General features: G+C 34.5%; 1 pseudogene, besides 3 other annotated features; it reads left to right on the top strand.

Moving 5' to 3' along the window:
- Window positions 35,533–36,033: an enhancer, noted in NCBI's record as "H3K4me1 hESC enhancer chr5:105766695-105767195 (GRCh37/hg19 assembly coordinates)". NCBI's record gives its function as "activates a minimal SCP1, AML or CMV promoter by ChIP-STARR-seq in naive H9 embryonic stem cells {active_cell/tissue: H9 hESC(naive)}" and the evidence as "EXISTENCE:reporter gene assay evidence [ECO:0000049][PMID:30033119]".
- Window positions 36,034–36,534: an enhancer, noted in NCBI's record as "H3K4me1 hESC enhancer chr5:105766194-105766694 (GRCh37/hg19 assembly coordinates)". NCBI's record gives its function as "activates a minimal SCP1, AML or CMV promoter by ChIP-STARR-seq in naive H9 embryonic stem cells {active_cell/tissue: H9 hESC(naive)}" and the evidence as "EXISTENCE:reporter gene assay evidence [ECO:0000049][PMID:30033119]".
- Window positions 43,434–43,934: an enhancer, noted in NCBI's record as "H3K27ac hESC enhancer chr5:105758794-105759294 (GRCh37/hg19 assembly coordinates)". NCBI's record gives its function as "activates a minimal SCP1, AML or CMV promoter by ChIP-STARR-seq in naive H9 embryonic stem cells {active_cell/tissue: H9 hESC(naive)}" and the evidence as "EXISTENCE:reporter gene assay evidence [ECO:0000049][PMID:30033119]".
- LOC345571 (RUN and FYVE domain containing 3 pseudogene) lies at window positions 49,574–50,928 on the top strand (annotated as a pseudogene).

Here is a 72,089-nt window from a genome sequence, read left to right as displayed (position 1 = left end):
ATTATATTTTTTATATTTTGTCAGTAATTTTATTTGTCACTATTATAGAATCTCCCCCTTACTACATATGACTAAATAAAAGCTCATTTCATTTACTTTGGTAATTTACAGTGTTGTGTGGAGGGGCAAGCAATAAAATGAGAACTATAAAATCACTCCATAAATGCGTTGTCCTCTGTACATGTGTTTTAATCTTTTGGATAAAGAAATGTAGAGAGAGAAAGTGTGGTCCAGTTTTATGCTTATTTCAGTTCCTGAACCACTTGGTGAAGTCAGCTAATAAATTTACATTATTTTATAACTTCAAATGAGAGTTGAAGAATTTGGTCACCAAGTTCCTTGTGATAAGTCCTTGCCCTCCCTACCTTCTTTCATTTGGACTTAAGGAAGACCTAGCTGTGGGCTAACTCCTACATGGTCTCTGAGCTGAGGTGTGAAGTATTTAAGAACACTCCTCTGCTTTCAAAGGAAGGTGTAAAATTAGTCTTATTGTCATAAGTCCAATATACATTGTGTCTAGGAATAGCCAAGGGCATCAATGTGAACAATCTTGGGTAAACTCACCGGACTTGGTAGGGTAGTGGTAGTTGTTTATGATCATGTTTCAGGTCAGCACTGAGAAAGGAGAGTACTTTTTCAGTCTGTGTGGCTGATCTCTGAGCACATATATTACTCTTAAGTGCCCATTCTCTCCAGAGGCCAGACTTCTGATTATCAACATTTAGTGTGCATGAATATCGCCTATGAGAGCTTGTTGAAAATGCAAATTCACATATCTTAGAAGAATTTGCTGAGGTGATTGTAAAACCACAGTTGAGAAATGTTAGGCTAGATATTGTCCCCAATTTACATATGCTTGCTGTTTAAAACTCAATAGACAACGTAAAACTTTGCACCTTTATACACTTGATTTTAAGCATCTTCAATGCTAACGCAACTCCATTCTGCCATTACCTTTCCTTCAAATCAGATATAATTGTATAAAGATTCACAAACAGATCCCTTCCCTCTCAGAATAAAATGGACTACTCTCTCCCTCATGATATGGAAGCAACTCAAAAATGTGAGATAAACAAATATACTATTTATTCTTCCTTCAAGAACCTTAAAGTTTACTAAAGGAGGTAAGACAAGTTGTAAGTAACTAATAAAATGAAGAAAGTTATGCATTATAAGAAAGAAACAAATAATGCTGCGGGGGGTTCAAAGATGAGAGAAAGCACATGCGTCTTGGGGTGTCCTAGAAAACCAACGTTCTGTGCCAATGCTTCTCTTTTGGCAGCCTTTTATTTGTTTTCAGTAGTTATGCTCAAGGAGGCAGGCAGTCAGCATGAGATACCAGTGCGGTATAAATTTCCTAACCAAACAGAAACTTTATGGAATTTAATATTTACACATTCTTGAGATCAGAATCTAATGCAGGCTTACCATTCACTTCATTAAAGTTTTATTACTACTTGCAATGGATAAATTTATGTGCTAACTTGATTGGGCTAAGGGATGCCAAGATAGCTGGTGAAACATTATTTCTGAGTATTTTTGTGAGGGTGTTTCTAGAAGAGATTAACATCTGAATTGGTAGATTGCATAAAAATGATAGCCCTCACTGATGAGGGTGAGCATCATTCAGTCCATTGAAGGACTAAATAGAACAAAATGGTGGTAAATTGGCTCTCTCTGTGCTTGGGCTAGGACATTCATCTTGTTCTGCCCTTAGACATCAGCACTCCTGGTACTCTGGCATTCATACTAATATGTGGATTAACACCATTGGCTACCCTGGTCATGGCTTTGGGGTTTGCATTAGAACTAAAACACTGGTTGTCCTGGGCCTCCAGCTTACAGATGGCAGATCATGGGGCTTCTCAGCCTCCATTATCATGTGAGACAATTCATCATAATAAATCTCTTCCACTCTCTCTCTCCTATTGGTTCCATTTCTCTGGTGAACCCTATTATTATTATTTGTGAGTTATCCTTCAAAATTAACACAACCAAGTGACAAATGTTGCAGAAATCTATGCATTATCCAAGGAATTTATGAATGGCAGAATGAGTGGCAGAAGGAGGAAATAAATGAATTTTTCTTTTTTTTTTGAGATGGAGTCTCACACTGTCACCCAGGCTGGAGTGCAGTGGCACGATCTCTGCTCACTGCAAGCTCTGCCTCCTGGGTTTACGCCAAGGAAATGAAACATTTTTATAAAGTAAAGTGTGGTGGACAAATAAATAGAATAAATATGCCACATAACCATGTAGCTGTAAGCCATTAGAAAATGACTTTAGCAAGAAAGGTGCCATTTAAGAGCAAGGTGTGATATGGCATTCTCAAAACCTAATAGCATCAAACTAAAAGCAAACGGTCATGTTCAGAACATTCAGAACATATTTCTGAGTGGGGAGGGATAGAGAAGAGAGAGAAGGAGCAAGAAATAGAGATAGAAAGAGATTGGCATAAGTATTCTTACCTGTACCAATATCAGTGGAAAATTCTTGCCTGTGGTGTCATCCTTAAAATCAAAAGACTCATTTTAAATTTTGATCCACTTTTCACTGGTTAGCTTCTTAAATAGTGTGTCTACTGATTAATGTATTCATTTATTAGATATTTTTAATGTAATTTACTACTGTCTACCCTATATAGAGGAGATTTTTAAAATGGGTACAAAGCTTGTAAAGAGTGCTAATTGTTGACATGTGGGGAAGAAATTAAAATAGAATGCAATAAAACTGGAGGTGAATACATAAAGTGAAGTGATTGCACAATATAAGAAGAGAAAAACTGCAGAAAGTTAGAATAGAGTGAGGCTGCAAGTAAAGATATTTTAGACAGATGTCTTAAATCATGTTTAAGATTTACCAAATAGATATGGAAAGGAGAGGTAGAAGAAAACAATGTATGCAAAGTAATAGTGTCATGAGAGAATATGTGGACTCAGGATAACGTAAGCAGAAAACCTGCTCTTCAATAGAAGCGTTCTTGCCATTTCAAACTATTTGGTAATAATTTGTTAGTATAGTTTCAATTGTTTTGGTGGTTTTAGAGGGTTTCTTATATCAATAAATAGCAAATTTGACATATATCAGTTTATAAATATTATATTGTGGGTTTTTTCCTGATCAATTAATTACACTTTCAGAGGATAAAATTTATTCATAATGAGATTGCACAAACATTATATTATAGTTATTAACCTATATCCACAGTATAAACAATGTGATACAGCCTGTCAGTAAGAGAAAAATATGGCTGGAATAATCAAAGGGAAAACAAATTAGCTCAGTCATAGTAGGTTTGTCCCTTCTAGAGAAATAATTTGATCCCATGATTCAATTTCCTTTAAAAACTCGGAGATAGATTTATATCAATACACAAATATTTATATTTTATTTTGACATTAGCTTTATAAATTTCTCAACAATAACCCTACATTACTGAAATATTTTAGCTAAATATCTGCTTAGAAACCAGAATTAAGAAGTGAAAAAACTAAATGACTGACACAACTCATGACAATAGAATTAAGTATTTTTCTTTGCTTCAAATTTTAACTTTGGGAGGAATGTGGTATCTTTTATTGGTCACATATGCTAAATGCAAATCTTTGTGAAACAAATCACATGAGCAGATGATCTTTTTTTGCAATGGCCTGTGTAGCAGGCTTAATGTAGTCAAATTTTGTAAATGATAGGATTTGTGAAAAGCCACTTTCCCTAGGTTATAATGTGGATGTTATTAGGGTGTGCTCATGGTACGTGAGAATTTTAACAATCCAGGTAATGTTACTTCCTCTAAGTTGAGAGTACAAAATCTATCTTCTCGAAGGCTTTTAGATTGGATTGTATACCAGCTCTTGTTCAAATCCACAGATGTGACCCAGTGGTTATTTTGCCATGTTCTATACTAAACTTTAACCTCTTAAATGTTCCTCTTCGTGATTCTTTGTGCAATTTTTCAATGGTTATGTTTGTTGATTCTCCCTACTTAAAGATAGGCAGTGCATATAGTTTGTTTATTCCATTTTAATCTCTACTGATAACTAGACGATAAGATGTATTTAGCTTACATCAACCAAATGATTATGAAAGAATATATTGGGTATCTAATTGTTTATTTTGGTGTCTTATCAATATAGCTCCATGTATACATTAGAGAAGATACTTATAAAGCTAAGAATCTTCTCTAAATATTTCCATGATATGAACTTATCTCTCTATATTCCTTCAGATTTTTTACAATGATTTTGCTTTCTCATTATGATTTTTTCTTTCTAGCATATTCTCTATTGTCTCTCTCATATATTGTATCTCTGTATACGTTTATTAATTGCATAGACATTCTATATTGTACAAAGTGACTCCTATCCCTATTTTTTAAGTATATGTATCATTTTTTCTGTCTTTCAATATCCATGTCGATTATTTTTCAAATTTAAAAGGAAATATTTATATTCTAGAACCACATATATTAAGGAACTTCAATTTTGATACAAACAGATGATTAAACATTTCTGTCACCATCTCAAAAGCTTAGGATATATTTTAATCAATAAATTACATCATATGTTTTATATGCATTTTCCAGAATTGCTTTTGTAGTATTTTTGTATATTTGTACCAAACCTTAGGATGCATAAAAACAGGACATACTGGGTCAGGATTATACATCGTATGGATTTTTAAAAGGCAGCTTTCCTAACATCATCTACAGTTCTCTTAAAGTTATCCTTGTCATGACCTCAAATCACTTAAATTCAATATTAAAGGGCACGTGCCTTTAGTCCCAGCTACTCCGGAGGCTGAGGCAGGAGAATGGCATGAACCCGGGAGGCGGAGCTTGCAGTGAGCTGAGATCCCGCCACTGCACTCCAGCCTGGGCGACGGAGCGAGACTCAGTCTCAAAAATAAAAAAATAAAAAAATAAAAAAACTCTAAATGTGATAACAGGTTAACTCTCAAATTCCAAATAATTACAAAGAACTGACTTAAATGTCAATGTCTAGATTAATGTTAGTATTTAATAACCTTAAAAATGACGTCAGTTAAATTCTGTATTATGTAAATGATACTAAAATATGATTATAAAAATGGGAAAATCATTTATCAGTATCATTTTAAAAAGAATAACTATTTTTCCACTAAATAATAAAAATTCAGAGGCGTATAAAAATTTTAAATGAATAAAAACAGGAAAATTAAAAGACAATTGAAAAACAGAAAAGATAGAAACAATGAATAATACCTAGGATTTGATAGCATAAAAGGGTGACTATAGTCAAAATAATTTAATTGTATATTTAAAAACAACTAAAAGAGTATAATTCAATTGTAACTCAAAAGATAAATTCTTGAGAGGATGGATACCCCATTTTTCATGATGTGATTATTATGCATTATATGCTTGTCTCAAAATATCTTATGTACCTCAAAAATATATGTATTAGTTTGGCGCCAAAGTAATTGTGGGTTTTGCCATTAAAAGTAATTAGTTTTCTACCAACCTTATACCTACTATGTACCCAGAAAAATCAAAACTAAATTTATTGTAAAAAATTGCAAAACAAATCTAAAATTCTGCTACTCAACTATTAACAAAATTTCCCAGAATAGATTATTGTACTTATTTCCTATAATTAAAAATAAAACAAAACTTACTTTTTTTATGAAAAGGCAGCTAATTCGGCTTGATAGTTAAGAAATATTCAATTTGGAAAGAATATTATCTCTTATATTTCAAATCTTCTGTATCTAAATGTTCTATTTGACTTTCTTTCTTTCTCTGTCTTTCTTTTTCTTTCTTTCTCTCTCTCTCTTTCTCTCTCTCTTTCCCTCCCTCCCTCCCTGCCTGCCTTCCTTCCTTCCTTCCTTCCTTCCTTCCTTCCTTCCTTCCTTCCTTCCTTCCTCCTCTCTCTGTCTCTCTCTCTCTTTATTTCTTTCTCTCTCTCTCTCTCTCATTTTTTCTTCTTTGACAGAGTCTCACTCTGTTGCCCAGTCTGGAGTGCAGTGGCATGATGTCGGCTTAGTGCAACCTCCACCTCCGGGATGTAACTGATTCTCCTGCCTCAGCCTCCTGAGTAGCTGGGACTACGGGCGTGTTCCACCACACCAGGCTAATTTTTGTATTTTTAGTAGAGGTGGGGTTTCTTCACATTGGCCAGGCTGGTCTCTGAATATTTTCATTTTATAATGCATTTCTGATTGTGGTATTGTCTTGCAGTCACTTATATAAAAAGGGCATCACTTCCACAACAAGTGATATTTCGGTAAGATAGTCGGCACATTTTGGAATTTATGCAAGATATTCAAATATTATATTTTCAACACTGTCCTTAGCCATTTCTCAGAACAGATCCAAAAGGAGATTTTCTAGTATCTTTTGAAATGTTTATTAAAATATCAAAAGTTTTTATTTGAAGCATCAATTTAATTGAAGACAATTTTTTATCTTCTGTTTCCAAAGATAATATGGAAGGGAGCAAAAGTTATGAACTTATGTAGAGTACTGATAAAAAATCCATTTTTGTTCCCTAAACTTCTTGTTACACTGTGACACAGTTTCCTTGTCTCCTGAAAGAAGCTATGATCCTGCCTGAATAGAAAATCAAAAACAAACAAAAGAAAAAAAATTATCTAAAACATATGTTATATCAAATAAATAAGTTTTATACAAAGGATAATTTGGGAGCACATCTCTTAGATAACTTAATTTTTAATTGTTTTTGACCAAACATAACTATTACACAGTGCTTGGACGTGCCAATAGCATTTTCATTGCTCTAACATTGTAGAATTTTATGGTATTTTCATATTCAAACTATCATTAATCTTTATTTTGTTCTTTAAAAAATAACCTTGTATCTCGAATATGCTTCATTTGACATAAGATGAGCTGATCTGAATCTTTAAGATACTGATGATAAATAAAATGGAAGTTTATTTTAATTTCATTTCTCCTATTTGTATATACCTAGATAGTCTGTAACTTAATTAAGAAACAAAATTTGGTCAAGAAAGAGGAAATATGTCTAATACAATTTGAATGTATTTGCAGATGAGGATGAGGATTGCTGTGGAGAAGGAGGTGCCAGAAATACTGGTGTTTTAATGTGACTAAAACCTACTCATTTTAAGTATTAGCACATTTTTTGAATAATTTCAAAAGAAAATATTGACGGAGAACTTCTCCATTTTCCTCTGCATGTTTTTCTTGGATCTTGACCTGAGAGTATCTCAACTCAAAGTCGATATATGATGCCAATATAAATAGGATCCTCTTTTCTCTTTTTACTGACGCATTACATCCTTGTGACATGTGATGCATGGTGTTGAGATGGACTGACGTAGCTAATGAAATGTGACAGAAGGCAGTTAGATACCAAGTTTTATAAATGCTAGATGTGAAATGAAAATCTATACAAGTTACTTTCAAAGGAAGCAGCTTTCATTTCACATTTTGTTTATCAACTAGAAGAGATATAGTCACATATGTCAATGAATTTCCTTATTAGCTGTAACTTAAAAATACATAAAATATAGTATTTCAAAAATTATTTTTATCTAAAATTTTGTGCAAGTCACCTAATTAATCACTATGTCAGTATAAGATTTCTCTAACATGGCTGGGCGCCGTGGCTCACGCCTGTAATCCCAGCACTTTGGGAGGCTGAGGCGGGTGGATCACAAGGTCAGGAGATAGAGACCATCCTGGCTAACACAGTGAAACCCCATCTCTACTGAAAATACAAAAAGAAATTAGCCGGGCATGGTGGCGGGCGCCTGTAGTCCCAGCTACTCGTGAGGCTTAGGCAGGAGAATGGCATGAACCCGGGAGGTGGAGGTTGCAGTGAGCCAAGATTGCGCCACTGCAATCCAGCCTGGGCGACAGAGCAAGACTCTGGCTCAATAAATAAATAAATAAATAAATAAATAAATAAATAAATAAAGATTTCTCTAACACTCAGAATTTAGCATTTGCATAGGTTATACTTAATGGCTTATGCATCAGTGTACCTGTGGAATCATTTTGGGAAAATTTTAGATTACTGGAAATTATTTGGCCTAATGTAAATCTCATCAGACCACTGAATCCACCTATTTTTATATTATTGACTCATTAAACAATCATTACCTTACTTGGGAGTATACCAAATTTATTAATTTATCTCTTGAACTGGGACATAGCTAAATAAGGTGGCATGAGACATGCACACCTGGCTGACAGAATAAGTATAGATACTAGAACATTGAAAAAAAAAAAAAAAGGAAAATGCTGCCATGTTTAGGATAAACCGATATGATGTTTTTGTCTTACTCTCAAAAAATTCAGAGAGTAAATAAATCAAAATTACATATACATGAGAGGTAAGATGTTAATGATTGGTGAAAGGTATGTAAGTATTCATTGTACTATTCTTGAAACTTCTCTTTGGGTTTAAAATTTAAAAAAATAAAGAATATATTAAATAAGTATCCTATAAAAAAGATAGTAACTGGTTCTGTAAAATAACCAGTAGTTAAAGCATTAAATTGGTATTTCCAAAATGAATAGTGACTCAGACATTAAATCAACATTTGGCATCAGAAAAGGAATTGATGTAAGATGAAGTTTTCAGAAAAAAACAGAAGGTATTTTAAAGAATAAAGTGTCAGGAAACAACCAATGCTGGAAAGGATGTGGAGAAATAGGAACGCTTTTACACTGTTGGTGGGAGTGTAAATTAGTTCAACCATTGTGGAAGACAGTGTGGTGATTCCTCAAGGATCTAGAACTAGAAATACCATTTGACCCAGCAATCCCATTACTGGGTATATACCTAAAGGATTATACATCATTCTACTATAAAGATACATGCAGATGTATGTTTATTGCAGGACTGTTCACACTAGAAAATACTTGGAACCAACCCAAATGCCCATCGATGATAGACTGGATAAAGAAAATGTGGCACATATACACTGTGGAATACGATGCATCCATAAAAAGACGAGTTCATGTCCTTTGCAGGGGCATGGATGAAACTGGAAACCATCATTCTCAGCAAACTAACGCAAGAACAGAAAACCAAACTCCGCATGTTCTCACTCATAAGTGGGAGTTGAACAATGAGAATACATGGATACAGGGAGAGGAACATCACACATGGGGGCCTGCCGGAGGGTGCAGGGCTAGAGGAGGGGTAGCATTAGGAGAAATACCCAATGGAGATGACAGTTTGATGGGTGCAGCAAACCACCATGACACGTGTATACCTATGTAACAAACCTGCATGCTCTGTATCCCAGAACTTAAAGTATAATTTAAAAAAAAAACTCCCCAATAGAGGTCCCGTATTTTCAAAATAAAATAAAATAAAATAAAATAAAAAGTCCTTCAGCTCTAAATTCTGTAAATAAATATTTCATACATCAAAAAAAAAAAAGAAAGAAAGAACAAAGCGTAATTCCTTATGCTTTTTGACTCTTTGCAGACTTGTAATAAAGAGTAACTAGAACCTTAGATGTACTTAGCTCTGGAGATTCATTTGATCTAACCGATGGTTCTATATTAACATTTATATAGCTTCCAACAAAGGGCATGGTCCAGTGTAGATTTTCAGTACAAACTGGTTTCTTTACCTTTTAAGTTTAGAAGACAAAGTAGAACAGAGCTATGTCAACTGCTATTGGGAATCATAAATTTCTTTTGTATAAAATGATATAAAAATATTTTGTAAGATTGTTTTATTATAATAGTATTATTTTACAATAAGATTATGGGGACAGCAATAACTTGGTATGTTCTCCCATATTACTTTCTTAGCCTATTTGATACACTTTATAAAATGAGACTTTGTGAATTAGACAATTTTGCTTTGATTTGGGAGAAAGTTTCTCTTGATTGGGATTCCATTACATTTATAGATGAATTTGGGGAAGAATAGATTATGTCATCTCATCCATGATTATGGTATATCGCTTTATTTTGTTCACTTCATTGAAATTAACTTATTGTTCTAATTCTAAAGATAAACTTCACTACTTGAGTTCAAGTTTTGGTTCATTTCTACAAATTTTGGTGTATTTGCATGGCTCAGTTTACTTCTTCATGACAGACATATGTTAGTATGCCTAATTAGAATTATATTATAATAAATTCTATATCATATAACATGATCAATTATTATATATAATAAACAGTTATAACTATATTATTCATTTCTAAATATGTGAATTATTTAGATGCAAAACATGTGAACACAAAAGGATTCTTAGAGACAAATAAATTAAAATCTGTTAATCTTACTTTTCCAATTTTAATTTTATTATGACTTATAGTAGTAAAATACAAATGCTTGGAGGCTACCTAATTACTCAACAGAAAAGAATGATTAAATATATTGCAATAGAGCTATACAGCAAAACATTATGTAGTTGATTAAATGAATGATATATATGTGAATGTACTGAGAGATCATATTGTAGGGAAAATGAAAGTTTCAAAATGCTATGGATTCTATGATTTCATAAAAGCTACAGGTATATGTCTGTACCTAGCCAACAAGTTATTAATTTTTTTGAGACATAAATCTCATTCTGTTGCCCAGGTGGGAATGCAGTGGCATGATTTCATCTCACTGCAACCTCCACCTCCCAGGTTTAAGCAATTTTCTGCCTCAGCCTCCGAAGTAGCTGGGACTACAGGCACGTGCCACCACACCCCACTTTTTTTTTTATTTTTAGTAGAGAAAGGGCTTCACCATGTTTGCCAGGCTAGTCGTGAACTCCTGGCCTCAAGTGATCCGCATGCCTCCGCCTCCCAAAGTGCTGGGATTACAGGCATAAACCACTGCATTTGGCACAAATTAATAATCCTAATCACCTCTGAAGCTATAGGATCAAAAAGATATTTTACTGTTTGATTGATATACTATAATCTATTTTTATTTCTTTTTTTCTGTTGATATTTTCAATTTATTTTTCAATGAAAAATCAGAGAAATTAATGGGCAGTTAATTGCTTGTTGATGACACTACACAGTTGAATAAATTGTATCACCTGGGAATAAAAGACTCTTAAATGAGAGTAAATAAGTACATAGCTAGAACATGTGATTTTAATTATAATGTAATACAAAGGCAAACAATGTTTAGTGAAGTTAGTGAAGTTAATTGATTTTTTAAATTAGATATAAAAATTCTTCCCTAAATATGCTTTCATAATTGTTGTGGCAAATTACTTGGAAATATGTTAAGAACATCGAAAGGCTTAAGATTTTACCTCATTTTCAATGTAACAAGTTAGTATGCCCTAGTTAGTGAGCTGAGTCTGAGATGAATGCCTCTCAAAGTTCAGATGATGTCACTGATCTCTTAATCTAAAATTAAGGACATATTTTATAGCAACTTTTCTACTTGTATGGCTCTCATTGTAGAGACAATAACCTGCAAGATATGCAGAGATAACAAGTCATTCCTCTACCCCTACCCAGAGAAACTTCCCTAAGTAACCAACAGTGGCCTAATTTAGGAGACCTCCTCCATTGTCTAAGAGCTACATAATTCAGAGGTAGTGTTTTCTTAAGCAATTGCAGATCTGCTATGACCCAGACCTAGCGATGTAACCAATGACCCCTGAATAAAAGTGTTATTTGTCCTTGTTAGAGTCCTCCAAATGAGACCTATGTTAGGTGGAGGTCACAGATTAACAAAGCCTCCAATACTGTGTTCCTCTCTGCAGATATGTCTTAGAGTTCCTGGTTTAGTGTGAGTAATTGAGTCTGTCTTCATTCCTGATGACTATCCTTTGTTCATTCCAATAGCCAGGTAGTATTTGTGATAGGATGAGTTGACATCCAATGTGATGACTAAGCCATGGTGAATTAGTTTTATATTGCAGCATAACAAATCACCACAAACTTAGCCTCTTAAAACAACACACATTTATTATCTCATAGTTTCTGTTTGTCAGAAGTCTGGGCACAGCTTTATCTGGGTTCAGGGTCTTGATCAGTTGTAATTTAGTTGCTATCCAGGTCTGGGGTCACATTAGAGGCTTGACCAGGGAAATATCCACATTCAAGCTCATTTTTTGTTGGCAGAATACATTTCCTTGAGGCTGTACAACAGAGGTCCTTGTTTTCTTGATGGCTGTTTGCTGTCCCTGATTTCCTTGCCACAGCGCCCTCTTTCTGAGCTTTCACACCATAGCAGCTTAGTTCTTAGCAGAGGGATTTTCAAAGGGATTATCCATTCTAGCAAAACAGTGCATTAACCTTTCCCTATGTAGTAACATAATCACAGGAGTGATAGACCACCAACACTGCCAAGTGATGTAACCTAATCAAGGGAGAAGCAGCCCATCGCTTTGCCACGTCCTATTGTTTAGAAGCTAGTCACAGATCTCATCCCATTCAAGGAGAGAGGAAGTCTACAATAACATCAATTGTTGAGAGTTGATGGTGGCCAATTTAAAATTCTGCCTGTTAAAGGAGGCTGCTGGAATGAGGGTAAGAAAAAAACTCAGAAGTGATGGCAGGTTTTTTGTGGTGAAGGTTTAAGAGCTGATAACCATCTCCTGCTACATTAGATAGCCTTCTCAGTAAGGTTAAGGGAAATGGTGAACAAATTGTAGTTAGAGCTATCTGGTAGGGTATAGCAAATCCAGCAGCAAGTTAAATTTAAGGTATTTGCATTAGTTTGGGGAACTGCACCAGTGTATTTTCTTTGGGGAGGAGGGCTCTAGCAGTGACTCTGAAAACCGAAAGTTTATTTATGCTGTTCTGTCCTATAGCTTCAAGGGCCAAACTTATCCCCTGTAAGGGTGGTGGGGTGGTTGATTTTCCTTGGTTGCCATACAGTTGTAGTTTGCTACTTCTGAAACTGTAACCACAACATTTTTTTTTCTCTAGCCATAGTCTCCTTGTACACAGACCTTTCATCCAGAAGGGCCAGAAGCAAGAGAGACAAAGAAACTTCCATAAAACTAACAAAGACCTATTATGTGCCATAGATGGATCATCGTGGGATACCCAGCAAGCAATATACTTAACCCACTACCACTTTAATTGATGTCTGATCATCACCAGGAAAGAGAAGAGATGAACCCTTTCCAGGTACAGTGACATCCACTGACAAAATCATATTACTAAGGTGTTTAGACCAATAAGAGATAATGGATGTAGAGTCAGAAATATTTTTTGAGTGATATTAAGGAGACCATTCCAATATTCAACAATGCCAGATGCCAGTGTATTTTAGCGATCATGGAAGGCCTGTCAAAGGACTCAGGGTTGAATGGCTTTTTCAATAAATTGTGCACTATTGTCAGAAAATAATCTGGAAAGTAAAAAAATATATATGGAGATTAATTTTAAAGTTTATAGTGATGTGGATAGCATCAGATGATTGGATTAGAACTGTAAAACTGTAACCTGGAAAACTGTAGACAGAGTTCCAATCTAAGTTGTGGGACATATTGCTACCTTTGTAATGATGGTGATCCAAGCAGCAATGGCTAGTCCAATCTTGTTAGTGCAGGCTCAATCAGCAGTTTGATTTCTGTCAGTCTCATCAGAGAACAGATCCTTACTGTGGATGACAAATAGCAACTGTTTAGTTTTTGGGGGTTTCCATAACAAATTACCACAAATTGATGGCTTAAACCAACAGAAATGTGTTCTATCACAGATCTAGAAGCCAGAAGTCTGATGTTAAAACGTCAACAGGATTGGTTCCTTCTGGAGACTCTGAGGGAAAATCTGTTCCATACCTCAATCCCAGGTTCTCTTGGCTGCAGGCAGTCCTTGGTATCTCTTGGCAAGAGATACATCACTTCAATTTCTGCCTGGGTCTTCACATGACCTTTGGGTCTCTGCTGTGTAGTTAAGTTTCAAATCGTACTCTCCTTTTTCTTATAGGGACATAAGTTGTTATAAGTTGTTAAATTTAGGGCCTACCCTAAATCCAGAATGATCTCATCTCATCTTTAACTTAATTACATCTGCAAAGCACCTATTTCCAAATAAAATCACATCCACAGATATCAGGGGTTAATACTTGGGCCCTATCTTTCACTATTCAACACACTACAGTGACACAGATATTTCAATGAGAAGCCATAATTTATCTGTAAAATTTGTGGCCCCAAATAGATGTGCTTTAATCTGCCAGTTTAATCTTCAACACGAGTCAGAGTAGTGGGGGTAGAAATAAACAGAGGGTACAGAAGGAAGGAGTGATTCTGAGTTATGAAGCAACTTCATCCTTAATTTTCATTTGCTTTCATTTTCAATCCACCATTTTCATAGCTCAATGAAAAAAATTCTCATATTTTCTGTCCTCCCAAAACTGTAAATCTAATTTGTAAGGTTCTCACTGCAGACAATATTTGTTTCTGCTTTGGGATATCTTGGTTTAGCTGCCATGGCCCCATGGCTTTTTAGCTAGGGCCATGGAGCTTTCTGTCCCATCGCCATAATAATTCCCCTGCCTCGACACTCTTTTACTCCTTAGAGAAAGGTGAACAACAATCAAGGTACCATTTGGCCAGCTTGCTTTAAAGCTATATTTCTCTGTTCAGCCTCTAAGCATAAACTCTTTTTTCTGTTCATTAACAGGCAGGACAGGGAACATATTCTCTTCTGTTTTCCCTTTACTAAGGCAAAAGCATTCAATATCAGATCCTAGGGAGTCATCTTGTATTCCCTATCCTAGCCCAAGAGGCCCTCATCCTTCCTCTTTTAGAAGGACATCTCTGTCAACATCACAGTCTCATTGCCAAACCGTCCAGGACTGTGAAAGCGCTGAGATCACACCCCACCTGCAAGCTAAGAAGTTAGCCTGCCACAGTTGCAGGGATGCTGACAGAGGCTGCTAGGCAGAGACAAAGAACTTTATTACTCACATCACAGCAAGCACAATGAGCATTAGTGCATTTTCCCCGTGGGGTCATGGGAATGTGTTCACACTGATGCCGGCGTGATCAGTGGTTTGCATTGCAAGAAAGAAACCATAGCTTAGGGATTCTCAATCTTTCATAATGAGGAGTAAGCATGTCTGCCCTTTGCTCCAGAGAGAGACACTATCTCTGTCTTCCAAGGCTGTTTACTGTACAAATATCCTCGTAAAGATAGTACAGATCGAGGGGCAGTCATTGCTTCTGTTTACAAAAGACGTACAGCAGCAGGATAAACCCATGTAGAATGGTCTTTCAACAAGGTCTAGTGTATTGAATTCAAGGCCATCTCTTATGCAGTGTAATTTGTGGAAATGTCATTTTTATTGTTGCATGACATTTTGAAATCAAATATGTTTTTAACAAAATAAAATGTTCAATATCATGATAGTTCCATATTGGACTATCATGATAGTTCCATATCAAATGTTCATCTTAAGCAGGATGAAATAAATGTGACTTTATTAAGATTACTTACACAGTATTGATTTGCAGGGGAAAATAATTTTGAAATTTTTTTAAATTATGTTTATCAGCCAGGTGCGGTGGCTCATGCCTGTAATCCAAGCACTTTCAGAGGCCGAGGCAGGTGGATCACCTGAGGTCAGGAGTTTGAAACCAGCCTGGCCAACATGGTGAAACCCCGTGTCTACTAAAAACACAAAAAATCAGCCGGATGTGGTGGTGGGCACCTGTAATGCTAGCTACTTGGGAGGCTGAGGCAGGAGAATCGCTTGAACCCAGGAGGTGGATTTCACAGTGAGCCGAGAGTGTGCCATTGCACTCCAGCCTGAGCAACAAGAGAGAAACTCTGTCTCAAGAAAAAAAAAATTATGTTGATTATATATGACACAAATATTAACACAAAAAATAAAGCTTTTTAGCTTATGGTGGCTGTAAATTTGGGTGCATAAAGTTAAAAGTTTATAAATGACAAAAGTAATTTAATAGTATGAAAAACAGGGCTGGACATGCTGGCTCACACTTGTAATCACAGTATTTGGGAGGCTGAGGTGGCTGGATTGCTTGAGCCCAGGAGTTCAAAACCAGCCTGGGCAACATGGCAAAACCCCATGTCCACAAATAAATAAATAAATAATAAATAAATAAATAATAAAAATAAAAATAAAAAATTAGCTGGTTGTGGTGGCATGTGCCTGTAGTCTCAGCCACTTGGGAGGCTAAGGTGGAGGACTGTTGAGACTGGGGAGGCTACAGTGAGCCATGATCATGCCACTCACTTCAGCTCAGCTGGCAAAACAACAAGACCCTGTCAAAAAAACAAACAAAAAGGTGAAAATCCAAAGACAATAAAATGTGTATATTTGGTAATGTACTTACATATTAACTCAATGCCTCTTTCCCAAATGATGGTATTTTTAGCCTCAATAAAACATAAAATTGAAGCTAAAACTCAAGTATAATGTTATATCTTTGGCAGATATCTATTTTGGTAGTAGAGCCTGTGTTTTTAAAATAAATTTTTCAATGAAAAAGTTTAAGAAAACTAGCATTCCTTGTTCAGTGACTGGATATATGCAAGGGGAAGCTGTGGAACACTTGACTGTTGAGAGAGAATGCATAGATCAGGGAAAGATTAGTATACGCCCTAGTAGTGTATGTCTGTGCATAGATCAAACTCCTTTTTGATTTTATGAATCTAGCAGGAACATTCAGTATCTATTTTATTGGTAAGGTGCTACCTAAAAATCCAATGATATTCATTTTTGAAAATAGCCCCATATAGTTGTTAACTTAGAATATATGGGACAACAATAATATGGGGCTATTCCCCCTATAGACCTTTAACTGAAATATCATTAATCATAGAATTTTAAGAAATTAAATGTAAAATGATAACATTTTAATAGATAATTAGAGAAAACATGTGTTGCATATGCTAATACTTAACTTTTTGTTACCTCAACAGATTACTTAACATAAAACTCAGGGACTTTTTTAAAAAATCAGGCTAAAATATTTTCACAGATAATATCTCTTTATGTTCTCTCCAAAATTTCTCTTCAGTTTTACATTTATCTTTCATATTCCCAATGATGGATGTGTGTTAATATCAGATATATTGATACTTGTTTTATTAATATTAGACTATTTTATTATTTTAAGGATGTATATATTTTTAGTAATGATGTAAAGATTGACACTTGGGAGGGCATTTGTTGTGTGTGGGCCTGCTGCGTGCACACACTCCCATGTTGCTTTTGGCAGTGTTGTGAACACATGGATGTATTAGAAATGATTTTGAACAATTGCAGTAAATTCTACTGTACCAGCACTACCTAATCTTCAATTTTCAGAAAACTTATTTCTACCAAATGCCATTCACTCTTTTAGTAATAGGATATTTTTGTTTCTCTTTTCACCAAATATACGTCCTTTTTCTATACAATAGTATTTTCCAAGGCAATAAATGCAACCTATATGGATTTTTTCGTTTTATGAGATAATATACTTTAAAAAATGTCAAACAAGCAAGTTTCATGAACTTTAAGCACACACACACAAACCACTTAAAAGTATAGGCCTTCCCTAGAAGTGTTTATGTTTATGCCCATTTTTATTTTAAAAACTTTTCTCCCCATTACTATGTGAATATCATGGTCACATGCAAGGCTATTTTCATGTTTCTCACTTCAATGGTATAAGTAGGCAGTGAGTTAAAATGCAGGCCGCAATGTCTGTGCTATGAATATTTATATATTTTGACATTTAGGAAGACTATTCCTTTCCATATTGTAACCCCTAGCAGTGTTTTAGTTGATATATTTCCAAAAATGGGGCAATTCATTTATACTGTGTCACTTTGGGCTTAAGGGACACATAACCTACCTTTTCACAGGCATAAAATTCAGTCGTCTTTTTTTCCTACTGCATGAATTATGCTTAGGAGCCTGTGGAGTAGCAAAGTGCTGTAATGCTTTCTGTTTCTACATTTATTTATCCCTAGGCAGCCACATTCACAGAACTGTAAGGGATATCAAGAAATTGCAGAATTTATATGGAGAATGACACCTTAAATATATGAAATAGTCTTTTCTTTCTTCTATTTCCAGAAAAAGAGAATCTCCAAGTTATTTTGGAAAATTGCTTAAGTTTCACAAATACAAGAAAATATTTTGGTCTTATGTAAATCTTCTCACTTTAGGTTAAATTTTTTCTTATACATTTTGAGGAAAATGGGATTCTTATAATCTTTCCCATAATTCGTTCAGGAAAAAGTAACAATATTACCCATAAGTCATTTCTTCATTTCTGATGATTGAAGCTGTTATAATTCCTTTTATTTATTCTTTCACTCATAGGATTGGAAACTTTTACTTTTTCAGTCATAGGATTGGAAAGTCAGTGTCTTTTTAGTATGCTTTGTGCTCCTGTAACAGAATATTATAGACTGGATAATTTATGAGAAACAGAAATATGTTTTCTTGTAATGATGGAGGCTCAGAAATCCAAGAAGAAGACGCTGGTAGGCTAGGTTGTCTGGTAAGAGCTGCGTCCTCAGAAGGGGAGAGAAATGGTATGTCCTCACATGGTGGAAGGCAGAAGGGCAAGAATGAAAGGCTAGTTGAAGCCCTGTTTATGTAGGCCTTAATTCCATTCATTAGGGGAGAATCCTTCATGATCTAATCACCTTTAAAAAGCTGCTCTTTTTAATACCATCACATTGGTTATTAAGTTTCAAAACATGAATTTTGGAGGGGACACATTCAAAACACAACAGTCAGAAATACTCAAAGAAAATAAATAAGTTCCATAACTTTTAAAGGTTTGCAAACATTACTGTAAGGTTTGTAGACCTTGGATTTAACTAGTCTCTGCTTATGTTCTTTCAGTATTTAATGTTTAAAGTTGTATTTCCAGGGTTTCATTTTTTTGTTGAGGCGAAAAGCATTAAATGTTTAATCTTAATACATATACAATGAATTTTGACAAATCAGTATACCTGTGCAACTAACACTTCAATCAAGTCGTAGAACTTTCATTAATACAAAAAGCTCCCTCATACCAACTTCCTGTCAACACCTACCCCAACAGGAAGCCACTGTTTTGACCCTGAACACCACAAATTAGTTTTCTGTGGTTTTGATGTTTATGTAAATGGAATTATATATTACTTCATTTTGGGGTTTGCCTTTTTCCTTATTTTTTTCTTTTTTTGTGTGTACAAACTTTTTAGAGACTCATCCATGCTGTTGTGTAAATCACTGGTTTACTCTTTTTGTTGCTGAATAATATTCCATTGTGTGAATGAGTTAATCCATTCCCTGTTGAAAGTCCTTTTGGTTCTTTCAAGTGATTGGCTATTATAAATAAAACTTCTATTCTTATACACATTTGTTTTGTATACATATGTTTTCATTTCTCCTGGGTAAATAACAAAGAGTAGAATTGCTGGGTCATCGAGTAGGTACATGTTTAACTATATAAAAAAAAAATGCCAAACACTTTTCCAAAGGTGGTTGAGTATTTTATATTATCATCAGCAATTGATGAAAATTCCAACTATTCCACCTCCTCATCTCTACTCTCTGTTATCAATCTTCGTGGTATTAGATATTCTAATGGGAATGATGAGGTATTCATATACCTCATGTTTATACCTCATTGAAATACCTTGTAAGTTCAATTTTCATTAAGCTGATGAATGATTTTGAACATATTTTCATGTCAAGTGCCTGTTCACGTGTTTTCTCCATTATTTTACTATTGAATACCATTTGTGGTATTTTATTTCCAGTTTTCCATGTGAAATTTTGAAAATTATTTCTACATTTTAGATACAAATTCTTTACCAGACACATTACTGATAATACTTTATTCCAGTATGGCTTATCTACTTATTCATTTAATGCTATTTCTGAGGAGCAAAAGTTTTTCTTGAAATGTAATTTATCAGTTGCTTTATGGTTACTATTGTTTGTGTTCTATATGAGATAAAGATTTACCTATCCCCAAATCACAACTTTCTCCCCATTTTCAAAATTTCTTAGTTTATTCACATAGGACATTTCCATATAAATTTTAGAATCAACTTGAAAATTTCTATCAAAAGAAAAATACCTGCTAGAGGCCAGGCACGGTGGCTCACACCTGTAATCCCAGCACTTTGGGAGGCCAAGGTGGGTGGATCACCTGAGGTCGGGAGTTCAAGACCAGCCTGACCAACATGGAGAAACCCAGTCTCTAGTAAAAATACAAAATTAGCCAGGTGTAGTGGCACAGGCACCTGTAATCCCAGCTACTCAGGAGACTGAGGCAGGAGAATCGCTTGAACCCTAGAGGTGGAGGTTGCAGTAAGCCGAGATCAGGCTTGGGCAACAAGAGCGAAATTCCATCTAAAAAAAAATAGCTGCTAGAATTTTTATTAAGATTGAGATAAATCTAGACACCTACTTGTGGACTATTGATAAACTACAGTATTGAGTCTCTTTGGGTATGAAATTTCATGCCTCTGATTAAACTCCTTTAGTCTCTCTGAACAAGACTTTTTGTTTTCAGTGTAGAAATTCTGCTTTCATTTTATTTAATTTTTTAAGGCTAGTTTAACAGAATTTTGAAATGTATTTTTTCTAGATTTTTACTCAAATCAATTGATTTTTAAAAAAATTTTCCTGACCTTACCTTTTGTCCTGAATCTTGCTAAATTCACTTTTGGTTCTTTTTTTTTTTTAATTTTCCATATTTCATAGGATTTTTCAGGTACATAGTAACATCTGACTATAATGGCAGCTATACTCTTTCCTTTCTGATAATTTACTTGTTTATTTATTTTGCTTTATTGTATCAAATAGAATTCTCAAAAATATTGAGTAAAAATAGTAAGAGTGAGAATGCCTTCCATTTTGTGATTTTAGAGGCAAAGTGTTCAATATTTTACCACTAAGTAGATCAGCTGTAGGTTTTCCATAATGAACTTTGATAAATTGAGAAAATTCTATGCTATTTTGAGATATTTGAGGGGTTTTATTTAGTCATGAATGAGCATTGATTCTGATAAATTGCTATTTAAACATCTGTTGAATTTAACACGTTGCCTCTTTTTCCTTTATCCTGCCAATAGAATGATTTACATAAGTTGATGAATAACTGTTAATCTGACTGCATTATTTGAATAAGCTCCACTTGGTCATATGTTTATAATGGTTTTTTATACATTGCTGGACACAATTTGATCATATTTTCTTAAGAATTTTTGGGTCTGTGTTCACGAGGAATAACGATCAGTAATTTTTTCTCTTGTAATGCATTTGTCAAGTTCTGGTTTAAAGATTTAGACTGTCTCATAAAACAGATTTGGGGAGTTCTCTCCTCTTCAACTTTCTGAAGGAATTTGTATAACAGCAGTATTATTCCTTCTATAAATGGTTAATAGAATTCACACAATGAAACAATTGTGCCTAAATTTACTTTTGGAGAAAATTTTGAATTCTAACCCGATGCTTTAGATTTCTGTTTCTGTGCAAATTATCTATTTCTGTTCATTTAAGTTTTTGTAATTTGTTTTCTTCAATAATTTGCCTATTTATTCTAAGTTGTATTAATTGGCATAAAGTTATTTTAATATTGCATTAATATATTTTTGTTGTTAGTAGAATTGGTAATAATGTGTTCTTTTTTGGTATCAGTAATTTTTTTATTTTTTCTCTTTGTGTTTCCTCATTTAGCCTTTCTAAGAGTTTATCAATTTCATTAATCTCATCAAAGAATCAACTTTGGCTTTGTTAATTTTCTATATTATTTGTCTGTTTTCTATGTCATTCATTTTGGTACTTATCTTTATTTCCTTCTTTCTATTTTCATTAAGTTTATTTTTATGCAGCTTCTTAAGGAAGTCTATTTGCTTATTAATTTTTAAATCTTTCTTCTATTCTAATATAAGCATTTAAGATCCACAATTGCTTCAAACCTAGCTTCTTATGCATTCCACAAACTGTTAGTTTTTTGTTGTTAATTCAATTTGAAATTTTTTTTGTAATTATCTTCTGAGTATTTTTCTTCAACTCATTGAATTTTTAAAGAAATATATTACTTAATTTCCAAGTATTAGGCATTTTAAAATATTTTCTGATTACTAATACCTAACTTATGTATAGTGTAGTCAGAAATATGCTCTGCAATATTTAATTATATTGAAATTTATTGAGATTTATGGTGTAGCATAAGGCCTATCATTGTAAAAATCCCATCTGCTCTCATCTGCGTGTTCTGCAGGTGTGGGGTACAATATTCTGTTAATGTCAATTTTGTAAAAGTGGTTCATGGTGCTCAAATCTCCATTCTCCCTATTTTCCTACCATTGTCATGTATTTTATATTAAGCAAATCCTAAATATCATTTACTTTAAATAGTTTTATTTTAAGGAAATTAAGAGAAAAATAATCTTCGTATTTCTTACATATTTGCTTTTACTGATTCTATATTTCTTCTTGTATATTCAAGTTTCCATGCTTGACCATTTTTTATAGTGCAGGTAGGTATACTAGTGATAAATTCTTTCTCCTTTTCCTATATAAAAATATTTCATTTTAGCTTCACAGAAACAAATTTGTTAACACTTAAGTAGTTTCTTTGACTATTTTTAATTTAGTTGAATTTCGAATTGCAAAATTTTTCAACAGCTCTCAGATGTTGGCCTTATTTGCTTAGATGTCTATTGAAAACATGTCCTAAAGTGAGAAACAGTTGAAAAATACAATGATGACATTATTTTAAATATTATATAGAACTTCAACTAATAGCCACTTTTATCTTTACTAATAAACAGTCTCAAATATTTTGTGCCTGTTAGGATAATAATGAAACTTCCCCAAACATTTGATTAGACTCTTAAATCTATTAAATTAAAAGTAAGACATCTCAGAATGCAAAATCATTCACTCTATGCTGGGTACAGGATATTTTTTCAGAAATCCATTGTATGGTAAACATATTGTAATCATGAATATTTTCCTCTAGTCTCCAGTCAGCTTCATGTAGCTCTTTAGAAGCATTGTTCTATACATACTTTCCTCTTGCTTGTGGCATTTAAGAATTAAACATAATATCTTCATTATGAGATCATAACATCATTTTGCCTTCTTATGAAACCTCCAAGGGGTAAGTTCTCACAAGTCACTAATAAAAGACATGACACACAAGAGCACCAAGTCATACCGAATGAGTTAGCTAACAGTTATCATACCCACTGGTGAGGCCATATCCATTATTTGCTTTTAACATCGCCTGTGGTTTCACCTAAAGCTTAAGACATCAGTTTCTTTCATGTGTTTGGATAATGTATCTAGAATGCCAACATGGTAGTAGAGGATTTATCTTAAATGAGCTGACTTCAGCAAAGTGTTCTTTTCCAGATGGACTCAAAGGGCATTTCAACTTCCTTCACAGTGAAAGTATTTTATTGCATTGGCTGAAATAGAATGTTGTCTGCCTAATATTTCATTCTTAACATTTTCCAAGCCAATTTCTATACTTTTCAATTTTGCCTTGAATGTTCTGAAAGTGCCACATTTCAGCTACTTGGCTATGCTTAGAAGTTTTACCCTTAAATTTGATGACCAGATGAATATGCATGTTTTGTCATAGTCTCATAGGATTTGTCATAGGTCACTAAATTTATCAAAAAAATTATGGTTATTTGACACAATTGACAGGAAATTTAGCCCTAAGTCTCTCTTGCTGACTTCTAGAAGACCCAGGTCTGGCCAGACAACAACAACAACAAAAGACTGTTCCTTGCACAAAGCTGCGTACTATTTATAAACTACATCATACAAATTATCAGCTCTGTCACTGTCCATAAAAAGAACTTTTGAAAAATGGCTACTGATAGATATGCCCATACAAATCAATTGTTGACCTTTGATATAGTCATTGATCACTGACTGTTAGGATTAGCACATTTGGATTTCATGTCTGGGGTTAACATCAACTATTACTGAACTTGAAGATATTTTTATAAATTAAAATGATGATTATATACTCTGCTCAATAGTAAGTAGTCTCCTACTTTTACGAAGGGACATATATAACCATTTTAAGCCTCAAACTCAATATCATAGGATATGGTTTAATTATTATTCATGTCCTGGTAAACTTTTTATCCGTGTTTAAAGCTATTTTCTCTCCCAGTAATAAAGATCTCTTTGGTTCCCAATAGGAGAATGAATAGTTAGGAGCCTGAGCAATAAGAATTGCATTTTAGGATAAATATCAGTAATGATTCTAAATAACTTATTATCAGGATGTGTTTTTGTGTACGGCTTTTAGTTTCTAACACTTAATATTATGTTTAAATGTGAATTTCTAATTAAAGTTTTAATTACATTCTACACTAAAACTTTATTTTTTTCTTTGCAGAAAATAGCACCTCAATATTTTTTCTAGACATGTTATAATCACCATTTGCTTATATATCTCTATCTATGGTCTATATATTAATATCATAATTGTCAATATCATCTTAGAAAATGGTAAGTAATCTTCTTTCAAAACAACATTCTAGTCTGCTAACTACATATTGCAAGAGACCCATGTATCACTTATAAAATAAGTAACATTTGAAAATTTTCATAACACTTGAGTATTCTCAAAGACAAGACATTTTATAATGTATGCTTTTGATTAATCTATTGGTTTTCTATAATTTTAATTGGGGTAGTGAATCATTTATTAAGAATGACTTACTGTACATTTCTGTATACTTTCAGATTGTTTTATGAACTGGAAATACTGATTGTCTCACAACAAGGTATTTAGTCTTAGAGCAAAATGGTTAGCTATGGTTTACCAGTCTGTTGTCCCTACAAAGTTAACCTTGTACAATCTGCTGTATAGTTTTATTTCAAAAAATCATATATTTATCTCATACAAACTTTTGGTACAGTGTAAACAGCCCAATCTTGGAATAGAGTACTTTGAATCATCATCATATGTGCTTCTTATTTTTATTTTTTTTATTCTTTGGGCTTGAGGCCTTCTTCCTTTGCCAATATTTTCAGATTTGTTGTAATGTGATACATGGGTTACCCTGCTTTCCCATATTCCATATGAGTTTATTAAATGGCACTGAGGTGCTTGTTTGTTCATCATCTCTCATATATGTTGGTTGAGCGTTTGAAATATAAAATCCTTAAATGACAATCACTTTAGAGAGATATTAGTTACCTGGTTTATCGACTCCAGTGCAGCGTGATTTCAGTTACAAGTAGAGCAGCTCATTGTTGCTACCATGCACTTGAGCAGTTTATTTCTCGTCACTCAAAGATGCCAGCATACCCAAATGAGCTGCAGAAATGGTTTCATAAGAATGAGTAGTCCTTTGCATATTGAATGTTTGTTAAACACTTTCTGATCAGTTCATTAATAACCATACGATGCTTGAAAATTTCTCTGTTGGTTAGATTTTACAAGTAAAAGCTTTGCAATAATGCATGAGGGCAGTGAGGTTGAAACGCAAAAAGAGAAAAAAAATTATCCAATTTTCTTCAAATTTTATCTTATAAAGTTTTTTTGTGCTGTGGTATCACATCATCAATAATGTAATGTTATTGGAAATTTCACTTGCGGTCTCATTATTTGGTATCTTAAAACTATCTTTTCTAAACTATACCCCAAAATGATAAAATGTCACCTGAGAAGTCCTCTATATTTGAAAATAAAAACACACAATACACAAGTTTGAAATAATTCTTTGACGTTTTTTTATTTAGAAAGTCTGTCTGCTTCACTAGTAGCAGGCTCCCACTTCATTCCTTAAATAATTGCTCTCCTCTCAAAAAATGATCATGCCGTAAAAGTTGAGACAGTAAAAGTTTATCAAAATATCTCAATTCTTGGGTATGATATAATTTCATTACAAAATTCAGAGTAATATTGTTTTTACATTTCTTAAAGCCTTATCTAGAATTTTACTCTGAGATGTAAAGAAAGTCGAAATGAGTTTACCTGAAAAAAATGTAAAAATCAGTATATGCAACTAAAACCTAATCATGGGGCCTGGGGTAATATGTTTATAGTTTTTTTTAATTTATCAATCCCAATAACAACCCTCATGGAAAAAGGTCAATCAGCAAAAAACAAGTAATCCTTTGGAAAAAAAGGATCCATTGTACATGGAAAACTTCCTACTTTTTTTTTTTTTTCCCTTGGGGGAGGTGTTGTCTCAGTTATTCCAAAGAAATTCATTCAAATTCCCTAATTAACTTATTCTTTACAAGTTAAAAAAAATCAATAGAATTTTAACATTATATTCTGCTTAATAAAATTTATTTCTCATGTCTGAATTTACAATTTTGCTTTTCTCAAATACAGAATTTACACTTTCATTTCAATTCATTCATACTGGGCTTAATAGTACTTCCTATTAAAATATTTTTATATTTTAATTTAAATTAGTTAATTGACTCCATAAACAAGACTAGTTTTTAAAGAGTGATTATTCATACTATAAAATAATTCATGATAAACATGATTTAATACATATTTTCAATCACTTTCCTTGGGCTATATTAAATTTCCCACTTAGACATATTTATATAAACATAAAACGAGAAACCTATGTAACTATATTATTTATATATTATTTTAAAGCCTTCACATGACTTCCCAAATATTGTGTTTCATATAAAAGATACTACCCCAGTCCCCAGAATTGGGTTTTAGCTACATACAGAAACTAAATACCTTAGAGTTCTGATGATAATAGCTATTTCTTGTGAGGTCTGTATGACTTAATTTCAAATTGTGTAGTTAAGAGGTAAAAAACAAATGAATAACACAAAACTTAAAAGCAATTTTGACATATAATTTAGCAACCTCAACTTTGGTAATAAATTAACCTAATCATTTACAATTACACTTGCCTCTTTAGCCATTCATACCATTTTTTCCCCACTAGAATACAATTGCTTCTCCCGTGAGAATATATAAATTTATGTTTTCTCTGAACTTTTCACCAACTCTCCAACTCTAACATAGCAAAATATAAAACTCCACATGTTAATAGCTGGGTGTGTGAGTTCATTGCATATCTGCTAAATCAATGAGTTGGATTTGATGCTGCCTTTTAAGCACACTTAAAGTATTTTTCTAACATAGAAGCATTCAATTATAAATCTAAGTAAAAATCCAGTACTGAAATAAAACCAAATTCCCAAGATGGAATTTAGCATGGTGTCCATCTAAAAAGAGAAAAATGCTTGAAAGTGACAGGTTTGTAGTTCAATTTAATTTTAACTAACTTATTGCCATTTTTCAATTTGAAGCCAATATTCACTTTAAGTTCATCTCAGAAGTTTAGATTATCATGAACATTTGACAATTTGTAATCGAATGCTTACAGGCTAAAGGGGTTTTGCTCTTTTATTTGATGGATTGTGTCATGCCAGAGTCTGGTAGTGCATTTTATTTGACCTTTCTCCTTAACTCCATTCATCTTAAACCCCTTGTCACATGAGTGACAGACCATCATAATGTGATGGAAGACAAAACTTCAAAAGGATGCATCACCTTGTCAGATAAATGCAGATCAGAAATTCTTTTTTAAATGTTTAGTAAGTTAAAGGACAGTTTAGGCTAAATTAGGTTGTAATATTGAAAGGTAGAAGAAGAGTAAATTTTAGAGATCAAAGCTCACTATTGAAATAACTCTAATAATATTTAGAAATGAAAATCAGAAAGACTTTTATGATCTTTCCCATACAGTTGTAAGTGACAAGATAGAATTTACTTAAGAAAAAGTCATAGGGAAAGAAAACATTTTAACTAGGTACCGTGTGTTTGTGTACACATACACACATAAACACCCCTTTATTAAACTTTGGGCATTTGTAAAGAAATGTGCTCTCATTGGGCATATTCACCAAAATGTAATTCATCTGGAGCTCCTGATACTGTTAAAAAAATTTGGTGGAACTGAAAATGGGTAGTTTTGTATTTCTTGGGAAGAAATCATCTATCTACTCACAAAACAGACATCACTGAAGTGGAGAAAGGAGTAGATTTCCTCATATTTTGTAGGTCATTCATCTTACATCAAAGACTTTTTATTATGAAGTCCTGCAAGATTCTCCACTTTGTGTGTTTATACCAATAGACAGAGGCCATTCATATTGTAAATCAATGAACTAGTTTCTTATTTTGGCAGGATCAGCAGTGATTTAGCAGTAGAGTGTGAGCACAGAGTAAAGATATTGACCTGACACATTTTATCCCTTCCCATGAGAATTTCTCCTATCCATGGAAGAAGAGAGAAATACAAAAGACAAAATAATCACAAGATAAAGATGCCATAGCCATGGAACAGAAATTAAGGAAAGCAAAGAGACCTGATTCTGTCACAAGATGCTGGAATCTGGTAATAGTGTTTTTCTATTATACGAGTGTCCAATAATACATACCCATACATATAAACATACACACATATACTGACAAATATCTTCTTTGTTTATAGATTTAGTTATCGAAGTCACAAAGTGTTTTTTGTTTTGGATAATAAAGCAATTCACAAAGATCAACAACAATAGACTCAATACACCTAAAATTTAACATATCTGAAATAAACACACAGGAATAAAGCATATGTTTCTGTTTTCTTTCTATGGTTGCATTATCCATCTAACTTGTATCATAAATCTTATCCAATTCTCTTCTCTTCATAAGGATATAAAATAACTGGTAGTCCAAAGTGGTTTGAAGGAAGGCTTTATGAGAGTTGATGTTAGGACACAAAGTGGTTGGTTATTAATAATATATTTGTTCTTTCCTTACCTAATAACTAGTCTTTGTCAAATAATACTTATTGACATAAATGAATTCCAGCAAGAAATAACACTTTTATTTAGTTATTATTGTTGAATGTGTGCATCATCTGCAAAATCTCTTATATAGTATTATTATTCCCTTCCTATTGCATTTAAAACTGAAATACAATTATATAAATATTATATATATTTAATTGGTAATTATTTTTGCTCTAAATTCTGAAAGCAACATCTTTCTGCTTCAATAAGTGCTCACTTATCATCAAGAATATTTTAAAATACGATGTAAATTTAGAAGACAATAACTTTTAAAATGCAAACTATTATCTCTAAAAGTATGCAGATAAATAAGATCTAGTATTTAATAGAACAGCAAGGTGACTATATTTAATAATAATATACTTATATATTTAAAAATAACTAAAAGGATATAATTTGATTTTTTTGGAACAAGAATGATTAATGCTTGAGGTGATAGAGTTCTCATTTACCCTGATGCAATTATTACATATTGTAAGCCTGGTCAAATTATCCCATATGCCCCATAAATATATATACCTACTATGTACTATTACCCACAAAAATTAAAAGTAAAATGAAATTTTAAAAATGCTTAAAAAGAGTAAAATAAAAGATGATATGTTACCCAATAATTAAGTAAAGAAATGTGTTAACAAGCAAATTTGTGAAAATTGAAAATATTTTAAGGCTGGCATTTTTCATCAATAAAGTGCTTGAACATCACCTAGGTTAACAGAGTCAATCTCAACTCTATTTCCTGTGACAGAATACTCCATGGTTCTGCTCCTATTAATATCCAAGCTCTTACAAAGAGTAATTACCATTTCAGTAATTCTGCTTTGTGTACATGTTATTATTATTATTACCATTAACACACAAATTAGTGCATTAAAATGTATACAGATGTATATGAATAAACGCACAGTTTAAAAAATTTTATGAAATGAACACTTGAGCAAACACCAGCCTGGTTAGAAAATATAACAGGATTCTCAATGCCCTACATGAATACATCTACCGGCTTCACTAACATTGTGAAGAACTATTCTCCTAACTTTAATGATAAATATTTACTTCCTTTGCTTTTGCTTCTATTTACTGATTTGTAAATCACTAAAAAATTATTGTCAGTTAACATAATTTATTAATATAATTGAACCATATATATTCATATATCTTCCTCTTCTAAAATAATGTTTTAATGCATTTTGTGAATAACCATAATTTATTCATTTGTGTCGCTGCAACATGCATATCACAATTCATTTACTGATTTTAGTACTGAGGAATCATTGAGATGTTTTTTAGCATTTGTTTATGCAAAGCTGCCATGAACACTCTTGTCCATGTCTCCTGGTTCACGTATGTATTGATTTTCCTTGGGAATTAATTTGAATGGAATTGCTCATCACAGACTAAACATGTCTTAAAATTTCTAATACTATCTACCTATCTCGAAAGTCTTTCAACCAATTTTAATGCCATGAGGCATTATTCTTCAATTGTCTCATCAACCTTTTGGATTGATGAACTTTGTTTTCCTTTCAATTTTTTGAGTGTATTGCAGTATTTCTCTGTGGTTTTAATTTGAATTATTGTATTAATAATGAAGTTAAGCACTGGGCTTTCATTTATTTGCCATCTGTATTTCCTCTTTTGTAAAGAGCGTGTTCAAGTTGTTTGCCCATTTTGCTAATAGGTTTAGTTTTTTTCTTATTGATCCTTAGAAGTTCTTTATATGTTCTGGATACTAAGATATTAGGTCCAACTTGTGAAAAATATCACTTTCTACAATTTGGCTAAAATTTTAACTGTTTCTATAATTTATTTTGAAGAAAGATAGTCTGTTTAAGGCAGCCTCAAATTAAATCTTTTCTTTATGATGAACACTGTTTCTCTTTGTTTTGGAAGTCTCAACCTATTCAAAAAACACGAAGATACTACGCTTTATTATTTTGTAAATATTTTACAGTGGTGGCTTTATGTTTAAGTCTTTCAGTCATCCAGGATTGATTTTTGTTTACTTTATAAGAGCGGTCATTTTTTTTCTATATGGATACTGTATTGTACCACAATAATTTTTTGAAGAACTCTGTTTATTTTCCACCAATATGTGGTTCTACCTGTGTAATATATCCAGTATCCATGTATACTTTTTAAAAGGTTTATCTTTTCTGCTCAGTTGTCTTATACATTTATCGTTATATAATTTTAATGATCTTTCATTTATTATAGCTTTATAATTAATGGAATTATCAGGTAAGTCAAGTTTCCCCTAGTTACACATCCTTCCCTTCAGATTTTTTGGTCTATGCCTTTACTTTTTTTTTAAGTTTCAAAATTTTAATTGAAAAAGTTGACAAAATCTGTGAAATTTTACCAAAGTTATTTGAAACTATAGATATTTTAAAGTAAACCATCATTAAAATATCATATTTTCAACCATTTATTTAGGTTTTTATAAATGTCTCTCAACTCAATTTTATAAATTAATCTATATATAATTTTTAGACACTCATTGACTCTATTTTGATACAGGTATTTCCTAATTTTTTGCTGATACTCCTTTTCCACGGTTACTATCAGTGACTAAAATCAAGAATATCATTTTAGTACTCATCTTGCTTGACCTATCAGCAATATTGAGAGAGCTGTACCTGCCTTCACGGAGTTCTCTTTCCTTTTCTTTCCTTACACTGCACATTCTTGGTTTTCCTTTTACCATGATAACCATTTTATTTTCAGCTTTCTTTGGCAGATCTTTTAAGGCCTCTTTCTTATATCTAAACTATTTATTCAGCTAATTTCTTCCTCTTCTGCTTACCAGTGTTAAAATAAAAAACTTCAGACAAATTACATTAAGCAGAGTTTAATTGAGCAAAGAACAATTCATGAACTGGGCAGCATTTTTCAGAATGAGGAAAGATTCCAAGAGCTCCACCTACCAACCTGGGCAGGCTGTCTTTACAGAAAGAAGAAGGAAATGACAACAGAAACAGTTTGATTGGTTACAGCTTGGCATTTGCCTTGTTGGACATAGATCAATTGGCATCCCATAAATGGCTGAAGCTCAGTTACTGTGATTGGCTGAGATTCAGCTATTTGTTAGAAGAATACATTCTTAGGTTAGCTTGCAATTTATTTACATACTAAGTTATATTGCAATTTGCTATGTATTAATTTAAAGTACAAGGGCAGCTTTAGGCCAAATATAATTTAATTTAATACTAACAAAATGTAATTTAAAAAATTCTCCAGACCTTTCTGATAGATCACTTTAAAAATAAGCTTTCAATACTGATTTATTAGAGTCATCCCAATATTAACATGCCTGTAATTGAACCCTTGATCCCAAATTTAAATAAAAAGAAAAAATGACATTTAAAACATTTCTCTTCTATCTCAGTAACTTATACCAACTGCAAAATGTATAGAGTTGCTAAAATACATTGCATCATTCCTAAAATATTTCACTGTTTCCTCTTGGTTTTAGAAAATAAATCCAAATTACTTGACATGACTGCAAGAACATGATTACCTAACCCTTACATCTGTATTTATTAACCTATTTTCCCACTCTCTTTTCTTATTGTCTTTAATCTGTTGTTATTTTCTTCAAATTTTTAAAATACTCTCAAATGTTTTTCCTTTTGACAAATCTCTTCCTTTCTCTTTATAAATTCTATTTACTATTCTGTTCTTAGCTTAAATGTCACTTTCACAAAAAGGCTTTCCATGACTACTCAGCTCTAACTAAAATCTCCCCATGTTATTATTTAAAATCCTGTTGTTTGGGCTGGGCATGATGGGATGGCTCACACCTGTAATCCCAGCACTTTGGGAAGGCGAGGTGGGTGGATCACATAAGGTCAGGAATTTGAGACCAGCCTGGGCAACATGGTGAAACCCTGTCTCTACTAAAACTACAAAAATTAGCCAGGTGTGGGTGGCATGCACCTGTAGTCCCAGCCACTCAGGAGTCTGAGTCTGGAGACTTGCTTGAACCCAGGAGGCAGAGGTTGCAGTGAGCCAAGATCATGCTACTGCACTCCAGCCTGGGTGAAAGAGCAAGACTACATCTCAAAAATAAATAAATAAAAATAAAATAAAATCTTGTTGTTTGTATATGTGCATATGTGTTTATTCTTAAATTAGATTATAAACTGTGTAAGAGCTCAAAGAGTGATTAGTATGTATTACTTTCTTACAAAATAGTTATGGAATAAATGACTTGATCTGAAATGGAATATTGTCGGTACTTAAAGCTATATTTGATTAATTTCTATTCTTTGTGGCAATACACACTCTTTTAAAAGACTTCCAGTAGTAAAAGGCTATATTTACAGGAACCAACCCTAGCAATTCTTAGTTTAATCCTGGGATTATTGGTGTGAATTATTGTTCAAGAATTTAAAGACTACAATTTTTTGCATATTAATTTTTTATATTACTAAGGGAGGCAAGCTTTCTTTTGTTTTGTTTTTGTTTTTGTTTTGTTTTGTTTTGTTTTGAGACTGAGTCTCACTCTGTCACCAGGCTGGAGTGCAGTGGCACGATCTCAGCTCACTGCAACCTCTGCCTCCCAGGTTCAAGTGATTCTCCTGCCTCAGCCACCTGTGTGGGAGGTAAGCTTTTAATAATTCATATACTCACACAATATTGAAAGCTTAAATTTATAGATCATATTATATCCTTCACATATTTTATGCACAATGTATTTACAATTCATATATAAAATTAGACCATAAAGTTAATAGGAAATATGTTGTGCCTAAGAGTATGAGTCTGGATTCTATTTTATGATAAATTCTGAGATACAGATTCATAATTTACTGACTGGAACTAGATATTACTTCATAGTAACTGTTGGCCTTGATGAACTTTTAATCGTCAAGGTTTTCCTGACCAGTATTTTCCACTTCTAGATAATTTTTAATTGATACAGAATATTCTCAGGCTACCTATCTAGTAATTTCTTTTGCATTTAAAATGGATTACTTCTGCAAAGCAAAGGACACCAATTATCTGCTTAACAGTGAAATGATTTCCATTTAAAGTAACTGTCAATAATATTTTTTTTAAAAAAACAGGATTATAAAATGTTTAAAATAACTAAAGTGTTAAAAGAATGTGCCTTCTAAAACCTTGATTTTACACAAAAATAATTTTTAGACTGAAAAATTGTAATATACTCAATCAGTTTTTAGAGCTTTTAAGTTTTAACATTTCTTTCTATATTTTGTATTATTTTTGGAAAGATACAAGAAGGGTAAATTTTAAAAACACCTTAAATAACAATCAAACTTGAATTATTGCTGTGCCCTCTGAATATTCACAAATACCTTATCAGATTAAATGAGAATGCCATATGTAAAAGCAATAAAAGGTATATTTATCCGCTAGAAATGCCTTAAGAAAAGTACCACAGATGAGGTGACTTAAACAACAGAATTTTTTTTTTTTCTAATAGTTCTGGAGGCTGAAAGCCCCAAGATCAAATTGCTTTCAGGGTTTGTTGATTTCTGATCAGGGCTCTCTTTCTGGTTTGCAGACAGCTCCCTTCTCACTATGTTTTCACATCACCTTTTCTCTGTCTCTGCATACTCCTGGTATTTCTTTTTCTCTCTCTTTCTCTTTAATCAAATAAGGACACCATTCCTATTGGATTAGCGTCCCTCCTATATGACCTCACTTAAGCTTAATTGTCTACTTAAAGGTCCTGTTTTCAAGTATCCTCACCTTGGGGATAAGGGCTTCAAATGCCATTTTGAAAGGACACATTTCAGTCCATAATAAAGGATATTTACAGTAATGACAAATTCATTTAAATTTTTTGTTGAAAATAAGAACTGACAGTTTGCAAACAATAGGCACACAGAAAACTGTTTGTGATTTTTCCAAATAAAAACTAAAACTGGGGAGAGGAGCAGAGCAAGATCACAGAGTAAAACTTTGGGGTGGAAAATTCTCTGCAGAAACCTTACAGGGCAGGACATAATTGGGTGATATATCCAAAATGCTGAAAGAAAGTAAAACCAACAACAACCTTTCAATCAAGAAGGCAGTACCCAGCAAAGCTATGTTTCAGAAAGAAGAATAAATAAAGACGTTCTCAGACAACAAAAGCTGAAGGAGTTTATTAACATCAGAACTGTCTTACAAGAAATAATAAAAGGAGTTCTTCAAGCTGAAAGAACACTGTACAAATGAGTAACATGAAAACATGAAAATATGAAACTAGAAAAGTAAGCATACAGTCAAACTCAGAATACTCTAATACTATAATAGTGATCTGTAAATCTATTATATTTTTAGTATGAAGGCTAAAATACAAAACAACTAAAACTAATAATAGCCACAGTAATTTTTTACAGACTAGGAAATTTATAAAAATGTATAAATGGTGACATCAAAAATTCAAAATGTTCTGTGGAGTAGAATAGAGCTGTACAGTTTTTTTTTCTTTTTGCAATTAAAGTTAAATTGTTTTCAGCTAAATATAGCCTTTTATAACTATAAGAACTTTTTGCCAGCCTCATAATAACAACCAAACAAAAGCAATAGAAAATACATAAAAAAGGCAAGAAATTAAAGCATACCACTATAGAAATTACTTAGCATCAAAAGACAGCAAAAGAAGAAGAAAAGAATGAAAAATCTACAAAACAACTAAATAACAATTAATAAAATGGCAGTAATAAGTTCTTACCAGATAGTAATTTCTTCAAATTAAATGAATTATATTCTGCAAATGAACGACCAAGTGGATAAATGTATTACCAAAAAGAACCAACTATATGCTGCCTAGAAGAGACTTACCTCACCTTTAAGGACACACAGAGAATAAAAGTGATAGAAAAAAAGGTATTCCATAAAAATGAAAATTAAATAAGTACAAGAATGGTTATATCCGGGGGAGGAGCCAACATGGCCGAATAGGAACAGCTCCGGTCTACAGCTCCCAGCGTGAGCGACACAGAAGATGGTGATTTCTGCATTTCCAACTGAGGTACCGGGTTCATCTCACTAGGGACTGCCAGACAGTGGGCGCAGGTCAGTGGGTGCGTGCGCCGAAGCAGGGCGAGGCATTGCCTCACTTGGGAAGCGCAGGGGTCAGGGAGTTCCCTTTCTGAGTCAAAGAAAGGGGTGACAGATGGCACCTGGAAAATCGGGTCACTCCCACCCGAATACTGCACTTTTCCAATGGGCTTAAAAAACGGTGCACCATGAGATTATATCCCGCACCTGGCTCGGAGGGTCCTACGCCAACGGAGTCTCGCTGATTGCTAGCACAGCAGTCTGAGATCAAACTGCAAGGCAGCAGCAAGGCTGGGGGAGCGGCGCCTACCATTGCCCAGGATTGATTAGGTAAACAAAGCAGCCTGGAAGCTACCACAGCTCAAGGAGGCCTGCCTGCCTCTGTAGGCTCCACCTCTGGGGGCAGGGCACAGACAAACAAAAAGACAGCAGTAACCTCTGCAGACTTAAATGTCCCTGTCTGACAGCTTTGAAGAGAGCAGTGGTTCTCCCAGCACGCAGCTGGAGATCTGAGAACAGACAGACTGCCTCCTCAAGTGGGTCCCTGACCCCTGACCCCCCAGCAGCCTAACTGGGAGGCACCCCCCAGCAGGGGCACACTGACACCTCACACGGCAGGGTATTCCAACAGACCTGCAGCTGAGGGTCCTCTCTGTTAGAAGGAAAACTAACAAATAGAAAGGACATCCACACCAAAAACCCATCTGTACATCACCATCATCAAAGACCAAAAGTAGATAAAACCACAAAGATGGGGAAAAAACAGAACAGAAAAACTGGAAACTCTAAAAAGCAGAGCGCCTCTCCTCCTCCAAAGGAACGCAGTTCCTCACCAGCAACGGAACAAAGCTGGATGGAGAATGACTTTGACGACCTGAGAGAAGAAGGCTTCAGACGATCAAATTACTCTGAGCTACGGGAGGACATTCAAAACAAAGGCAAAGAAGTTGAAAACTTTGAAAAAAATTTAGAAGAATGTATAACTAGAATAACGATTACAGAGAAGTGCTTAAAGGAGCTGATGGAGCTGAAAACCAAGGCTCGAGAACTACGTGAAGAATGCAGAAGCCTCAGGAGCCAATGCGATCAACTGGAAGAAAGGGTATCAGCGATGGAAGATGAAATGAATGGCATGAAGTGAGAAGGGAAGTTTAGAGAAAAAAGAATAAAAAGAAATGAGCAAAGCCTCCAAGAAATATGGGACTATGTGAAAAGACCAAATCTACATCTAATTGGTGTACCTGAAAGTGATGGGGAGAATGGAACCCAGTTGGAAAACACTCTGCAGGATATTATCCAGGAGAACTTCCCCAATCTAGCAAGGCAGGCCAATGTTCAGATTCAGGAAATACAGAGAAAGCCACAAAGATACTCCTCGAGAAGAGCAACTCCAAGACACATAATTATCCGATTCACCAAAGTTGAAATGAAGGAAAAATGTTAAGGGCAGCCAGAGAGAAAGGTCGAGTTACCCTCAAAGGGAAGCCCATCAGACTAACAGCAGATCTCTCGGCAGAAACCCTACAAGCCAGAAGAGAGTGGAGGCCAATATTCAACATTCTTAAAGACAAGAATTTTCAACCCAGAATTTCATATCCAGCAAAACTAAGCTTCATAAGTGAAGGAAAAATAAAATACCTTCCAGACAAGCAAATGCTGAGAGATTTTCTCACCACCAGGCCTGCCCTAAAAGAGCTCCTGAAGGAAGCAATAAACATGGAAAGGAACAACCGGTACCAGCCGCTGCAAAATCATGCCAAAATGTAAAGACCATCAAGACTAGGAAGAAACTGCATCAACTAACGAGCAAAATAACCAGCTAACATCATAATGACAGGATCAAATTCACACATAACAATATTAACTTTAAATGTAAATGGGCTAAATGCTCCAATTAAAAGATACAGACTGGCAAATTGGATAAAGAGTCAAGACCCATCAGTGTGCTGTATTCAGGAAACCCATCTCACGTGCAGAGACACACATAGGCTCAAAATAAAAGGATGGGGGAAGATCTACCAAGCAAATGGAAAACAAAAAAAGGCAGGGGTTGCAATCCTAGTCTCTGATAAAACAGACTTTAAACCAATGAAGATCAAAGGAGACAAAGAAGGCCATTACATAATGGAAAAGGGATCAATTCAACAAGAAGAGCTAACTATCCTAAATATATATGCACCCAATACAGGAGCACCTAGATTCATAAAGCAAGTCCTGAGTGACCTACAAAGAGACTTAGACTCCCACACAATAATAATGGGAGACTTTAACACCCCACTGTCAACATTAGACAGATCAACGAGACAGAAAGTCAACAAGGATACCCAGGAATTGAACTCAGCTCTGCACCAAGCAGACCTAATAGACATCTACAGAACTCTCCACCCCAAATCAACAGAATATACATTTTTTCAGCACCACACCACACCTATTCCAAAACTGACCACATACTTGGAAGTAAAGCTCTCCTCAGCAAATGTAAAAGAACAGAAATTACAACAAACTATCTCTCAGACCACAGTGCAATCAAACTAGAACTCAGGATTAAGAATCTCACTCAAATCCGCTCAACTACATGGAAACTGAACAACCTGCTCCTGAATGACTACTGGGTACATAACAAAATGAAGGCAGAAATAAAGATGTTCTTTGAAACCAACGAGAACAAAGACACAACATACCAGAATCTCTGGGACACATTCAAAGCAGTGTGTAGAGGGAAATTTATAGCACTAAATGCCCACAAGAGAAAGCAGGAAAGATCCAAAATTGACACCCTAACATCACAAGTAAAAGAACTAGAAAAGCAAGAGCAAACACATTCAAAAGCTAGCAGAAGCCAAGAAATAACTAAAATCAGAGCAGAACTGAAGGAAATAGAGACACAAAAAACCCTTCAAAAAATTAATGAAACCAGGAGCTGGTTTTTGGAAAGGATCAACAAAATTGATAGACCGCTAGCAAGACTAATAAAGAAAAAAAGAGAGAAGAATCGAATAGACGCAATAAAAAATGATAAAGGGGATATCACCACCGATCCCACAGAAATACAAACTACCATCAGAGAATACTACAAACCCCTCTACGCAAATAAACTAGAAAATCTAGAAGAAATGGATAAATTCCTTGACACATACACTCTCCCAAGACTAAACCAGGAAGAAGTTGAATCTCTGAATAGACCAATAACAGGAGCTGAAATTGTGGCAATAATCAATAGCTTACCAACCAAAAAGAGTCCAGGACCAGATGGATTCACAGCTGAATTCTACCAGAGGTACAAGGAGGAACTGGTACCATTCCTTCTGAAACTATTCCAATCAATAGAAAAAGAGGGAATCCTCCCTAACTCATTTTATGAGGCCAGCATCATTCTGATACCAAAGCCAGGCAGAGACACAACAAAAAAAGAGAATTTTCGACCAATATCCTTGATGAACATTGATGCAAAAATCCTCAGTAAAATACTGGCAAAACGAATCCAGCAGCACATCAAAAAGCTTATCCACCATGATCAAGTGGGCTTCATCCCTGGGATGCAAAGCTGGTTCAATATACACAAATCAATAAATGTAATCCAGCATATAAACAGAGCCAAAGACAAAAACCACATGATTATCTCAATAGATGCAGAAAAAGCCTTTGACAAAATTCAACAACACTTCATGCTAAAAACTCTCAATAAATTAGTTATTGATGGGATGTATTTCAAAATAATAAGAGCTATCTATGTCAAACCCACAGCCAATATCATACTGAATGGGCAGAAACTGGAAACATTCCATTTGAAAACTGGCACAAGACAGGGATGCCCTCTCTCAGCACTCCTATTCAACATAGTGTTGGAAGTTCTGGCCAGGGCAATTAGGCAGGAGAAGGAAATAAAGGGTATTCAATTAGGAAAAGAGGAAGTCAAATTGTCCCTGTTTGCAGACGACATGATTGTATATCTAGAAAACCCCGTTGTCTCAGCCCAAAATCTCCTTAAGCTGATAAGCAACTTCAGCAAAGTCTCAGGATACAAAATCAATGTACAAAAATCACAAGCATTCTTATACACCAATAACAGACAAACAGAGAGCCAAATCATGAGTGAACTCCCATTCACAATTGCTTCAAAGAGAATAAAATACCTAGGAATCCAACTTACAAGGGATGTGAAGGACCTCTTCAAGGAGAACTACAAACCACTGCTCAAGGAAATAAAAGAGGATACAAACAAATGGAAGAACATTCCATGCTCATGGGTAGGAAGAATCAATATCGTGAAAATGGCCATACTTCCCAAGGTAATTTACAGATTCAATGCGATCCCCATCAAGCTACCAACGCCTTTCTTCACAGAATTGGAAAAAACTACTTTAAAGTTCATATGGAACCAAAAAAGAGCCCGCATCACCAAGTCAATCCTAAGCCAAAAGAACAAAGCTGGAGGCATCACACTACCTGACTTCAAACTATACTACAAGGCTACAGTAACCAAAACAGCGTGGTACTGGAACCAAAACAGAGATATAGATCAATGGAACACAACAGAGCCCTCAGAAATAACGCCGCATATCTACAACTATCTGATCTTTGACAAACCTGAGAAAAACAAGCAATGGGGAAAGGATTCCCTATTTAATAAATGGTGCTGGGAAAACTGGCTAGCCATAGGTAGAAAGCTGAAACTGGATCCCTTCCTTACACCTTATACAAAAATCAATTCAAGATGGATTAAAGACTTAAACGTTAGACCTAAAACCATAAAAACCCTAGAAGAAAACCTAGGCATTACCATTCAGGACATAGGCATGGGCAAGGACTTCATGTCTAAAACACCAAAAGCAATGGCAACAAAAGACAAAATTGACAAATGGGGTCTAATTAAACTAAAGAGCTTCTGCACAGCAAAAGAAACTACCATCAGAGTGAACAGGCAACTTACAAAATGGGAGAAAATTTTCGCAACCTACTCATCTGACAAAGGGCTAATATCCAGAATCTACAATGAACTCAAACAAATTTACAAGAAAAAACAAACAACCCCATCAAAAAGTGGGTGAAGGACATGAACAGACACTTCTCAAAAGAAGACATTTATGCAGCCAAAAAACACATGAAACAATGCTCATCATCACTGGCCATCAGAGAAATGCAAATCAAAACCACAATGAGATACCATCTCACACCAGTTAGAATGGCAATCATTAAAAAGTCAGGAAACAACAGGTGCTGAAGAGGATGTGGAGAAATAGGAACACTTTTACACTGTTGATGTGACTGTAAACTAGTTCAACCATTGTGGAAGTCAGTGTGGCAATTCCTCAGGGATCTAGAACTGGAAATACCATTTGACCCAGCCATCCCATTACTGGGTATATACCCAAAGGACTATAAATCATGCTGCTATAAAGACACATGCACACGTATGTTTATTGCAGCATTATTCACGATAGCAAAGACTTGGAACCAACCCAAATGTCCAACAATGATAGACTGGATTAAGAAAATGTGGCACATATACACCATGGAATACTATGCAGCCATAAAAAAGGATGAGTTCATGTCCTTTGTAGGGACACGGATGAAATTGGAAAACATCATTCTCAGTAAACTGTCGCAAGAACAAAAAACCAAACACCGCATATTCTCACTCACAGGTGGGAATTGAACAATGAGATCACATGGACACAGGAAGGAGAATATCACACTCTGGGGACTGTTGTGGGGTGGGGGAATGGGGGAGGGATAGCATTGGGAGATATACCTAATGCTAGATGACAAGTTAGTGGGTGCAGTGCACTAGCATGGCACATGTATACATATGTAACTAACCTGCACAATGTGTACATGTACCCTAAAACTTAAAGTATAAAAAAAAAAAAGAATGGTTATATCCACAGCAACTAAACCAGACTTTCAAAAGTGTAAAAAGAGACAAAGAAGGGCATTATTTAATAATAAAGGGGTAAATTCATTTAGATGATACTATATTTATAAATATATACTGAATATTGGAGCACCTAAATATATAAAGCAAATGTAAATATTTCTGAAAGGAGAGCTAGACAACAATACAATACTAGTAGGGAATTTAAACACCAGAATTTTTCTGTCATCTAGACAGAAAATAAATCAACATCCTAGTTAATCTACATTCTAGATCAAATGAACCTAACAGACATATACAAAACATTCCATCCAACAGCTGAAGAATGTACATTCTTCTCAACTGCACATGAGACAATCTCTAGGACAGATCACACGTTAGGCCACAAAACAATTCTTGAATAATATAAGATTTTAAAATTTATATTGAGTATTGTTTCTGACCACAATGGTATAAAACAAGAAATCAATAATAGGAGAAGCTTCAGGAAATTCACAAATATGTAGAAATTAAACAACATGTTCTTCAACAACCAATAGGTCAATGAAGAAACTAAAAGAAAAATTTTAAATTTATTGAGACAAAAAAAAACAACACACATACCAAAACCTATGGGATACAGCAAAATCAGTTCAAAGACAGAAGTTTATAGTGACATATAGCTACACCAAAAAAGAAAAAAAAAGATCTCAAATAAAACACTTAATGTTGCATCTCAGGGAACCAGAAAAACAAGAATAAACTAAGCACAAACTTTGTAGAAGAAAGAAAATAATAAAAATTAGAGTAGAAATAAATGAAGTAGGGACTAGAAAAACAATATAAAAGATCAACAAGTTTATGAGTTGTTTATCTGAAAAGATAAATTGAGAAACCTTTAGCTAGACTAAGAAAAACAAAAAAGACAAATAGATAAAATCAGAAAGAAAAAGGAGACATTATAGCTGATACAAAGAAATACAAAGTATCATGAGACTATTATGAACAACTATATGTAACAAATTGGATAATATAGAAGAAATTGATACATTCTTTGATGCATACAACCTACCAGGAGTGAGTTATGAAGAAAATAGAAACTCGCAAGAGACCAGTAACAAGTAAGGATGTTGAATTAGTAATAAAATGCCTCAAATCAAAGAACAGCCAAAAACCTCATCACTTCACTGCTGAATTCTATCAGTCATTTAAATAACTAATACTAATTCTCCTCAAACTCTTTCAAAAAAAATAAAGAGGAAGAAATACTTACAAAATTATTTTATGAGGCCAGCTAAGCCTGATGCAAAACCAAATATATCACAAAAAAAGAAAACTGCAGGCTGAGACCCCTTGATGGGTATAGAAGCAAAAATCCTCAGCAAACTTCTGCCAAACTGAATTTAACAGGACAGAAAAAAGATCATTAACATGACCAAATGGTACTAAATCCAGGGCTGCAGGAATGGTTCAACATACTGTCACAGGATCCTTTGGGTGTCGCTTCACTAGACAGAAACCTCTGTGGTTGGTGGGGCCTCTGCCTGAGTTTTGATCATGCCTGCTGGGCTTGTTCCACCCACTCAGCCCAGCAGGCTGCATCTGGTTCACACTACTGACCTGGATCCCACACCTGCCAAGGGCAAGCCAGGCGCACAGCAGCAAACCATGTGTGAGTGACTGAACATGGGGTCCGGCCACTGTGCACAGTCATGCATGTCAGCTGCTGCAGTGGGGCAGGCAGCTTCAGGCACTGGCACAGGCGTTGGCTCTGTGTGAAGCTGTGGCTGGACCAGACATACCGCAAGCAACTTCCGCTGCAGGCACCAGCATCTGAATGAGGGAAATGTGGTGGTGCCTGAAAGCTCAGAGACGCCAGGAACTGCAGAGTCCCAAAGAGTGTGTTAGGGCATGTCACAGCCCTGGCTCAGGAAGCCCTGAGGTCTGAACTCCCAGAAGGGCTGCAGCTCTTTTCTCCTCCTTCTTTTTGTCATCTGCAGCACGGTAAGTAAGGGGGTAGGTTTGTTGCAGGCCCATTTGTGTTACAGCTATTTCAGTCTTACTGCCCTGCTCTGGCCAGTGGCTCCTGGGCTGGTCCAGCCTCACCACTGCTTGGTGTTGTGTGGGTCAGCCACCCAGCACCAGCAGAGGGTGAGAGGGCTATAGTGTTACAGCTCTGGTTCAGGGAGTCCTAAGGTCTGGGACCCCAGAAGGGTCATCACTTTTCACTCCCACGATCTGGGAGCATGTCATCACCCACAGCCTGGTAAGCCAGCCAGGAATGTGTTAAAGCCCCTTTCATGCCTGCTGTTTGGCAGTCCCGAGTTCTTGTCCCATGTCCAGGAAGAATGAGGTTACATGGACAATTAGAGGGTGAGCAAGGTGGAGAAGAGCTTTACTGGGTGACCAAAAGGCTGTCCGCAGAGAGGAGACACAAAGTGGGTATATCCTATCAGCAGTAAGGTGGTCCCAAGGAGTGTCTAATCTGGCTGGATAAAGCATCACTTGATTGACCAAAAGGCACCAAGAAAGTTCTCATTCCTGGTGGAGGACTTCACCTGGAACTGGAAGCCCAACCCCATAGGTTCAGGCCATCCCTGGCTTGAAGGTGCTGTTTCACTAGGGACCCACCCCTTCCTGCCTAGGAAACTGTCTGCCTCTCGCCACCAATGTCTAAATTAACAAATGTGAAACATCACTTTAATAGAATAAGGAACAAAATTCATACACTCATTATAATAGATGCAGAAAATGCATTGAATACAATTTAACTTTATTTTATTGTTAAAAACACTGAACAAATCAGGTATAGAATGTACCTAAACACAAGAAAGACTATATAAGACAAAGCAATAGCTAACATAATATTCAACAGTGAAAATTTGAAAGCTTTTTCTCACAGATCTGGAATAAGACAAGAATGCCCACTCTTGCTCCTTTTATTTAATATAGAACTTCAGGTTTTAACCAGGGCAATTAGGCAAGAGGAAGAAATAAAAGATATCCAAATCATAAATGAATAAGTTAAATTGTCTGTCTTTGCAAATATGATGTTATAATATAGAAAACCCTAAAGATGCCACCAAACAACTACTAGGATTAATAAAAGAATTCAGTCAAGTTGCAGAATAAAAAGTCACCATGCAAAAATCTGTTTGAAGCTGTGGCTGGACCAGACATACCACAAGCAACTTCCACTGCAGGCACCAGCATCTGAATGAGGGAAATGTGGTTTTATATACTAACAGCAAATTATCTGAAAAAGAAAATGTATAACTAACCCATTTATAATAGTTACAAAAAAAAATTAAGAAGGTGAAAAATCTCTCCATTAAAAACTATAAAACATTGATATTGAAGAAGACACAAATACATGGGAAGATTTCTTGTGTTCATAGATCTGAAGAATTAATATTGATAAAATGATCTTATTATCCAAAGCAATCTACAAATTCAACACAATCCCTATCAAAATGCCAATGACTTTCTTCACAGAAATAGGAAAAATACCTTAAAATTATTATGGAACCACAAAGATCCTAAATACCCAAAGCAATTTTGAGCAAAAAGAAGAAAGTTTGGAGACATCACACTACCTGAATCAAAATACCCTACAAAACTGTAGTAAATAAAATAGCATATTTCTGTAATAAAAACAGACACGTAGAACATTGGAATAGAATACAGAACCCAGAAGTAAATCCACATATTTACAGTCAACTGATATTCACCAAAGGCATCAAGAACATACAGTGATGCATGGACAGGCTCTCTAATAAATGCTATTGGGAAAACTAGATATGCACATGCAGAAGAAAAACATTAGACCCTATCTCACACCATATACCAAAATAAACTCAAAAATAATTAAAGACTTACATGTAAGACCCAAAACTATGAAACTACTAGAAAAAAATAGAGAAAAATCTCCATTACACTGTTCTGGGCAATAACTTTGAATATGGCCCCAAAAGCACAGGCAACGCTAGCAAAAATAGACAAATGGGATTACATCAAACTAAAAAGGTTCTTCACAACAAAGGAAACAATCAACAGAATAAAGAGACAACCTACTGAACAGGAAAAATATTAGCAAACTATGTATTTAATAAGGGGTTAATACACATAATATAGAAGGAACTCAAACAACTCAATAGCAAAAGAAGCAATAACTCAAAAACTGTACAATGGACTTGAATAGGCATTTTTCAAAAGACAACATTCAAATAGCAATCAGGTACATAAAAAACAATGTTCAACATCATTGATTATCAGGAAAATGCAAATCCAAACCACAGTGAGATATGACCAAGATATGACCAAGCACATGTTAGAACGGCTATGATCAAAGACAAGAGCTAAGTGTTAGCAAGGAAGTAAAGGAAAGGAAACATTTGCCCATTGTTGGTGGGAATGTGTATTAGTACAGCCATTATGGAAACAATATGGAGCTTTCTCAAAAAATTAAAAATAAGACCACCACATGATCCAGCATTCCCACTACTGGGTATACATCCAAAGGAAATGAAATCAGTCTGTTGAAGCAATATTTGCACTGCTATGTTTGTTTTAGTATTATTCACAATAACCAAGATATAACCTAAGTGTCTATCAACAGATTAATGAAAAAAGAAAATATTTATATGTACACACTGGAATACTATTCAGCTATCAAAAGAAGGACAGTCTGGATAAACCTAAAGGACATTATGCTAAGTGAAATAAGTCAGACACAGAAAGACAAATACTGCATTATCTAATTCATATGTGGAATCTAAAAAAAGTTAATCTCACAGAAGTAGAGAACAGGAGAGTGATACCAGGTACTGGGTTGGTAGGGGTAGGTGTTGGGGAAACATTGGTCAATGGATACAAAATTCCAATTAGAGAAGAGAAAAAAGTTCAGGACATCTATTGTATAATACAGTAACTATGGTTAGGTAACTATGTGAGGTAATACATATGTTAATTATATAGATTTAATCATTCCACAATGTATATTTATACTCCAAAATATCATGTTATCCACAGTGAACAGATATTATTTTGTCCATAAATTTAAAAAAATTAATGTTCACAATGTAAAATTGATTACGTAATAGCATTATAATCAGTTGAGAACAGCAACATATAATTATTTCATATACACACACACATTCCATGTACACATTCAGGGAAAATTAAATTTGAAATTCAGATTCAATTTTCCTTATATCATGGTTGCATCTAGAACCTCTGTATAGATAAAGTTTAGCGAAAGACTTTTGTCCGGGAGTATTTGCGTGGTGGGAATGGATAGGGGTGTGTGGGTGTGTTTGTGTGTTTCTGCTTTTTGCAAAAGCAGAGTAGGCAGCTCACTTTAAAGCTGGGTTTTTCTAGGAAGTACACTGATTTTGATTAAATTTTATGTTTATTGAGGGGTGGCTGAGTTTGACAATCTCTCAAAACACCTTCATGCTTTTTCTAGTGTAAACAATATTAGCACAAAAGCACTTTTCTTAATCTTAGCAAAACTTAATCTTAGCAAGAACTTTGAAGGTTAAAAACTATACAATGTACTGAACTTGTCAGAAGTAATGGGGGAAAAAAGGAAAAACCAACTATGTTAAAGAAAAACTGAGGTGTTATATAAATATGTCTCTTTCTATAGCTAGTGTGTGTGTGTCTATATGCTTTCTTTTTACATAGCATAATGCATATGGTCATTCTGTACCATCATTTTTTCAGTAGATTATTGTTTTCAAACTATTAGCTTTTAATACCACAGCTGTCCTCAGCATCTGATAATCAAAGCTTCTAAGATTCTCATCTTACTTTCTCAGCAAAATTTTACTTTGTTAGCAATAGTACCAGGATGATCTATACCATATATGTCATGATATATGCCTAATTAGAATTATGTAAAATGCTACAATGCCTATGTAGAGAATAATTTTCTGCCAAATATGATAACATAGATATAAAATATAAGTGAAGACAGAAAATGTATGCATACATTTTTGGGAAAGATGTGGATAAGTACAATCATGCCCAGTCACTAAAACAACATTGGACTTCAGTTGCTAAAACTAGAAAAGAAAACAAATCCAAACTAAATTTTGTGTATGTGCTTTTTATATTGTACTTACATTTTCAAAAGAATCTGAATTTCTCCCTGCCCACCGTGTCCAACATAAGCATCATTTTTTTTTCTTGGAAAAGCTACTCCTTTTCCCACTGTTTAACACCTTCATATTTAATATCTTTAAAAATTGTTTTTAATTAATTCTGTCAGGAAATGTATACTGCATATTAATCCATCTCTCTCAAATATTTTTAGTAACCATGAAACTTAACCTTCTTTTCTACTAACTTATAGGTTCCCTTCCTCTTTTGAAGTTCTGTAAGCATAAGTGTTTACAATGCATCAAGCATTTAAAGATTTTGAATGGTTAATTATTAAAAATTCCCTTTTGAATTGGATGGCACTCTTAGAGGCCATGTGGAAGAATCCAAAATTTTTTCATCACTAAAATGAAAATGATAAGTACATTAATCACTGTTTTTGGTGAGATTTGCTTATGTAAATCACAGTGTATGGCAACACATTCAAAACATGTTTAAAATATTGCTTTGAAAGCATTTCAAAACATTTTTTAAAATTTACAACTTTACATAAAAATTATTTGATGATTTTCAATGCTATCTCAGTCTCACAAAGTGAGGAAGACACACATACTCTTTGTTTTGAATTAAAAATAATACCTGAATAGTCTAAATTTTCTTGCATCAGATTAAAATGTAACTTGTCAACTTTCTTGCTAAATTAGTAGGACCTTGTTTTGTGGGGGTGGGCGAAGAGAGGCAAAAAAATAGTAAAAATATAATTTCCATTTTTAATAATACAGTGATGTATTGCAATTGCAGTAACATAACTATATAATTTTTTTTTTCTGAAAGTGACCCAAATAGTTCCATTACCACTGTGAATAAGTCATTCAACCATTGTGGTTAGAGAAGTTTACTTTAACAATTTCCATGCTTAAGGCCTCTCACTAAACGATAATTCTGTGGTGGTGACTTTTTGGTGTGTCTAATTGTCCACAAAACCATACTTAAAACTGGTATTTCATGTAATTTAGAACCAAGTATTTAAAATAGAATAAGAAATATTTACAAAGCTGATTATTTCATAAAAATAGGGATCTCTCAAATGTCAAAGACAAAAACATATATGATATTAAATACAGGTTTATACGTAGTATAATAAAAGACTGTGGTAAAAATACAAAAAGTAGAATACAATTCCCATAAAACATATTTGGAAATAAAATTTAATGTCACAGATTAATTTTTTAACAATCGTTATCAATTTATTGTTTAAGCATTTCCTAATGAAGGCAAACAGCACTAGCAAAACTTTCTAAATTTTCCTAATATTCTAAAATATTTATATATTAATTACCATAGCGATAAAGTAATTATCCTGTGTATCTAGGTTTTAGATGTGTGACATTAACGAAGAACTCTGGTTTTAAACCTATATATTTTTTCTGAGGTAGACAAAAAAAGGGATCCTCATTGCAAGCCTTTCTCAAAATTAGTGTAACCCTCAGAACAGCCTGAGTTTTAGCTGGCCTCAGAGAATGTTTACAAAAACTGACGAAATTTCATCATTACGGCACTCAATGATTGAAGCCAACATATCCAATAAACTTCTATTGAACTTTGTGCTGAGGTTGTGAGCATGATGCAGAGATAATTTGGAGTGGGATGGTAGTTTGTTTTGTCCATAATGAGTTTTTGGTTAAAAAAAAAATTATACGCATATAAAAAAAATTATACGCATATAAAATAGAGACTGATTTTTCTTTTCTTTTCTTTTCTTTTCTTTTCTTTTTCTAGTCTCAGGAAGCTTATAAAACTGCTTATAGGAGAGGGCGAGAAGGGGCCGCCGCCGGCCTCCCCCGCCGGGCAGTCGGAGGCTGCCTTGCCGTGGCCGCCCCCTTCTTCCTGCTGTACCCAGGCGATCGAGGAGCCGGCTTCGGAGTGCGCCCACAGCTGAGCAGCAGCGCTCCTGGAGGACCCCGCTGTCGCCTGCTGCCCGCTACCCTTCCTGCTGCTGAGCTACCTGAGCAGCAGCGCTGCAGCGGCAGCGGCAAGCACCATCCTAATTATCTCATGGCTAAGGAACACATGAACCTCATGAACACGGCCAAGCTGACTATCAAGGGCTTGACTGAATCAGCTCTGAACCTGGAGAGGACTCTTGACTCTGACTATGCACCTCTTCAGCAATTCTTTGTGGTGATGGAGCACTGTCTGAAATATGGCTTGAAAGCTCTAAAAAAAAAAAAAAAAAAACTTGGACAAAATAAATCCTTCTGGGGGGCTCTAGAACTGGTAGAAAAGCCTGTTCCAGGAGCCGCAGAGATAACAGCAAGTTTTAAAGATCTTCCAGGACTTAAGACGCCAGTAGGTAGAGGAAGAGCCTGCCTTCGCTTGGCATTAATGCAAAAGAAACTTTCAAATATATGAAAGCTTTGATCAATAAGAAAGAACTTCTCAGTGAATTCTACGAACCCAGTGCCCTTATGATGGAAGAAGAAGGAGCCATAATTGCTGGCCTGTTGGTGGGTCTGAATGTAACTGATGCCAATTTCTGTGTGAAAGGAGAAGACTTGGACTCTCAGGCTGGAGTTACAGATTTTTCAATGTATCTCAAGGACGGGAACAGCAGTAAAGTTAGTGAAGGAGACAGTCAGATTACTGCGATTCTGGACCAGAAGAACTTTGTAGAAGAACCCAACAGACATTTGAATGCTACTGTAAACAACCTTCAGGCAAAAGTAGATGCATTAGAAAAATCCAACACTAAACTGACAGAGGAGCTTGCGGTTGCAAACAACAGGATTATTACCTTACAAGAAGAAATGTAACGAGTTAGAGAGGAAAGTTCCTACATACTGGAATCCAGTTGAAAGGGTCCCAAGCAAGACAGAACTGCAACAGGGCAAGCACTAAATGAAGCAAGAAAGCATTTAAAAGAAGAGACACAATTACCACTGGATGTTGAAAAAGAACTGGAGATGCAGATCAGCATGAGGCAGGAGATATGAAGATGCTGGAGAAGGATGTCTGTGAGAAGCAGGATGCCCTGGTATGTCTTCAGCAGCAGGTGGATGATCTCAGGCCCCTCAAGCATGAACTTGCCTTTAAGCTGCAGAGTTCAGACTTAGGAGTAAAACAGAAAAGTGAACTAAATAGTAGCTTGGAAGAGAAGACTAATCAGATGGCTGTTATCATTAAACAACTTGAACAAAGATTGCACCAGGCTGAGCAGAGCTGTCGGTCTGCTGAGTTGGACAACCGGCTCTTCAAACAGGACTTTGAAGACAAGATCAACTGTCTGCAGCTAAAAGTCGAGGAGCTCACCAGGCAGCAGAACCAGCTTGAGTTGGAACTAAAACAGGAAAAAGAAAGAAAATTACAAAACAACAGGAGTATCCCAGGAAAGGGTTCCCAGAAGCCAGAATCCAAGATGGATGGGAAGCATAAAATGCAAGAGGAAAATGTTAAACTAAAAATGCCTCTGGAAGAAAGCCACAGACTGCAACCCCATCCTATGGATGAACAGGATCAGCTGCTGCTCTCTGAGAAACCACAGGTATGTCAGCTACGCCGGGAAGATGTCAGCCTAACAAAGAATGTGTGTAAAAACTGCAGAGGAACCTTCTGTGATGCCTGTTCAACAAATGAACTGCCTCTTCCTTCAACTATGAAGCCTGAGCGAGTTTGCAGCCCCTGTCACAAGCATCTGATGAAGCAATATTCCACCAGCCCATCATAAGACTGGAGGCCAAGACCTGGACCGAAAAGTTTATGCAAGCTAATCTGTACCTGTATTTTAGGTGTCAGGATCTCCTAGAGCCAGTCCCTAGAGTGAACTAAAGAGTTGATAGGAATTAACTAGATCCAGGGAGAAAAGGCAGTGTTTGGGGTTACTGGAAATTTTGCTTGTTTTCCCTAATAATTGTATGAATAAAAGCAAACTCACTTGAGCCCTTCTCTTCTAAATCTAAACAACCTGACATTGAAGGTTTGCTTTATAGCATATCTTTGGAAAGGCAATTCATTTTTATGATTAGTGATAATAATGTTGGGGTGGATGTAATGGGAGAGAGAGTCCAAGCAAATAAGAATAAAAAGGAAAACAATCATCTCCTTCTATAACATTTGCAGATTCAAGGGAGAGAGATAGATGCTGAGATCAAAATGACAGATGTTACACATTTGCCCAGGTGCTGTTAGACATAAACATTGTTTCCTCTTCACCCCTACTAACTATCTCTTTAAAGTATCTCTACCAAACTTTGAATCCAATCTCAGGGAAAAGAAATTCAAGAGTAATATAAATTCTGAATGTATTGAAAACAATATTATAATATAATTTCAGGACCAGAATCTTTTGGTCTTTATCTACAAGAGTTGTCATTATCAAACAAAGAACATTTGTTTTTCTACTTAATGACTTCAAACTAAATAACTGCCCTTTTCAGAATCTCCTTCCACAAAACAAACCAACTCTTCCCCATTCCCTCCATCCTCTCCAAGTCGTAATGGAAATTGTAAGGAGTTTTAAAAATAGGGTTTGGTTTTTGCAAATAGAAGATTTTGATTAAAGCAAAGTCAAATATAGAGTCAAACAAGTTTAATTTGTTTTCTTGAGACAGGGTCTTGCTTTATTTCCCAAGCTGGAGTGCAGTGGTGCAATCACAGCTCACTGAACCCCTGACCTCCCGGGCCTCAAGCAATCCTCCTACCTCAGCTTTCCAAGTAGCTGGGAATGGCTTCTTTTTATTTATTTATTTATTTATTTATTTATTTATTTATTTATTTATTTATTTATTTTGCGATGGGGTCTCATTGGTTGCTCAGGCTGGTCTCAACCTCCTGGGCTCAAGCAGCCCTCCTGCCTTGGCTTCCAAAGTGCTGGGATTACAGGCATGAGCCACCACATATGGCCATGTTTAATTTGTTGATGGCTGAGAACAGTTAGCTCAGAATACTTATTATATTGTTTTATGAATAAGGAATTCCTTATTCTGTGTCATGAATCAGAGCTGATAGATGCTTTCTTGGAAAGGGCAATACAGTCATCCCTTGGTATCCTTGGGGGATTGGTTTCCAGGAACCCCACTGGATATCAAAATCCTTGGGTGCTCAAGTCCCATTATATAAAATGGGTTATATGGTATTTGCATATAACCTACATACATCTTCCTGTGTACTTTAAATCATCTGAAGATTACTTATACCTAATAAAATACACACACATCACTTCATTTGCATGGATTCAATATAGTGCTTGGTGTTCAGCAAATTTAAGTTTTGCTTTTTTGGAACTTTGTGGAATGTTTTTTCTGAATTTTTTTATTGGCAGTTCTACATGGATGTAGAACTTATGGATATGGAGGGCTGACTGTACTCATACAACTTTGAGTAACAAACTCTTTGGGGGAAAAGAGGGAAGTGTATTGAGCAAGAGAAGGAAAGAAACATTATATACTATTTTTATTCTGTTACATGTGTCTGTAGATTGTTTGATTGTAATCAAGACCTTAGAAGAAATGATTCTGTGACTGGTTTAGAATTCTGGGGTGGAAACATCCCGGAACCATGTTATTTAATAAATTCTGTCTTCTGGAAAGGGTTACAACCTGGGAAAGAGTTTTTATTCCAAAAGTCAGCCTGTTACTTGGTGAAGCTGAAGTTTAAGAGTTCTAGGGAAAAATAAAATCAAATAATTCTAAAAAAAAATATACCAGCTCTTTATACCACACATTTAATTAATATTATAGAATTCCTTATGGGAAAGAATATCTAATCATTTTCTTTTTAAATGAGAGGGCAACTCAGTCTAGTTATATGTCCCTATGATCATTGAAATATGACAGAATATATGATTTTATTTTCAGCTAAATGCTTCTGCACAAATGGATTTTTAAAATCAACAACTGTATTACATTTAATCAATTCTTTTATTTTAAAAATAATGAGGTTTATTATTAGTCTTCTCAGAGGAAACAAATGAGTAGCTTTCAAGCAAATAAATGAATTATCTATAAAATTGTCATTGACAAGGGATCTATATTTTATGCATGTAAATAATAAAGAAATAAAAATTGAAATTGAAAAAGCCCTCCTACAGGATTATTTTAAATGTCTGCCTGGTCATTGTCTACTCTAAGACCTTTATGATACAATCATAAACACTTAAGTTCTTTGGTATTAAATTCATATTTTCTCATTGGTTTGATGGGGTTAAACTAGCTCTATGTATTCTACTAAACAGTGAGAATTTTCCGGAAAACAGATATAAGACACTCAAATCTTTAACTCAAAACCTAAAGTCTTCTATATTTTCTGAATGAAAGATGTATATAAATGATGTTGGCATACATAACATTTGTTAAAGAAAATTATTTCCATGTCCAAATTTCTAAATCAAATCCATGTTTCTCACTCCAGGTTTTAGACATATTTCATACTGATTATCCTGACATTCATCTTTTCTTGACTTCCTGACACAGGTATCACTCTCAGCAATCTAGCTGATGAGTCTTGCTTAAAATTTCAATTACACATTGTCTCCTGCCCTATCAAGATTTATACTCTTTTAAGGCAAATTTCTCCTTTATAACTGATAAACTATGCATTCAGTGTTCAAACAAGGTTATCAGCCCCTGACTGGAGAAGCAGATTGATGAACAAAAACAATTACTTTGACAACAGAAAGCATAGAAGACAACTCTTTGAAGCGCATCATTCTCAATGGCATAGGAGATTCCCAAAGACCACATTTAAAAAGCAAAAAAAAAGAGTCAACAGAAATGAGCTAATGTTCTCTGTGTACTTGGAAATATAAATAGAGAGAAAAGGACAAAATACTTTTTAGGATTCTGGAATTTGAGCTGGAAGGTAATAGGATATAAATAGGAAATAAAGCCCTTGATTATTAGAAAAAGAAAAACTGAAAGAAAAAATTCACAGCAGTCTTATAGTAGAATAAAATAAGGTTTGGTTCACATATAATGGTGTGACATAAAGGTAACACATTCTATCCTGGACAGAGCTCTACAACATAACAAAGATAATAAAGAACTAATATCTATTGAGCTTACTTAAGACATGATTATAAGGGCTTTAGTTGCCTTAATCTACTTAATAGTCACAATAGACCTATGAGATAAGAGCTAAAATTTCCCATTTTTACAGATGGAAAAACTGAGGCTGATAACATGTCCTAGGTCAACAAATTATAAATGTCACATCCAGGGTTTGAACTTAGCGATTTGAAGTCAGAGTGACAATCACTTTGCTTCCATATTCCTCTTTAGTTAAGTGATAAAGACAAATGTGCAACCAGAAAATATCAGGAATGTAAGTTAAAGCTATAATTGAAGGATGCAGAGTGGTCTATGGTGACTCAGAAGAATGCAGAGTACTGTTAAGACTTTGTTTCTGGATCTGTGTGCTGTTTACACAACTCTGTTCAATTCCTGGAAGTCATTAAGATGTGCGCTTATAAATTGTTAACTTTTATGTATATGATATTTAAGTGTTTTATTTCAATAAATATTTCCATATAATCAAATTACATAGATGGAACATATAGTGGAACATTTTCCCCAAGTGTGGCAAAACATAAAAGATTTAAAAGGATATTGCATATTTTAGTACTACTGTCAATAGGAGACAGTCAATTAACTGTACCAGATATAACTATCTATATATAGAGAGATATAGATTGCATAAATATATATCTACATATCTATAGATAGATATAGATAGACTGGTATATTCCCAGTCCCTCAGCCCTTTATTTATACTATATGATTTAAGAACAGGTACATTAGCATTATGATTATAGATTGAAAAGAAAAATGAACTTTATATTCTAGCATTGTTATTGATGCTAAAACTTTTTGAAACTATGGAGCTGTATTTTTTTAATGCTTCTTTTAAAAATTCATATTCATCTAACTGGTTGTGAGTGAAGAAAACACAATTTTAGCCTTAAATGTTCAAAGCAAATAGCACACTGTCCCTTCAACTGCTGGTGCTAAAATTAAAGAAATTTTCAGTCTCATCTTCATGGCAATGAGTCTCATTTAAAAAGTCATTTTTTCTCTAATAACATTTGCATACTTTATTTTTAGAATAAAACTTCAGATTTCTTCCTATTGGAAAAATGCAATTTAATTTGTAATTTTAAAATTTGGTCCTTGAGTATTAATGTTAAGCATGATAAAATAGTTGCTATATATATGTGTGTGTCTGTACATTATATATATGTAGAGAAAGAGACAGGAGTTTGTTTTTTATCTACAAAAACTTACTTCTATATAATTTGCTACATAGAAGTAAGTTTTTGTAGATAAAAAACAAATAAATAAGACATAAAAGAACAAACTAGACCAAGCATAATTTCCAAATAGTTTACACGTATTTAGTGTTTCTTACTTTAATACTATTTTAAAAATCACTAGGATTTTGTTTTCCAAGGATCTTCACTCTCACCAACAGTTCTATGACAGTTCTTGGGAACTAAACTGTGTGAATTTGAGAAGCCCCATTCGGTTGACTGGGAATTAAAAGATACAACAATATACAGGTTACAGAAAGAGATGGCACCATGGTCTTAAAAACTCTGATTTTTGTTTTCTCTTCCTGCTCCCTGTAAGCTGTGATAGCCGAAAGAAGAGTATAGAACATTTTCTTGACAGTATTTCTGTCTAGAACTGTGAAATAAATAGATGATAAATTAATATTCCATTATTATTATTACCTTTTAGTTTAAAAAATAGTAATTAGGATTACAGTCAGAGGTGAAGAAATTCTTCCAAGGATAGGGGAAACATATGGATAACCAGGGCTGTGGTAGGTAGAATATAGTCCCCAAAGATGTTCATGTCCTGCCCCACGAAACTTATGAGTATGTTACACTACATGGCAAAGGGAAATTAAGTTTTTGGATGAAACTAAAGTTGTCAATCACCAGAAAAAGTGATTATTCTGGATTGTCTAGGCAGATCCAATCACAAGCATCCTTATCCTATTAAGGTTATTTTATCTACAAAAACTTATCCTATTAAGGTTGCTTGTCATGGGATCTGCCCAGATAATCCAGAATAATCACTTTTTCTGGTGACTGACAACTATCGTTTCATCCAAAAACTTAATTTCCCTTTGCCATGTGGTGTAACATCCAATCACAAGCATTCTTAAAGGTGCAAATAGGGGCCAGGCGCGGTGGCTCACGCCTGTAATCCCAGCACGGTGGGAGGCTGAGGCAGGTGGATCACCTGAGGTCAGAAGTGCGAGACCAGCCTGACCAACATAGTGAAACCCCGTCTCTACTAAAAAATGCAAAAAATAGCCGGGCATGGTGGAGGGCGCCTGTAACCCCAGCTACTTGGGAAGCTGAGGCAAGAGAATCACTTGAACCCAAGAGGTGGAGGTTGCAGTGAGCCGAGATCATGCCATTTCACTCCAGCCTGGGCAACAGAGCAAGGCTCGGTCTCAAAAAAAAGTGCAAATAGGAGGTCGAAGAAGATCAGAGAAAGAGTTCTGAGAACAAAAGACAAAAGGAATGTTAGAGTGATGTGATGTGAGAAGGACTAGCCCAGAAGTTGTTGGCTTTGAAGATGGAGAAAGAGGGCGAAGAGGCAAGGAAAATGGGTGGCCTGCTGAAGCTAGAAAAGTCAAGGAAAGGGATTCTTCTCTAGAGCATTCAGAAGAGAATGCGGACCTGCCGACACCTTGATTTTAGCCGGGTGAGATATGTGCTGGATTGCTAACAGAACTATTATAAAATAATAACTTCGTTTTGTTTTAAGCACCTTAATTTGTAGCGATTTGTTACATCAGCAATAGAAAACTAATACAACCACTATGAGCTATATTTTCCAAGAAGCAAAACAGATATGCTGTTACAGTTAACTCCTCAAACTGCATGGGCATAGACTGGGCACCAGAACAAATGTTCAGCAATTTTCTACAAAGCTGGGTAAGGAATCTCAAACTTATTCCAATTTATAAAATATAAAACATGCATCCACCAGCACATTCGTGTTGGAAAGCAAAAGAATACACTTCACTGTGCACTGTAGGGGAACTGGCAGAACGAAGATTGGTTCCAACCAGAGCTCTTAATGCTGTCACTGAGGCCTGAAAAGCACCTGCTTACACATCATCTGCTTTAGTACCTCTGTCTCTGGTTATTGGGCAATGATTCAAATAGTACATTTTCTGCCAACCCAAAGCAGTTCTATTCCCATTCCCTGCAGTTCCAGCTCTCGGAGCAGAAGGTCATTGTGCACTAGCAATAACTTTGTAGTATTTTAACAAGGGATCCAAGGAAAAAGATTGAGCTATGAAATATGGCTTGAGATGCAATTAATTCTTGCTGTTGCAAAGGTAAACGGGGACTCAAGTAAAGGAGAAATTTAAATTCCCCTTTTGCTGTTACCTATAATTGTGTTCTCTCAGGATGCAAATCAACAGAGGAGAAGAGTTGATCCGAGTCAAATATGTTGGAAAACTGCTTCAGTTCAGTGCTGCCAAAGTTGGCATCAGATTGAGCTGTCTCTGGTACTCAATTGCCAACAGCAGAAATGTAAGCCACAGAAAGAGGAACTTCACAGGGAGATCCTGAACTCTGTAAAAATTGTTCATTCATGAGTTGGCAAGAAGTAGATGAAAGAGACACAGCATACAGAATGAAAGTCTAAGGTGGGAGTAAATATTGTAAAACTATTATTTTAATGAAGAAATTTATATATTTGTTCCCAAGGTGTGTGTGTGTGTGTGTGTGTGTGTGTGTGTGTATTATACAATATAATATATATATATATTAAAAGAAGAAAAAGATTAGGCTTATTCACATGCAATGTAGGAATCATTTCAAACAAGAAGTATTAATTTTGCTCCTAGAAGCCAGAGCATGACATAGTCATTGGATTGATTGGATCCTTACAAAACAGATCAGATTGTGTAGTCTGCCTTAGCTATTTTTTTTCTGCTCTTTTGCAATCAAACTAGTCATGCAGGGTAGTCTGACTGTTTTTGATAAAATGTCTGAGTAGAGTCTCTGTGAATCTGAATTTTTCCAGGTTCAAAACACCAGGGAAGCAAAAGTGACATTTATGTATTTTATAACTTATTTTCATTGTCTGTGATTATTTCGGATTGAATGGAGTTATGGAAATATGGGAACTTCTGACATCTCCTGATTGATGAACTATAGCTCTGATTTTTATGATGACTGATTTTATTTTTCAATTGTTTTGATTTCTGAAAATTTAAACACCCACTTAGCATGAGATTGATAATGGTTATTTTTCATGTAGAAAATCTGACTTAGATTTATGGAATTGCTTGACATACTTCAGAACTACTTGTACATGTGAACTTCTATTATTTTGTTCATATATGAATTTGAAATGAAACAGGAATATCTGCTATTATATTAGCATGAGAAGGGCAAGTTCTTATTATTGGCACCACCATTTCTCATGACAGAAAAATGCTGTAGTTTATTACATTATTCCTAGAAGAATGGAGATATATATATAGATATAGATATATATACATAAAATATATAATATGCCATTCCAGCAATATCACATTAGTGCAGAAATTACTGCTTTGAAGGGATAAAGTATTTTCATATCCTCAAATAAGTTTTCAAACAGTCACCATACATAATAAAAAGAAAGAACAGTTCATTTTTGGCCCCAGCTGGCCAACAGGCATTTATTATCAGTTACACTTATACATGTCAGTGTGAGTTCATCAAATCTAAAAGATTTTTCACCTCCACTTGATATAATCATAGAAATTTTGAGTTGGATATGACCTAAGACATAAACTTGCCTAACCACTCACCTAAAGTAGAAATTATCAATGTCAATATCTCTGATAAGTGGTCATCAATCATATGTTTCAAATACTAGAAGTGACTAGAAACTCGATGCTGTTTGAGTCAGGTCATTTATCTGCTGAACAGATCAATTTTCTAAGATATTCTGTTATGGTAAAGAATCTTCATCTCTTTAATATCTTCATATTGGTTCTGTATCTAGCCTCTGTAGCTCTAAGACTATCATAGCTGCTACTATCTTTCTGTATTCTTTATCTCAACATTCTGTTTACCTTTAATCCTATCTTTGCACCTTGAACATATTCTCCAGCAACCTTCAAGTAGATTGCTCACCATGTTTTGGATGCATGCTGATTGTTTAAAACACTCCTAAAACCTGACCTGAGAGCTTAATTGGGTTTTTCCAATGTAGACTTTAGGGCAAGTTATTTGCTTTCAGTCTTTTTGAACACTATTATTTCATTGAAAACCATGATTTTTAATTATTAGTAGTCTTTTAATTAATAGTCTTGCTTGATTAGACCTCAAAACACTTTAGTTTATTTCATTTTATTCTTTCAAAAATATTATTCAACCAGAATTGCCCCTTCCCACTCCCCAACCCCTAACACACACATATTATTTGCAATTTTTTTAAAAATACAAATGCAACACTTCACATTTTCCCTGTTGATTATTGCTGGAACATATTATTGTACTTTTTAAATGTCTTATGCAATGCAGTGGTAAGCACAGTACAGTGTGAACCTAATCTTTTAAAGCTTGGCTTCTAGAGGTTCATTCAAGTCATCCATTTAAAGAAATAATAAAATTTGGCAAGAATGAGGTGAAAGACAGGTCTTTATGATATATTATGAAAAGCCTCCTTCTCTTAATTATCATTCTTACTATAACATATCTCTGAAATGATATGAAATTCCTTCTGATACTTGAGATAAAAATTTCCTGAAACAACACATCATTAAAATGTGTAGGTATTTCCTCATTATGTATGTTCTTTCTAAAACTTCAATTATTTTAACATACATTCGTTTCACCCACTTTAGTTTGAAGGGCATTTTATACTCTGTTAAACATCAGTATTATGCTAGCTACTCTTACGATTTAGGGACAATCTGCTGCATTACCTCCTAGCATTTTGGATAAGCATTGACTCGTTTTCAACTCTAGGTTTCCTGCAACCATTATTTTTGGTTGGCAACATTATTTTTTATTCATCCTTCGTGATGGATACTTTTTAATATTTTACGTGTAGTGTTTTCAAGTATTATCTTTTTGGAGACATACTGTTTTTCACTCTAAAGGTCTCTTCAGAATAAAAACTTATACATCTTTAGAAATAGGAAAGTTAAAATAAGTGAATTAATGACTCTCTTAAGCAATGCATTTTTTTAGATTCATTCTTCTTTCTTGAGATATAATTATCTCACAATTTCTCATAAAAGATTTTATTTTTTGATGACATTGAGAAGTATATTTCTAACTTTTCAGGTACAAATATTGGTCTTCAAGTTATCTCTTTCAACCATTGTCATCTAATTCTAAGTTGTCTACTTCTTGTAAGACTCCTAATTCCTTCTTTTCTGTGGACTTGAAGTAAATCCACAGTAGCAGCTTCCATTGCTTCTTATGGCTTCCACGAAATAAAATTTCAATAAATAAGAATTCATCAGATACCCCATTTGAAGACTTGCTTTTCCACAAATGCTTCCATAATAACCCACTAGTTATTCCATCATTGCCAACTCTGCAGCCTATTTCAGAAGTTCATAAACACTACTTACCATTTCATTTAACTAGTTAATATCTACATAGTTTATACTGATGTTACTTACCATGTTTTGTTAATTTGCAGACACTCTCCTGGGTTTATACACTAAGTTTTCTGGATATATATTTAGTTGTAACTATTTCTCTTGTCCAATCATTCTATTAAGTCTGTTTGTGATTAATAATACACACACTTTCTTGGAAATAATATGATCAAGAGACCAATTTTACTATGTACAAGGAACAATAATGTCCATTAATAGTCTAAATGAATAGGCAGGATGACAAGGCACACAAGATAGATCAATAGCTTCACAGTGGGTTTAGCATTTTCAAGTGATGGAGAGTCTTCATGTTCTAGATACATTTTTCTTTCAGGATCATATCTTCTCTTTCTTAAAAGTAAAATTAGACAGAAAAAAAGATAGTACACACTTAATATCTGACCATGGCTAAACTTTGGAAAATACTGAGATGCAAATATTACCACCTCCTTTCATAAGTCCTCAAGTATACCTACGTACACATACAAACAAGAAAGCAAGGCAGTATAACTGTAGTAGAATCTGTGTGTTATAATCACAGTGTTATTAGAGTTCTGAGGAAGGAATATCATATTTGGGTGTTACAAGCAAGGGCTGTCTTTGTGCAGGTGTTATGGGCCAAAAAATTGTATCCCCCCAAAAAATTCACACATTGAAGCCCTAACCACCTTGGAGATAGGGCCTTTAAGAAGGTAATTACAGTTAAATAAAGTTACAGCATGCGGCCCTAATCCCATAGGGCTTGGGTTCTTATAGGGGGAGAAAAAAACCTTCCTTATAATGATAATACTGTGACAAGATTTTTCTTTTCCTTAGTTATATTGTACATATAATGATGAATGTAATGGAATAATGTATTTGTTAATGAAAGATCTATAGATGATAAGTAAGGAATTTTCCAGTGGCTGTACCTGTTACTGTTAAAAATGCAATGTGGCAATATGCATGGCAACAACTCAAGGATTTTTTGAGCCCATGGAGATCTTCCATCACCAGGTATTACAGGAGATAGAACTGATGTGCAGCACAGACCCCCTCCCTGCATCTCCTGCTACTGCTGACTCAATGTACTGCATGTGAACATGACACGCTTTGTGACAGCATACCTGCCTACCACACCAGCCAAATGGAGCCCTAGTCTTCATTCAAATGAAGCTAATCATTAAACACGTTTATTTAGAAACTATTTATGGTTTTCATATTTATAATGTAGCATACATGTAAAACTCATGTGTTCACTGTAATATATATAAGTCAGAACTGAACTGGTAATAAAATGGCATGGAAGAACGGAGTGTTGCACAAGCATGCCCAGACTCTGAAAAATACTTTTTATATGCTATCATGTTTTAATCCATATAATAATTCTATGAGGCAGAAACTAGACTTGTCTCTAGTTTATAAACAAAGATACCAAGGCAAAGAATGATTCAGTGACTTGTTCAAAGTCTCAGAGGCAAGTCTTGTATTTAGGTCAATCTTAAGTCCATGGGCTCAATCATCATGCTAGAATGATTTGGATAGGGGACATGTGTTAAGATGACAAATGTACAAAATGTATTTAAAGATACTCAAGTTTTCTGTGGAAATTTTCTGGCTTCTGCTGTCTGACAAACCTCAGCTTCTAGTAGTTTAGGTTAATGAGTAGGCTGTGTATTAGTGCTTTCTTTCAGTTAAGATAGAGAATGAAGACTAAAGGAATGCGCAATAATCATGATGAAACATAATAAGGACTTTGGGGAAAAGTGACCTGAGTTACTTGGTTCAACTCAACCAGTTGAACCAATATGTGACCTATGCTCAGGTTTACGGGATAACTTTGTTTTCTCTGTGCCATGTAAAGATGCCATAGACCAAATACACCCTTTAAAGATAGATCTTACCAAGAACTCAAAAACAAAGCACGTACTATAAACAAAACAAAATAAAACAAAACAAAACCCTGGACTAAAGAAAACAAGTTACTCAGGAAATTATTATTTTTATTTATGTTGGATACCTTCTTCTGTTGTGGTTTTAGAATAAAGCATTGAATATAAAAAGCGAAAATGGGATTTAACCTCTACTTATATCCTTCTGAAGAATTACAAAATTGATAAAATGAATTTTTTTTTTTTTTTTTTTTTTGGAGATGGAGTGTCATTCTGTCGCCAGGCTAGAGTGCAGTGGCACGATCTCAACTCACAGCAACCTCTGCCTCCTGGGTTCAAGCCATTCTCCTGCCTCAGCCTCCCGAGTAGCTGAGATTACAGGCACGTGCCACCATACCCAGCTAATTTTTGTATTTTTAGTAGAGACGGGGTTTCACCATGTTGGCCAGGATGGTCTCGACTCCTGACATTGTGATCTACCCGTCTTGGCCTCCCAAAGTGCTGGGATTACAGGCATGAGCCACCATACCCGGTCAAAATGAACATTCTTAAGAGAATTGAAGGAACTGGATAGTAGAAATTCATTAAAATAAAACAACATTATACAGCAGTCTTACATTGGCTAAGATAGATAGAAAAACATCTTTGTAATAAAGCAAAAGAAGAATAGAAACCTAAATCAAGATAATAGATGAAGTAACAAATCATTACAAAGGTCATATTTCAGTTTTGGTTTTATGAGGTGTAAAATGCCTGAATCACAGGAAAGTAGATGATTCTCCAAAATCTCAGACTTTTTGAGAAAATACTGTTTAAAAGAAGAAACAAAAGCTATTGATATTAGAATGCTCAGCAACATGAAAGGATGTTTGTTCCTTTTTATATCAATGACAACAGCCCTCTTGACAAGAGACAGTAACAAATTATGAAGCCTGGAAATTGTACTCCTTACATAAAAGCTTGAGTTACTCTACACATTTCTACTCTACTCTGCCTCAAGCTATTATTCATCTCCTAGCTCTCCTTTGGTCTTTCTTTCTTCCTCCTTCATTTAATCCCTTTCTGTCCTTTACCTCATCAATATATATTTTAAGCTTCTACTATAGGCACTTCCAGGTCTTGAAAAAAATGCAGATAAAGTGAACTCCCTAAAAAGTCTCATGAGGTGGTAATAACAGAAAAGTTAAAAAAAATAGTGATCGCTCATTTATGGAGAACCTAATGTGCATGTCTCATTTTCTTTCATAATCACAATATGAGATTGGTACTGTATAAAATATGAAGAAACTGGGACTCCTAATTTTTAGAAAGTTGTCAAAAGATTGAGAGATATGTAAGCAAATGTCTTTGATGCCCCCCAAAATTAAGCCAACAAGCTTAATAGCATGCAGGTATTATTACTGAGGTATAGAAGAAAAAAACCCAGTGAATTTTAGGTATGTTTGTTGGGTATAAGGGAGGATTGAGAAGCCATAAAATGCTTGGTAGCGAAGATGATGTGAACTTGGTTTGAAGAATAGTGTATTAAATTGATGGATAATATGGAGGGATTTGGGCACACAAGCAGTATTTGAAAAGACACAATAATATGGGAAAACATAGGATATTTGGTGGATCACAGTTTATGAAGTATAACTGCATTACAAGATACATGGTAAGAAAGACAGTAACAGAATTTGAGTGGAAATCATGAACAAAATGAAGAAAGGTCCGTTAAAACACGATACTAAATTTAAGCTTTATCCTAAAGTAAGTGATAATCCACATATAGATTTTTAGCAGAATAATTGCACAATTAGGTTGCATTTCTAAAATTTCCTCCCAAATAATGAGGAAGGAAGCAGAATAGTTTAGGAGAGAAATGATAAGAACTCAAGTAGTTATGGTGTAGACAATAGCAGCACTTTGAGAGATATTTTTTGCAGCAACTAAGTTTGTGTCTAGCACATCCTCTTTTACAATACTGGACAGACATATGCAACTTATAAAACCTTGGTGCTTGGTGATTCATCTTTACATTGTGTTGTGTTTTTTTGTTTTGTTTGTTTGTTTAATGACAAATACAACTTATAAAACCTTGGTGTTGGTGATTCGTCTCTACATTGTGTTGTTTTTAGTTGTTTTTTTCTGTTTGTTTTTGGTTTTTGTTTTTTTAATGAGTAAAAGGGAATAGTGACTGTAGTATATTCGAAAGCAATCCATTGCTTTTAGAATAGCATGCATTTTCAAGTTTGTATGCCATTCTATAATGCAAAAATTAACTACTTCACCTGACTGTATCAATGATTGCATATATGCCGCACTTCCACTTATATTCAACATACATCTGCATGAATCATAATCTTCATACTGCACAGACAAAAACATTCCACCAAATAGATTTTAATGACATTAATTATATATTCTATACACAATAACCCTGTTTACAAATCAGTTTTTTCAATATTAATCTCATATTAATTAATGCAAACATGAAGCGAAAAATAGTTATAATTCACTTACTATGCTCTTGCTGTTAGGAAAATTTGATGAAATTTAATTGGTTTAACATGTTTGAAATACATCTCACAATCTGGCCAGGACTGGTGGCTCATGCCTGTAATCCCAGCACTTTGGGAGGCTGAGGTGTGTGGATCACCTGACGTCAGGAGTTCCAGGCCAGCTGGCCAACATGGTGAAACCCCATCTCTACTAAAAATACAAAAAATTAGCAGGGTGTGGTGGTGGTTGCCTGTGATCCCACCTACTTGAGAGGCTGAGGCAGAAGAATCGTTTGAACCCGGGAGGTGGAGTTTGCAATGAGCCGAGGTCGCACCATTGCACTCCAGCATGGGCAACAAGAGCGAGACTGAGTCTCAAAGAAAAAAAAAATGATATAAATCTCACAAACACTACTCCTAATTTCTATTTTGGTTGTATGAAGGTCTTCAGTTATTAAAATAGTTATGTTCATGAATACCAAGTTATCAGCGTTCCATGAAGTGTTTTAACCCCTGAAAAGGGTCTTGGTGAAAGTCTCGTAGTGATTATATCATTTTATCAATATGCTTGCCTGCATTGCAAAGTGAAGTAGAGACTTGTAGTTGCTTCTGTTTAAGAAGATATTTTATACTACTCAGTTGTTTTCGTTTTCTCATTAGTATTAGAGTTTTCTAAATCCAAAACATCATTTTTTGTATGTTCTTCTATTTTTGAATGTTGTTTCGACTAATTTCCCCCATATTCTTTTTTTATTATGTTTCATGTATGATCCTTCAAGCAAGGGCATATGCTCATCTAAGCATTTTATTCTTTGACCTGCCATATAAAACTTATTTTCTCATATTTTTCCCTATGCTGTTAATATACTCAAAATGATATATTGGTTCTTTGAACACATGAATTATTGTATTTTTGTTTGACATCCACTTTTAATTTTAAGTCATTGTATTTTATTTCAATATCATTGCATTACTTGCCTTTTACCATTTTGGAATACAGTACAAAAATTCCTGGCTATTTCAATTTTATCTATACTTCAGGCCAAGAGTTTTCATAATATAGTACATTTCTCTTCCTTTAAAATAAACAGCCAAACCTATAAAATAGGCCTTATTCTTGTTCTCCAATACTAGGGTTATTGCAGTTTTATATTCTAAGTTTTTGAAAAAAACTAAGAAATAGTGAGCCTAGATATAAAGGTCATGTAGCACCGTGTACACAGATACTCAATAACTTTGTGTTTCTTGAGTTACACAGTTACACAGGCAAAGGGAGAGAGCAATTGTGACTGAACTCTCAAAAGCATGAGCAGTAGGATGGACAAACGTGCAGCTTTTCCTCCTTTCCTCTTCTGCCTATGAATAAACTTAGGGAGACAGAAAAATAACCATGCACTTCATCATGCTAATCAATACGAATTTTTGTTGAAAGTTTATTATGTGCAGAGCACTGTTCCAGATCCTTGGGGATGTAAAGAGCTACAAAACACAGATCCTGCTTTTAAGTGTCTTTAATTTAGACGAAGAGTTAAAACTTATATGATACATAAAACATATGTTTTGGATTCAGAAAAGAATGAGGAAGAATATTTAACTTACTATAAAAATGGATTGATTAGAAGTTAAACTTTCTGAGGAGTTCACATGATGTTTCCACTTTGCTTTGCTTTGTCCTGTTTCCTACTCTTCTTTAGGAAAATATTTCAAGCTTAGTCATGCTCAGAGTGTGCTGTAAGATTGTAATGTAGGGTAGGGGAATTCCCTTAAATACTCACACCCAAGTATAGCATGACATTTTAAAATAAACTTACACCAACTCATTCCCTCTGATCAGCAGGAGTATTTTAATGGAGATAAATAAATTATACACAATTTTATATAATTACATTAAGCCAGTTGTGTTTCTATGAACATGCAGCATGAACTAAGATTGTCTATCTCCATATAAATATAGTAGAATAAATGCAAATGAGCCATAAGCCAAACTAAAATTCAAGTTACATCTTGATAAATAGTTATAAAATGTTTTAAAGAGGGCTTAATGAAAATATGACATTTAAAAATGAACTAAAATATTGGTAAATATTTAGTTATTCCTAGTATGAAGAATTTATAACCATGAAGGCAGTGTAAAAACTTATAAAGGAGACTATTAAAAGTATTGTTTATATAAGAATTGGAAAATATAATATCAAAAGCTAACTTGGAAAGTATATGTGTTCTTCACATATCAAATATTTACAATCGGTAAAGGAAGTGAATATGTTTTAGTATTAAGTGAAAGGATGAGGACATTCATCCTTACTACAGATAGTAAGATCTAATTTTTATGCTTATTTTTCTTTCTCTAGTTATCTAATTACTTATAACCGTCATTTAGCTATCTATCCATCCATATATCTACATGTAAGATATGGTTTTATAGTAAATCCTACAGAGTTAGAACTTTGTGTAGTTCTTAGTTTTTCTTTATTTTTTTCTGTGTTTTCTAAACTTTCTGCAAACTCTAGATATTGGTATTTTTATAATGATCAGAAAAGAAGTGTCAGGTTAGGTAATAAATTTCTACAGCATTTCTAGAAAGCTATTGGTGCTGAAATATTTTAAAACACTTAAAATCATTCAGTGTTCTTTGAGCTCTTTATTTACTTTCATAAATCTGTCCTCAGGAACAAGTCAGAGACATAATGAAAGGTTATTTGCACAAGTAAATTAATATCAGCAGTGCTTATAAACCTTTGGAAAAAATCTAATTGAAAATGATTGGAACATGTTTAAATTTTGTTTGAACTAATCATGAGATGGAATATTATGCAACCAGGTAAATCATATTGAGACTTAATATTTAATGACTTGGGTGCATGTTCATAATATTAAGAATAAATGAACACAATATGCAATATAAATATGAACACTCTATTTAGTATAGATCAATAGTCGCTCATTTGCAGACACACATTTCAGTTCACATAGGTTTTATATGTTCATGAAACCATATCACAGGAAAATATATTAGTATAGGAGTGCTCCAGTAGGATTTTGATTTTTCTTTGTTCTATTTCATATTTTTAAAATGTTACAGTGAAATTTTATTATTATACTCAAAAAGATAAATGTGAAAGAAATTTAGGCTGGGTATCAATCTCCATATTAGGTTTTATAGTAATACGTTTAAGAAAAATGGTAGGGTATTTTCTTATTGAGCCTAACATGTAATTATATAAGAAAGACAGAAGAAAATGGAAAATAAAAAAATGTAGTTAGCTCCCTGTGGGTGTGTGAATTTCTTAACGACCAGAATACACACACTAAACAGTCTTCTGTGGTTGAAAGATAGATTCATAATTTAGGAATGAGGATATTGGAAGCTACTCAGAGGTCATTTGACTCCCAGCAGGGCTGAATGAGCACTGATATTGTATTGTCTTGTGGCTGAAAGACTAGCCTGAAGGAAGTTACCCTGAGTCATTTCCATGTGCTGGGTCTATGTTGGGGCCTACTGGAGAGTTTTTCTGTAAGTACCCTCATGAGTCTTGATTGCCAGCAGGCTCCCTGGGCTCATGCAAGTTCCTAGATGCCAGATTCACAGATTAGACACACAGGATACATATCGACTTTTGATGAGCATCTCACTAACTGTGCTATTTCAACCTTATGTAACTACCAAGGGGTTTGGGAGAAAAAGAAAAGTAAGTTCTTCTGTTTCCCTAAACTCCTGAAACAACTTAGGCTGCTGTATTCTTAAATAATTTCCAAGGTTTTATAGCGTAATTTTGAAATTTAAGAAAAGTCAATGGACAGGAAAAGACAGAAAGCAGGGATGACTGTATTTTCCACTTGTTTCAAGTAACAAAACAGATTCAATCTGGCTATAATAGCATTGTATGTTTGAGTAAGAAATGACTATGTATTTGAAATAGTTTTTTACTTAAATCCTAAAAAAAAGACAAAATCCAGTTTTTAAAATTTCCTAGCTTTATGACGTTTTTAAGTTATTTAACCCCTCAATTTCTGTTTCCTTTTCTGTAAAATAAGCCTAATAAAATCTAATTTATAGTTTGGGGTGGGCTTTAAGTAAGATCATTATTTTAGAATTGCAACACAAAGCATCAAATAAATATAACACGATTAGTTGTTCACCGCTTTTTTTTTTCTTTTTACTTAAGGCCTCTGGTCAGTGGAGAGTATGGAACTTAGTGTCAACAGTACATGTGTTCTGTCCCTAGATCAGCCACTTATTAACTGGAAATTTTTAAGCCTGGGCTTAAATTTTGTTTTCTATGAGATGGAATAATGTTATCTATATAAACCACAGAATGCTTAAAGATAATGAAAAGAATATGGGGGGTGTATTGTATTTTATCATTTAATTTGCATACAATCATCACTGCCATCTCTAAAAATTATGGGTTATCAAAGATGATACATAAACTTCATAAGGTCCCACAAGTGGTGAGAGGTAAAAGGCAGTATTCAACTCTAAGTTTTTTCTGAATTAAAAGTCTCTTTCCATTCTTTCATACTAACACCTTATGGTTGAGGTACCTAGAAGCTCCCACCACCCCTTAGATTGTGGTTCCAGATAGCTTCACTGCTTTGGGTCAGGGTCTTTATCAGTAAAAGAATAAGCTGTTTTAAAGCAGTTCTTTATAATCTGGATTAGTTTGAGGTTCCTCAACTCTTCTCAGGAGGAACTTTGAGGGAAATTGAGGCAAACTGGAAGGTTCTACCTTTTTTGTTACTTCAAAAAGAACAGCTTTTCTCTTATTTATTTTCTTATTTATATGCATAAGATTTCATTTGTACAGAAGAATCCATCATTAAAAAACAAGCTTGAGAACTACTAGACTAGATGTTCTCAAAAGACCTCTTCATTCTCAAATAAATATATTAAAGAATCACGAATTAGTCAGAAGGTCAGGAAAAAAAACAGATCAGTAAGCAAGTGAATTTTGAAACCATGGAAATGTTTAACTGACACATGTGCTCAACAGGAGTGGATGGAAGACTCAAATTTTGTGACAATTGTTTATACTGCTATGTAAGTGCTCAGATTGAAAATGCCAAAATGCAGAAGATTAATTAGCTATGTGAGTAGGCCTAGGAGAGTAGTAGGCAGCTTATTAAGTAAGTGTATTAGTAAATATGTTAACAGCAAGGAGGAAGGTTGGAATCAACAAATTAAAAAGCAGATGTCCCAGGAGCACCTACAAACCAAGAGAAGTAGGAAGAAGCATTAAGAAGGGTAATCAAACACTCAACAAAATCACTGATAAAACCAGTCTTTATGCTTCGTGTACAGATGACTGATACAGCCAGAAGGAGCAGGAATGCATCTCTGAGGTTTAGAGCTAGAATTTTGAAGGCTGCAAGCAAATGTTTTTATCACATCTTCTGGTTTATTCACCCATTCACTCAGTAATTCACTCTATATATATTGATTAAAGATGGCATAGGAAATAAATAACAGATAAAAGAGATAGTATTAAGTAGTCAAATTGACTGGGACTATTATTTATACTGTCAAAATAATCAGTTCTCAGTAAATGACAGAATTCATCTAAAATATATGAAAGATAATGTTTGGGAAAGATCCATTAATGTGGTAAAAAAAATTTTAAAAGACATGAGTGTGTATGCATGTGTGTGTGTGTGACAGAGAGAGAGAGAGAATGAGAGTGAGAGAGCTTGAGGGAGAATGCTTAGTAAAACAATAAAACCAGATGCCCTGAAAAAGAACCTGCATTATTCTCGGATGCTGTCCATCTTCATTACAGCCACCATAGGCACATTCTCCACCCTGGATTGCTAGAAATGCCCTTCTAACAGGTCTCTATGATTCCACTTAACCCCTGAATGCTCATTTTTTCGCATAGCAAGCAGAATGCTCTTTAAAAAGAAAACATGCAAAAAAAATTCACTGATTGTAATTAATGCCACTAAATTGTAAACTTATAAATAGTTAAAATCGTAGGGCACAGTGGTTCACACCCGTAATCCCACCACTTTGGGAGGCCAAGACAGGCAGATCACTTGAGGTCAGGAGTTCAAGAACAGCCTGGCCAACATGGTGAAAACTCATCTCTTCTAAATATACAAAAATTAGCTAGGTGTGATTGCTCATGCCTGTAATCTCAGCTACTCGAGAGGCTGAGGCAGGAGAATTGCTTGAACTTGGGAGTCAGAGGTTTCAGTGAGCCGAGATCGTGCACTCCAGCCTCCCAGACTGGGCGACAGAGCAAGACTCCATCTCTAAATAAATAAATGGTTAGAATGTCCCAAATGCCCATCAACAAATTATAGATTAAAAAATATATGTACAAACACTTAAATATTATGCAGGGTTAAAAGGAAGACATTCTGACACATAGTA

Source organism: Homo sapiens, chromosome 5 (assembly GCF_000001405.40).
Source record: "Homo sapiens chromosome 5, GRCh38.p14 Primary Assembly".
NCBI lineage: Eukaryota > Metazoa > Chordata > Mammalia > Primates > Hominidae > Homo > Homo sapiens.
The sequence above is the reverse complement of the archived record's forward strand: the minus strand, read 5'-3'. Positions and strand labels throughout refer to the sequence as shown.